This window comes from Echinops telfairi, unplaced genomic scaffold (genome assembly GCF_000313985.2).
Source record: "Echinops telfairi isolate 266 unplaced genomic scaffold, ASM31398v2 ScPeMD7_7468;HRSCAF=8506_1, whole genome shotgun sequence".
NCBI lineage: Eukaryota > Metazoa > Chordata > Mammalia > Afrosoricida > Tenrecidae > Echinops > Echinops telfairi.
Genome location: NW_022111370.1, coordinates 1 through 54,335, shown reverse-complemented (window position 1 = coordinate 54,335; position 54,335 = coordinate 1). Strand labels below are relative to the sequence as shown.

The following is a 54,335-nucleotide window of genomic DNA, read 5'->3' as shown; positions in this document are numbered from 1 at the left end:
CCCTGGAGAAGGACAACATGCTTGGTAAAGTACAGAGTCATCACAAAACAGGAACCCTCAAAGAGCTTGACAGATTCTGAAACAGTCGGCTCAAATGTAGGAACAGTTGAAAGGATGCTGCAGGCCCGGGCAGTGTTTAATGATGGTAGACATGGGGGTGTTATTAATTGGAATTGACTCGGTAGCACCTCTCAGCCATGTTTGCCGTCTCTGCAACAGTAATTCTCAAACTCAAATTTGCTCCAAGGACGCTAGGTGGGGTTTTGTTTTGTTGTAAGGTAGATTCCTGGATCCCACCAGGGACACCTATGCATTCCATCTGGCAGAAATCCCCCAAATTTGTATTTTAAATCAGCCTCCAGGGATTCCATTTTATGAGGTATGGCTGCTCTAAGGAAAAAGGGAGTGTTTCAATCAGGTAGCTCCTGGAGAGAAGGGTGTTTCCCAGGTGCATTGGCAACGGAAGGCTGTTGGAACAAAACGCCACCATGTGACTTACAAGAACAGCGTATTAGTGCTGGAAGTTCAAGATCAAAGGACTGATGTGTGGGTTCCTTCTGAGCGTTTGGTGAGACTCTGCCTTCTCTCTCAGCTTTTAGAAGTCCCAAGCATTCTTTGGTTTGTACCTGGGCACCACATGACATCCTTCTTTGTCTCTGTCTCTGTGCTCCTTTAGGAATCAACTCAGGTTGGATTAGGATCCGCCCTACTCCAGTATGATGTCATGTCAACTGATAACTTCTTCAAAGACTCTACTTCCAAATAAGGTAACAGTCACACACAGTAGGACTGAGGAGTTGTTTGTATAGGTCTCTTGAGGTACACAATTTAATCCACAGTAGTAGTTTTTGTTCACTCTTTGCAGGGGCACTGAGGTACTGAATGTGGCTCTTCCAGCCCAAGTCTGAACTCCACGAAATGGCCTTTCCCTGCAAAAGTCCGTTAAGAAGGTGGGGGCAGATACCGATGGGATTCATCTGTCAGTAGTTGTGAGCAGGATTCTTTAGAATGCCATCCTGCTGTGTATAAAATGAATCATCTGAGAAGCAACAAGGGGGAGCTCATTACCAGCAAGAGCCTGGAGTGGAGCGAGTCCTCTGGACCCAAGATTCCTGTGAAGTGAATCCCCTGGATCCAGATGACTTCTATGCCATCGGAGGAGCAGCAGCAGAACCAGTAGAGTGAATGGAACAGAGTGATAGACCTCTCAATGCACTGAGCAAGTTCAGATGAGCAATGGGTGCTTTGTGGAGAAAGCTGGCTTGTGGAGTGAGGTGTCCTTGGTCCCTTGACTGGGGAAGTTGGACTTGTGGACCAATGAAAGTGGAACGGGCTGCCTTGAGCTGAGGCTTTTGGGAGTGGGATGTCTCAAGGAACTTAATTCAGGGAGCTGGGTTAGATGACCAAGGAATTGAATGCCTCTGGATTGGGGTTTACAGGGAGTGGTATGCCGCTTGGACATTTTGTTGTTGTTGTTGTTGTTGTTCTTAGGTGCCATTGGGTGGGCTCCAACCCAAAGTGATCCTATACGTAACAGAACAAAATACGGCATGATCCTGAGCATCCTCTCCATTGTCCCTGTGCCCGAACCCATCCCTGCAGCCACTGCGTCCATCCATCTCGTCGAGGACCTTCCTCTTTTCGCCGCCCCTCCACTTTACCAACATGATGTTCTCCTCCGGGGACTGGCCTCTCCCGACAATATGACCAAAGTCTGTAAGACAAAGTCTTGCCATTCTTGCCTGTAAGGAGCCCTCTGGCCTTACTTCTTCCAATACAGATTGGTTTGTCCTTTTGGCAGTCCATGGTACTTTCAGTATTTTTCTCCGGCGTCACAATTCAAATGCATCTGTTCTTCGACAGTCTTCCTTATTCAGTGTCCAACTTTCACATGCATACGAGGCGATGGAGAATACCTATAGCTTGTGTTAGGTGCGCTTTAGTCCTCAAAGTAACATTCTTGCCCTTTAGTACTCTAAAGAGATCTTGTGCAGCTGCAGATTGACCCAATGCAATACATATTTTGATCCTTTGATAACCGCTTCCATGAGCACTGGATTCAAGTAAGACAAAATCCTTCACAACATCACCCTTCTCTCCATTGATCATGATGTTACCTATTGGTCCAGCTGTGAGGATTTTGGTCTTCCTTACATTGAGTTGTAATACATATTCAAGGCAACAATCTTTGATTTTCATCAGCAAATGATTCAATTCCTCATGACTTTCAGTAAGCAAGGTTGTGTCATCTGTTAATAAGCCTTCTTCCAATCTTGATGCCGCACTCTTCTTCATATAATCCAGATATAATCCAGTTTCTCTGATGATCTGCTCAGCATACAGATTGAACAAGTACGGAGAGAGGATACAACCCAACACACACCTTTCCTGATCTCAAACCATGCACTATTCCCTTCTGTTCACTCAACTTCTTCTTGATGCATGTACAGTGAAGTGTTTCTGGAATTCCCATTCTTCTCAAAGTTATCCACAGTTTATTATGGTCCACATAATGGAATGTCTTTGCATAGGCAATTGAAACACAAATAGACATCTTTCTGATATTCTCTGCTTTGAGCCAAGAATCCATCAGGCATCAGCAATAATGTCCCTTGTTCCACATCCTCTTCAGAAGCTGGTCTGAACTTCTGGCAGGTCCCTGTTAATGTACTGTTGTGGGGGCATTTATAAGCAGACCTGAGAAATGCTCCTGGTTGAGTTGCTTATCAGGACATGTGATAAAGTCCCTTTGGGGCATTTATTAGCAGAACTGAAAGAACTCTGTAGCACGTCAAGATAAACAACTCAACCCTGAGAATTTCTTACTGGAATTACAAGTTAACTTCATTAATAAGACCTTTAATCATTAATGCCGTCTGTGAGTTCTATGTAGCCATTGGAATGCATACCAGAACCCAGAGAGATCAAGTAGAGAAGTAAAACATTTTTAAAAACTCACTGCCATCAAGTTGACGCTGACTCAAAGGGACCATGTAGGACAGGGTAGAACTCTCCTGTGACTTCCCAAGGCTGTAACTCTGAAAGTAGACAGACCCTTAGGTCTTACCATTATATGAAGAAGATTTATCCAATGAAAATATGTTCAGGGTTGAGTCGTTTATGAGGACATGTTACAAAGTTTCAAGTTTACCAATAAGTGCCTAAAGGGGGGTATATCACTCTGCTGAAAGCCTCAATCCCAAAGTATTCAGTTTAACCTCAATGACCAGAAAATCTAGCTCCCTGAATGAAATGCCTAGAGGTACCCACTTCAGTAAGCCTCAGCCCAAGGGCACTCAGCTACACTTCCATGGGTCAGCAAACCCAACTTCTTCAATGAAGTGCCCAGAGGCATCCACTCCACAAGCCGGCTTCCTGCACAAAAGCACTTATTTTAAGTTCCTGGTTCGGCTGTTGCTCCTCTTATGTTTTAAGCTGTCGTCTAGATCCAGAAAACTCAATGCACAGAGAGCTCAGGTCCAGAGGATAACACGAACTCCATGCTGACTCTTACTGATAATGATATCCCCCCTCCTGCTTCTCAAGGGGCTCGTTTTACACACAGCAGGATGGCTATCAGGGAATTCTGGTCACAGTTACTCACAGGTGAATCCTTCTATCAGTATGTTCCCCCACCTTCTAACCAGACCCATGCAGAGAAAGGTCATTTCATGAGACTTACATCTATATAAGACAGTCTTACCATCCTTGCCTCTGAGGAGCGCTCTAGCTGTACTTCTTCCAAGACAGATTTGTTTGCCTTTTGGGCAGTCTGTGGTACATTCAATATTCTTCACCAACACCATACTTCAAAGGCATTGATTCTTCTTTTGTCTTCCTTAAGCAACATTCAACTTCACATGCGTATTAGGCAATTGAAAATACCTTGGCTTGGGTCAGGCGCCCCTTGGGCTTCAAAGTAACATCCTTGCTTTTCAATACTCTAAAGAGTTCTTGTGCAGCACATTTACCTAATGCAAAGTGTCTTTTGACCTCTTGACTTCTACTTCCATGAGCACTGATTTATGCATTGATGAATATCATGCATGAAGAAAGCAAATGGGATGGGTTAGAGAGATGGAAATACGTCTTCAGAAGTGTAGACTTAGATGGAGGATGTGCCAAGACATGATAGCTTCACATTTTTATATGTTCATTTAATAGAAGTTTCATGATTTTTCAGCAATAGTTTTTAATTTACGCTTGTGAATGGAAATCTTGAGACTCGGCCTAGGCACATTGACTCCCGAGCCCAGAATAAACAAGGCATGATGCCATTGCTTCAGAAGCTCATCTCTGAGTCTGTGAGGCCTAAGTCATTGGTAATGAGAACCTTAACTAATGAAGAGCCATCTTAATTTGGGGCTAACCAGAAGCAGACCAGGTGGTTAAAACTGTTAGGGAAACGAGTAGATAAGAAAGGAGATAATGAAATATAAAGGAAAGGATTGAGAAATGTATCAAAAAGCAAGGGGCATTGTCCTTTGAAGTCCATTTAAATGCCGCCTTACTTCAGAATATATTACAGGATATTTTCTTCCTAACTTCCTTCCTTTCTTAGTAAAATTGGACCATTTTTGATTCAGGATTAACTACCTCTATATATCAGACCCAAAGATTTTGATTTAATACTTGGTTTAAACTCCTGTCTTGTAATATCTACCACCTGTCTGTCAGTTCGTCATACTACGGTGGCTCGCATGTCGCTAGGCTGCTAGAACTGCCACTGGTAGTTCCACTGCCAGCAGGATCCTCCCTGGCAGACAGATTTCACTGGAGCTTTCGGACTGAGACAAACTACGAAGGGAGGCCTGAAGATGTACTTTAAAAATAAACCAATGAATCACCGTGCAATACTGTCCCATAGAGTGCTGGAAGACCAGTTGCCTAGTGGTACAGCAATGGACTCCAACATGCCGATGATCTTGAAGATGGTGCTGGACCAGACAACACTGTTCTGTTGTAACCAGCGTTGCTCTGACTCAGAGCCAATTAACAACTCTTTTGTAGTACGCATGTTTTCCCACTGGCTTGTAACCTCCTTTGATAGCCTACAAGGTACACTGCCTTACATGCAGCCCTTGCTCAATGAACAATTTTTTCTCCTTTTTTCATTTTGACTGTGATTGGTGTGAAGACTTTTCAGAGCAGGTCATTAGTTTTAGATTTAAACATATTTGTTTCATCCCATTCATTGGAATCCCAGCAATATACCTTTACTTATCGACTTGCTCCCTGTGTTTATTTCTATTCCTTCTCTCCTAACCCTTCCAAACTTTGTCCTTGAGTAAATGCTGTCCTTTTGATCGCAAATGGTCGGTTGTTCTCAGGTGCACCTATTCCACTAGTGTTATTGTTTCCCTTATAGATCTACTGTTTGGCTGAAAGTGGGGGATGAGCTCAGTTCCAGACATGAAGGGAGAATAAAGGTCAGAGTCTTGGGGGCGCCACCAGGTTCTCTGCAACCAGTAAGTTTGATCATTGAGTTCTGTTATGATTCTGAGCTTTGCTCCACTGTTTTCTTTCACTTCATCCAAGGCCTTCTACGGGATCCCTTTCAGAAGAGATGGTAGTGGTGTCTGGCACCATCTAGGTCTTCTGATCTCAAGGTCATGGAGACTGATGTGCTCATGGTCCAGTAGTTTACTGGAATCACTGTTTCCACGTGTCTTTGATTTTCATCGCTCGTCTTTTCTCCAGGTGCTCAGAGACCAATAGCTGCCTCTTAGATGTCCAGTTGTAAGATTTTATGAACCCAGCACTGTTCCCCAAAGCATCAGGTAGAACATTCTTTGTGGACTGATTGTGATATCCCTGAGAGTATATTTCTGAGTCCCTAGACCCAGTGACTGGTAACGAATATTTTTGGATGAGAATTATTATTGAACTAAATTATCTGGAGAAGAAAGCGTTTAAGAGCAAAAGGATTGTATTCAAAATGAATATGCTGTTTATATTTAATGTTCAGAAATTCACTCTTTATGCTAGTAGCTACTTTATGCTATAAATTTTAATGTCTCTTTATTATGAACTTTATGAGGTGTGACTCAACATATTTATGTAAGATTCTGGAGAGGAAACAAATTTATGTGCACTACCAACATGAAATATAATGTAGTAACAAGGGTTGACATGAGTTTTCCTTGTACTGAGAAATTTCAAGAAATGTGGAGGATGTACAAATTTAGACATGATTCTTTTAGGAGTTGTTTTTCTATTTTTCATTAATAAGGAAAAAGAATCCCAACTTAAAGCTAATTGTCTTGTAAATCAGTTCTAGTTGATTAAGACTTAGTGCTGGTGTTTGAATGGCCAAGCTTTAGACAAGAAGGCTATAATGAAAGCAAATTAACTCAATCTCAGTTGATTACTATAGTACTCAGTGACAGGTTTGATGGTGTAGTGGGTTTCACTTTGGGCTGCTAACTGCAAGGTCAGTAGTTCAATACCACCAACTACTTTGAAGGAGAATATGTTAGATAGGGTTCTCTAGGGAAACAAAACCAGAATGCTAATAATTTTATATATATTTATACAGATAGATATATAACATAAGAAATAAACAGTTAAATAAATTATAAAGCAGTACAAATGGCTCAGTGCAACACACTCCCATGAGACAGTTATGAGACACTGGCAGTCCTTCAAGTCTTGAGGGCTTCTGGGTAGTCCTCTGTAGAGCAATTCAGGCTATCTGGGCACAGGCAGCAAACAGCAACACAGGTCACCAACAGTCAGCCAGATGACAGGATCCAACAGTTCCCAGCTCAAGAGATGTAAATTCTAATGGTGTGGCGAAGCAGGTCTTGAAGGAATCTCAAATTACAGTGACACCGTTCCCAGGTTAGCTGTCCCACAGGTAGTGTAGCTTGCAAATTGAGGCACAGAACAAGGAAGGCAGCCGCACACTGGTCTGATGATCAAAGAGCAAGAGACAAGAAAGGCGAGGCTCACTGAACCATTATCTCTCCGCCCTTCAATTAATCCCACATGTGTTTATCAGCCAGGTTGGCACAATAAACTAACTAGCTCAGTGAAAGATGAGGATTTCTACTCCCATAAAGATGTATGGCCTCTAAAACACATGGGGGCAATTCTACTCTCTCCTATGAGTTGTTGTAAGCAGGAAATCAACTTGACGCCATTGCATTGGTTTGGGTGAGTTTAAAGTTGCCTTTCACTTTCAAGTTCATATTTATACCCTAATCATGGAGGCACTGAATACGTCGAAGGTGAGAAATGATTTCAAAGTGATCCTATGAAAATCAATGTGATGCCATATAGAACTGACTTTTGCTTTGTTTGGTTTCATGAAACGTTGCCCATTTGCATCAACATTTGAATTTATCATTGTTTATAATCCAGAACTCAAACCAAAGCCACTGCCAGAGTCAGTTCTGACCCATGTTGTGGTTGTGGTGAGGTGCCATTGAGCTGGTTCCGACTTACAGTGATCCTAGGTACAGTAGAACTACACACTGTCCGGTCCAGTGCCATCCTCACAATTGCTCATATGTTTGAGTTCACGGATGCGGCCGTGGTGTCAATCCATCATGTTGACGGTCTTCTTCCTTTTCACTCCCCACTCCTTCTCCGGGGACAGGTATCTTCTGATTACGTACCCAAATAAGGTGAGACAAAGTCTCACATCCTTGCCTCTAAGGACTTCTGGGTATTCTTCGTCCAGGACAGATTTGTTTGATCTTTTGGCAGTCCATGATAGTCTCAAGATTCTCCACAGGTAACACAATTAAAATGCATCAATTCTTCTTTGGTCTTATTCATTGTCCAACTTTCACATGCATATGAAGCCAGGCATTGAAAATACCATGGCTTGGGTCAGGCACACCTTTGTCCTCAAAGTAAGATCTTTTCTTTTCAATATTTTAAAGTTCCAATTCAAAACTATCCTCCAAAGTTGTAAATCTTTATGGGAAAAGATCACCTCATCTTTATCCTGGGGAGCAGTCTCAGGATTTGAACCTCTGGCCTTACAGTTAGCAGTACAACACTTAACAAATGGTGCCACCAAGTGTCCTTGTTGAAATTTCCATTTGAGGAAATTATAGTACAGTCATGCATATGCCTTTCTTCCCTATTAAAATATGAACTTTCTAAAATAAAAACCGCATTGTATTATTCTTTGTATCCCAAGTAGGATCAGATACATGCCTGTAGTATATTAGCTAACTTTATTAATATTAGTTAAATTGAATTTAGGATATTCAATAGTATCACAATCCTATCCTGTGATTACATATAAACTAAAAGTTGACAAGAATAATCCAAATTGAGAAAAAGTATGACTCATATAATTGTGTATTCACAATTTGAATAGGAGTCAAGGCAAACTATCTCAGCTGTTATGAATTCTCCAGAAAGCATTGGCGAACAAACCTACTGGGTTCCTCGATGTAAAAACTGCCAGTGTCCTTTCATGGGCACCTCAACATTACTGGACCGATTCATAGTTTTCCTCAGTAGAATTTCTCCTTTAATTTGGCTTATCCTATTATCTTTTGACCGATGATGGTTTAAACTTAGTAATGACACCATCACCTCCAGTAATAAGGCTGTTAGAATGCAATTTGAAGAATTATTTTTGTTTTTGTTGGCTGGTTGGTGCATATGTAAACAATAATGCTTATAAAATCCTTCAGCCTAGCCAAGTTGACACAGCCTAATTATCACAGACATCATGCTTGGTAAAATAGATGGTAAAATAAAAGAAAGAGGAAGCCTCTCAATGAGATGGGCTGACACAGAGGCTGCAACAATGGGCTCAAACATAACGCTGATTGTGAAGATTGCTGGGCCTGGGCAATGCTTCCTTCCCTCTGTCATACAGAGAGAGGTGCTGTGAGTCCGAAGCCACTGATGGCATTTAATCACAGTGACGTGTGTGGAGTCTCTTTGAAGAATTCTAAAACCTAATTGAAGAACCGTGATGCATGTTTTAACCAGCAGATGTTTTTTCTTTGCTTGTTTGGTCTTTTTTTAGATTGAAGTGTTTAATTCAGAGTCATCAAATTAACATGGCAAGATAGCTTCAGAATAGTGCCTTCTCTTTCTGGTCCGGTGACAATGAAAGCAGAAAGGAAATATCTCTTTGATACTTTGACAAATGTTTTACATCTTTCAGCAAATCAACCAATGCTAACGCTAATTCTTAGTTTTTAGTTTTACATATCTACTACTACTACTTACTTAATATTCCATTAAGATATTTCTTTGAAGCAAAATCACTACTTTTATAAATTCTCTGTGCATCAGTAGAACCAACACCTTGTTTTTCTTCTTTTTGTTTTAATAAATCATTTAATTGAAGGCTCGTACAGTTCTTATAACAATCCATACATCCACTGTGTCAAGCACATTTGTATATATGTTGCCATCATCCTTTCCAAAACATTTTTTCTCCTTTGCCCTTGGTATCAGCTCCTCTTGACTGCTCTAATTGGCCTAATCAAGGACAGATCACTCAAAACAACCTTATCACCCCCTGACATAAAATGTACAAACTAATCATTCGCATAAGATACACTGTTCCCATAACTTTGCCATATTTTCCCACCTTTCCCTCAACGAAGGTCTCATTATTGTCGTTATCCCTTGAATAAGTCTTCCACTAAGTCATCTGTGGGATAATGACAGTGTTTGAGTCGTTCTCTGACAGGTTTTGGTTTTGCCTTGTTTCTTGTCATCTCCATCACGGAGAAGGCTCACACATTCTTCTCTGTACAGTGTGTGCGGCCCGACCGACCGATGCCACAGCAGTAGCACGAGCTCTGCCACGAGAAGACCACCCAGCCGGGCTTCAAACAACCTCCATGTCGTGTCATTCCGTTTGCAGGGACAGATGTCTGGACTCATTCTCGCCGGATTGAAAGAAGGTATCTTCAGGGCTGCATTCTCTGAAGACTATAGAAAATAACCCATCCCTTTTCTTGTCTTAACAAACATTTTATTGTAAATTAGGCGGGGTCTACATTTCAGGTCATCAACTTTGTATTCAATAGTTTAAACTAATACTTAACACCTCCATCCCCAATAGTTTATGCTTCACCCACTCCTTGGCTCCTCTTCCCCCTCTGGTGGATGACCATCTTCCATTTCACCCTGTCATCCTTTTGCTTTCCCAAGTTCTAGAACCTTCCTGGATTCCTTGACTTGAACTACATCACACCCATATCTGCTTTGCTCGTCACATATGCTTTGATCTCATCATTTCAAGATCCTTCATGTAAACACAGGTACAAAGTCTCTTTTGCCCGTAACTAGTCATTGATTCCAGATATCTTTGGGGAGTCATTATTCTACCAAGCTCTACGTGTTCTGGGAGTGGAAGCAAATTGGAAATGAGTCCCCCCAGAAATATACACTGTAAATCCTAACCCTTATGGCTGTGATTATAATCCCATTTAGGAAGGGGTTTTCATGGTTATGTCTGGAGACCCGCAGTGTGATTGCTGCTGTTGTTAGGTGTCATTGGGCCAGTTCCGGCTCATAGTGACCCGAAGTACAATAGGACCAACACTGCCTGTCTGTTCCCTGCTCACAATTGTTATGTAAAAGTCTATGAGCAGACAGTGAATTTGTGCAGTCATGGTTGGAGCAACTGGGTCAACCCACCCTCCGTTTCCCTAGTCCTCTGCCACGCAGACATCACTGTGGATTTGTTTATACCCATCACCCTTGAAATGCAAAAAGAGCTTTTTGTGTGCGTGTGTGTTTGTTTTTTGCCACAGAGAAGCAAGCAGAGAAGGTGGGAGCTAGAAGTCATGCCACCTGAGAGCTCCAGGGGAGAAGGAAACAGATTCTGAAAAGATTCGACGTTCTCGTGCAGAAGCAACGGAGAATGAAGTCTTCCCTTAGAGCCAGCACCCTGACAAGTCTGCTATCTTGCCTGCTGCCAGTGAGAAAATGAAGTTCTGTTTGGGCTTGCCACCCCATGTGTATTGCTGTGAAGGCAGCATTAGAAAGCTAGACAGTCCAAACCACAAAGCCTCAATTTCACAGAACACTCTGCTCCTCCCAGCTGAAGAGCAGTCCGTTCTCCAACTCATCCCTCCAGGATGGCCACCGCTACTCACAAAAGGCTCTCTGACCCCCTCCTCTCTCGGTGGTCTGTTGAGCAGATCTGGGCTTGTAGATTCGCTCCTTCCACACTTCTCTTACAACATTTGCGTGAGGATTTCACTGCATTTGGTATCCTGTTATTCAGCTGAAACTGGGCTGGAAAGCCTTCATTCTAACATCCTGTGCATAACCTTTCCCCGAAAGTAAAATGTGAAATTATAAATGCGCCGTCAGGAATTACTACATTCTTAAAGTGCTTGATAGAATAAATGTGCTTGATGAGGGGTTAGCAAGCAATGTCACAAAACAAACTGGGTATAAATTGGTGAATGGGAAGCTAATTTGCTCGGCAAAGTTTTACCCAAACCCTAATAAAATGTTCGGCTTTTTTTAAAAGCTTGTTTCAATATTTAACTGGGAGTATTAAAGGAATGTCTATATAGAATGGGAAAAAAAAAAACCCTAGGAGCATAGTTTTGCTTTTGAATAGCTTTTCAATCAGTTATACTGTTCTTTTTCAAATGAAGACCCATCACTCAACCAATCAACTGTTTGTAGGAAAAAAAAATATTTGGGCTGGAGAGCAGAGAGCAAAGTTCACCAGCAAAAAAATATGGTCTATGTTGTTCTGTTCTATGTGGTCTAAAAAACCATATGTTGTGTTTTTACACCTACCCCTAATTAAAATAAAGTTAAAATAGATCATTTATGAACCCCCAAAAATGATGCAATAAATTATACCCACACTATTCAACACTGTCACTCAAGTGGAAGACTGAATTCCATTGTTCAACCAAAAAGATGGCTTGAAAGGTTCTAAGATGATCTCAGTAATTTCAAGAACTAGGCTTCTTGTCTCTGCCCTTCCTGCTTCTCTGAGCCGTGCTCTGGCTGCAGGGTTACATGGGAGACTAGATGCCTGCCCAATGATTCTAAAAGTTACCATTCAAACCAATAGAAGAGACATCTTCTCAGTTCAAATTCTCAGAAAAGGGATTGCTTGCCCTGGCTTGGGCCATGTATTCATTTCTGATGTAACTAATCATGGCCACGTGATCAGACTGAGCAGGAATGGTGACTCCTGCAGCATCCACACAGATGAAGGGGAGGGCAGAAGGATATATGAAAGGCAGCTACAGCAAGTCACTCCAGCAAAAGGGTGTGGGTGAAGGATGGTTTGATTGCAAGTGTACCATCTAATGCTGAATATCTACGAGAGACCAACTAGGCACATTCGTCCTCAGTAGAGCCTAAGTTAAAAGGTTTTTTTTTTCCTACTGTCATATTATATTGGATGATTTCTGGCACTGGCACAGAAGGAGTACCTAGCAAAGTCACCTTTGAAGTGATTACTTCTGGTTGGAACAACCATACTAGACTGCAGGCAGCTGAGTCATTGAGTGATGCAGTTAATGCGCCTACGTGCTCAATAACTGAAGGTTTGGAGTTCGAATTCATTCTTTGGGGCCTCAAAAATTCCAGCCATTGAAACCCCTATGAAGCATAGTTCTACTCTGACACACATGGGGCCATGAGTCTGAATGGACTTGACAGTTTATTGAACATTCTTACATGTGTTGGTGGGCATGGGGCACTCATTTATTTCTCTTAGAACATAGAATCATAGATATGAAGATATCAAATACTGGCATAAAGTTATTCAGAGACTGTCCAAATCACACCCCACTAACAAAGTTCGAGAGCCCTCTGTACTCCTCGCCAGTATTATCTGTCTGGTTAGAGATAGAGAGCTGATTTGAATTTGTATTTCTCTGATGGCCAATACTTTAGAGTACCTTGTCATATGCATATTGCCAATTTTGCTAGTCTGTTAAATGCTTGTTCAAGAGTTTTAATAAATGAGTTGTCTTTTTTCTCATATAAGATCTTTATCAGATATGCTAGCATGTATAAGGCAATTCCTTTTATTGTGTGGCTTTTATTCTTTGTCATCTTGTCATTCATTGAACAGAAATTATTCATTTTAATGAAGCTCTGTTTATCAATCTTGTTTTATGATCAATGCAACCCCTGGAGTATAAAATGGCAGGGATATAAGGATAGAGGGCAACATGGAGCACGCACAGGACAGCCTTCTAAGGGCCACCTTCTGAGCACAGGTGGGATGGACTCACCACGACTCTATTCCTATCCTCTCAGTGGTCAACAGCATTCACTTTGACAACACTGTCATATGTGTGCAACTCAATCAGACTGGATGGACCACCATGGGGCCATTACCCCTACTGGCTGAGATCCTCATCCAGGTAGTCTTGTGGCAATTTAGGACTTTGAGGCCATCTCCAGGTGCAGTGCAGTTGGGAGGCTCACATCAACTCTTGGAGATTAGGAGGGTATAATAGTTAGGTCGCTATGTCAACTTGGATGGGCCAAGATTTTCCTAGGATATGATCTCACATAGGGGAATCAACTCCATGATGGAATTCTCTGTGAAGCAGCCAACCAGTTGCGGGGAGAATAGATGTCCTCAATCTGGATACAGACTCGATATGATTGAGGGAGGTTGCATTCGGTGTGTGACTGACTCAGTATGAACTGACAGAGTGTGGAAGCTAGCTGACTTCTGCTGCTGGGTTTGGATGCTATAGCTGGTTTGTCAGCCTCCTGATATCTCCTTCCTACCCCAGGAGCCCTCTGCTGATCTTGGGTTCACACTGCCCATCTCAGGTTGAATCATCCTCTCGCCTGAGCTCTTCCTGCTTCGTATTTTTGCTGTCTATTCATCACCCCCTGCACCTGCAGGTGTCAGAAGTCTTCAGCTTTTATCTGACCCATAGACTTGAACCAGACTGAACTTAGCCACTTCTACAGCTGTGGGAGCCATTTCTTGATATAATTCTCTTTCTATGTCCATACATACAAGTGTCCCTGATTTTCCTTCTCTAGAGGACCCAGTCTATCAAGGGCGGGGGTGGTGGAGAGTGCAGTGGGAGGACGAGGCGCGGTGGGCAGTGGCTTGTAATAGCAGTATAGGAACAAGGCGGGAGGTCTGGATGCCTAGAAGGGCAGGTACAGCCAACATCACCACTACGCGGAGACTCCCAGAGGGCTATATCAACTGGAAGAAATCCACCCACACCGTGGGTTAAATGACAGGGAGCATTTCAGTCCTGGCTTGGGCTCTGGAATGTGTCCTCTGGAATTGTTCATGAGCTGAGGGTTCCATTTTTACTGACTGTGTGCCAGGTGCCATGGAGCTGACTTTCCTCCGTGCTGGCTCATGATCATCAGCGAGACTTAAACCCTGGCTGGCTTTCTCTTAAAAAAAAAAAAAAAAATCTGTCTACTGTGGTCTACTGTTGGAGTTTCCTTAACCGTTTGCTAAAAGGGCTTACTAAATAAACATCGACAATATCGATAGCATGGTTAACCAGTTCCTAATCATGATGATTCTTTTCAAAAAACTCTTTCTTAGGACCCATGTTTTTTATCTAGAAACAGTACCAGAAAGCCACAAAAACTAAGAAAATTAAAGCAAAACACTTGGAACACAGCCACAAAAGGTTTAAACAAAGCATACTAACGCCAACTAATGCCGAGTGACCGAACCACGAACTGCTTGTTGACAAAAACCACATGCATCGGGTGGGATTCCCATGTTTTGTTTGAGCTCCGAGGCAAGATTTTCTCGACATTTCGAGTCAAAACCCGATTATGTCGAGTACTGATATGGTTGAGTACCAGGGTGAACCTGTACTGTTGGACCGGACATAAAAGAGGCACAAACACTGACAGTGGAGGGGGCAGCAGGGAAAGCCCTAGAGAGCTGTAAGGAAAGTCACATTCACACCAGAGAAACTTTGATGGGGTAAGCCTCTGAGCTGTCGGTTTCTGTTTTTACCAGCAGGTAGTTTCCCTCTACTCACCAAAATGACTTTTAAAAGATACTTGCAGGGGCAGTGAATTTACTCGGCTCTTCTCGCCTAAGTCTCCCACCAAATGAGCTTTTTCTTCATGGGTCTGGGTAAGAAGGTAGGGGTGGAGGTGGCGCGCTGATAGGACTCACCTGTAATTGTTGACAGGATTCCTTGTGATTGCCTTCCTGCTGAGTGTAAAATAAACCCTCTGAGATTGGGCTATCATCCGCAAGGACCCAATCCAGCAGCTACTCCTGGGGAGGAAGACTGGGCTTTCTCCTCCTGTAAACAGTCTTGGAAATTCACAAGGGGGTCCTTATGAATCAGCATTAGCTTAAGTTTGGGTTTTTCTTTTTTTTCCTTTGAGGAGAGGGGAACTCGCTACCAGCAGGAGCTGGGAGTAGAAAGCATTCATGGATCCTGCATCTAGTTTGCCTTTTCTGAAGCTCTGCTTCTTGGAACTTGGGGTATGCTTTCACACCTGCCCAGCCCTGGCCAGTTTCCAGGGCCTCAGGAAGCAGGAGGGTCCACCTGATGGACATGAGAAATTTGATCTGGGGCTGACCAGCACCCACCAAGGGTGAAGCCACTTTTTTTTTTTTACAGTGTTCTGGGTGGCCGTTTCAGCTCACGGCAGAACCCTGGGCCGTACAGGAGTACAGAGAGGAGGTGCTGGTTGGTGTCAGAAGGGATGGAAGTGGTGCAGCAGGGTGGAAAGGGGAGTCATTTGGGGTGCTATTTAACCTCCACCTTCTTGAGACCAGTTTTCTGTTCTGAGGGAGCAGCCCCCCTAAAAAAAAAAACGAGCTCCAGAAGAGTACATATTTTTCCCGCTAGGGGAGCGTCGAGTAATTCTGAGTTAGTGCACCCAGTGGAGTTGCCTGGGAACGTTCACTCCGGTCCCAGTGAATTTTTTGGTAAAAAGTTTCACTGGAACCTCGTTTTTGGTCATGGCCAATTTAAGAGAACAGCGTGTAGCTCTGAAATTTTGTTTCCTGCTTGGAAAAAAGCCACCGAAACTGTTGTGATGTTGAACACAGCTTATTTAAGGGCAGTGCTGTGGGAAAAACTCAGTGTGTGAGCAGTTTTCTCGTTTCAAAGAAGGTGAAATGTCAGTTGCAAACAAACCCCGGTTTGGATGTCTGTCAACTTCTTGAAGAGACAAACATGTCGGCTCTTGGTGATTTGGGAGTTCATTCCACAAGCGCAGACTGTTAATCAAGCTATCTGGAGGTTCCGAAAAGATAGCACAACAGTATGTGACCAAAAAAGGTATACATTTTGGCAGACGGGGGACTGGTTTTGCCACCACGACAATGCACCTGCTCATGCTGCCATCTCAGTGCACCAGTTTTGGGCAAAAAAAAAAAAGCCAGCATGCCTCTCTTGCCTCATGCACCTGATTCACCTGTCCTTGCCCCATGCAACTTTTTTTGTTTCTGCAAATGAAGAGACATGAAAGGACAGCAATTTAATGACAAAGAAGAGGTAAAGGAAAAAAACAAAGATGCCTTCAACCATCCAAACAGATGAGTTTGAAAAATGTTTCCAAGAATGGAATCACAGATTTGACAAATGTCGTAAGTGAAATGGAGGGTACTTTGAAGGTGATAAGGTTGGTTTGTAAAAAAAAAAAATTACATACATAGCTTTGAAAAAAAAGTTCCAATTTTGGGGGGTACTACCATGCATGTTTCATGAAAGAAAGTTACTTGCATACTTTTCAGACGGAGCAGAAATAGTCGATTATGGTCAACAATTATTCTAGAGCAAAGATGTCAAAGTGGCAGGGAAACTAGAACAATGGGCACAGGACACCAGAGCAATGCTGACACTGAAAAATGTAAGTACCCCACGGAACCAACTGTATAGAGCTCGTCCATTGGGACCAGCATTGACATTTTTTCTCCATTATATAAATAGATGGACTTCGATGAAACGTGCACACCGTTTGGTATTGGGGAGCATGACTTTCGTATGGAATGTCTTTCTGGACACAGTCTTCAATCGGCAAGGAGACACAGCTCTGCAAGGGATCCTATCTTACATTTGGGTACAAGTTCATTTGAATGATCAAGACTTCCCTGTCGGAGCAAACCTGAGTATTCATCGCCTGGCATCAGAAAACAAATGGGCCAAGTCCTGCGTGTGGCATAGCCGCCTGGGAATGGCCACCATTCACTAACTCTTTGGGCTCCGTTTCCTGTTTTTCTCAAAGAGGATCTCTTAGCACACGGAAGTCTCCTCACACATTAGGATTCCATGAAATAAAGAATTCAACCAGCAAGTAACCATACATCTTAAACAACACAGATGAGAAAGGTGTTCACGTCCCACACACTAGCATCCAAGTTTCATTCAATTGAAAGCTAAGCAGATACTACATTATACCATCACTTTCTATGAGTTCTGAAATCTCTGATGTTTACGTGGGATCTTCATGTTTTCCAAGCATTTTGCTTCCTTTGTGGCCAATTAAAAAAAATTGTTTTACCCCCTCTTCTTGTTACTTATGGAAAGTTGTGCTTAAATTACTAAATGCTTATTGAGTGGCCAGGAAGGAGAGGTGGGGGGAAAGAAAAGGAACTAAGGTCTCTCTCCATATACAGCATGGACCAGTGGGTCAGAGAAATGGGTCAAACCTTGGATAGGTGTGCCCAATTAACAAAGATACAAATGGAAATAAATACCTACTCATTCTGTTTCCTATAAGCGTATGCATGTTATTTCTAAACTTAGCAGGAGACCCAAGGCTAGGGCAGCACTAGACAACCCAAAGTCAATTTTGAATCCAGGTGGTACCAGAATAAAAATTATCTGTAAGGTTGTAAAGGCTGCGACCTTCAGAAACAGACCGCCAGTCTTTCTTCTGCGGTGCCTCTGGTTAAGTTTGAACTGTCAGCATTTCTAGCTCTCAACCATGCGTGTCATCGATGGGCCCCCATTATGTAAATGCACACAGCAAGGGTCTATTTTTTTTTAGCTTTGTTATCCCCAACAAAGAGAATTATCTCTAAAACTAAAACTATCACCTAGAAAGATGCTACAATAGCACTATTCATTTTATTATTCCGAAGGAAATAATCTCCAAGTATCCCATGAGACAGAACGTTCACACCATTGTGGATGATCCGTGAATTGCTTTTGAAGTAAACTGTCAGTCTCTCGTTTTTGACGATTGTTCAAGATAAGCTCCTTCATTCTCTTAGCATTTCGCAACTATGTATTTTTGAATCAAGCTCTCATGTGGCATCCCCTTGGGCTGCTATGGAAAACAGAACGAAGCTTGGCCAGCGCTCCAGGTGTGGTTAGAGGAGTTAGGGCCAAACCAAGCTTAGCTGCCAATAGCTCTAGCATGAGTCCCAGAGAGCTTCTGGACTGGAGCTAGATAAAAGTCGGGGTCAAAGGGGCATCAGGAACCTCAACAACCAGTCACACCTTTCGGATCGGGGTCCTTGCTGCCATACAGAATGGAAGTGCAAGTATCAGAACGTAGCATGGGCCTCAGTGGCAATGTGTCTGTTGTCAGAACAAGGCAGCAGCCACTGTGAAAGAGGCCAGCATGAATGGATGGAAACCTCACATGGCAGTCACACCACAGGATAATGCAGGTGCCAGCGTGACCACAACACCAAGAACATTAAACCGGAATAGAAGCCCAAGGGTTAACCGCATCACTGTTAAACGGATGCAGCAAAACGCAGGCGGATAGCCTTGCGTGGATAGTGGATGACTGCACAGGTAGTTAGGTGAACATTTAACATCGTTATCAGTTGATCTCCCTTGTGATTCATTTTACATTTGTTCTAGTTTTTAACATTGCCTGCTTCCTTTGTGACTGAGGTTTTCCTGTTTTACTTTGTTCTTGTTGTCGGGTTTTGTTTGGTTGGTTTTCTGGATAGGACACCCAAGAGGGTACATCTAGAGAGGCAGGCACAGGGTTAATGGTTTCTTGGGCACAACAAGGGAGGGTGGAGGAAAACCGAGAGCTAATAACAATGAGGACAAGAAAGAAGCGAATGCTCTAAAATCGGTTGTAGCGATGACTGTATAGCTAGGTCTTTTTAATGACTGAACGACTGAATTGTATGATGTAGGAATTATATTTCAATAAAACTTTTTTTAAAAGCATTGTCATGTAGGGAAAGCTTCTCAGGCATGGCTACTTACAAACTAGGTCTTTGGGAGTTTCTACAAAACTGGTATTTGAAAACTATTTATGAGACACACCAAGCCAATATACCTGTGTGTTAAATGACATGTCCCCCTGTAGAACACCTGGTAACGACCTTACATGTAAGCACACACACCTCACCAAGATCAAGCTAAATCCTTATTTTCCAAAATATGAAACTGCTGAAATGGACACAACAATCGACACCTATTTATTGTTGGAACCTCAGGCCTGAAACATTAACGGGTGTACAGATTCCGAGAAGTGACTTTTTGGATTGCCAAGGGGCCCTGGCTGAGGTTTTGACAGCTAAAGTCATGCTTTAAAGGGTTGTTGTTTGAGGGTTTTTTTTTTTGCTTTTCTTAAAAAAAAAAAAATCATTAAACAAAAGCAACCTTGGGGGTGGGGGGTGGGGGGGTGGGGCTGTGAGAGTATAAAAATCAGTAAAATCCAAAACGTAGCAGTTGCTTCTCCTGCATCCAGGGGTCTGTGTGCAGGCGTTTTGCTGAGAGGGGCGTGTGCCTGGCCCAGCGCCTGGGAGTTCCCACCAAGGTCGCCGCCCGCCCGCCCGCCGGGCTACACGGTGGTTTCGTGCTTCCACAGCCCAGTCCTCACGTTGCCCGTGCTGTCCGCGCTGGGCAGGGGCCCGTCCTGCCCTGGGCCTTTAACGGGTCCATTCTGAACGGCCAAGTTGAGGCCGTAGGACTTCTGCTGACCGCCCAGTTCGGCGACCCCGGGCTTCCGGAACGCGTCCCGCTTGGCGCCCGCCGGCGCGGGCTTCTCGCCGCCGCCGGTGCGGCCGCTCTTGGGCAGCGAGCTGCCCGCGTCGCTGCTGTCGTGCTGGGGCGGGTTGTGCTGCCTCTCCCTGTAGGCCAGGTAGGCCCTCCGGCTCCGCGAGTGCCCGTCGCTACCCGGGCGGCTCTTGGCCAGGCCGTTCTGCACGCTGCCCTCCACGCTCGTCGGGACGTCGTAGGCGTACTCGCGCAGCACCGTCAGCCGGCTGGCCCGGTGGCCTTTGCTCCTGTTCTTGTGGTGGCGACTCGGGTGCACGTTGGTCCGAAACTGGACCTCCAGGGGCGCCACGTGCATCTTGATGTCGTTGTCCACCGAGTGCTCGGTCAGGCTGTTGTCCGGCTGCGGCGCGGAGTTCAGAGGGAGGGGGTTGGCGTGGCACTGGGCTGCGGCCGCCTGCAGGTTGGTCAGCTTGCAGCCCTGGGAGGAGTTCTTGAAGCTCGACGTGCTCTTGTTGGTGCAGGACGACTCCGCGCTGCTGTTGGTGCACTTGGCCGCCTCCCCGTTGGTCCCGCTGGAGCTCGGAGGCTGCGCGTTGACTTGGACGGAGTACGCGCTCCTGCCCGGGCAGCAGGTCATGATCCAGGCAAGCCGAACGTCCTCCCGGTTCAGGCAGTGGTGCACCAGGAGGAAGGCACTGAAGCTTAGGCACGTGGCCCCGAAAAAGAAGCTGAACACCAAGTCCAAGGGGTAATACAGGGACACGGCCAGGGCGCCGAACATCCACAGGGTGACGTAGAGGAGCAGCGTGAGGCTGGCCCCCGAAAGCTGGGCCTGGAACGTGTGCTCATTCTCCAGGGCGGACGTGGAAATCAGTGACAGGGACATGGAGTCCTGCTGAGCCACGTCTCCATGTTCGTTGGCCGCCAGCCTCTGCTGCTCCTCCGTGGGCTCCTTCAGCTCGTATCTGCGCTCGGGGTGTCGTTTCAGCTGAATAAATATGCTCAGAAAGTACACGCAGTTCACGAATGTGATGAAGCTGGCCGGGCCGTAGAAGGCTCCCAGGGAGGGTTCCCACGCCATCCAGCAACTAGGAGAGAGAATGCAGAGGCAGCTCAGAGGTTACCAACGCCAACGGACCGGGTGAGCAGTGGCAATAAAGCTCACTGCCCTGCCCCTGCATTCTGTCGTATGGACTGACTCCTAGCAAATGCAGGTGACAGAGGGGCATGGCCCCGCTGGGAGTCTGAGGTGGTAATCTTTATGGGTGCAGATAGACAGGTCTTTTCTACCATGCAGCTATGGGCCGGGTTTGAACCACCAACTTTCCAGTTAGCAGCCACTCACTGTGTATGCAGGGCTCCTGGAGCAAACCTTAAACCCACTGCGATGAGGCTGATCTCGTTTACAGTGACCATACAGGGCAGAGTGGAACTGACCCACACAGGGTTTCCAAAGCTGTGATCTTTATAGAAGCAGACGGCTTTCTCCTACACAGTGAGTTCGGACACCCATCTTTTTCTATCCATTAACAGCCAAGCAGGAACCACTGCTGGAGTCATGGTGTGGCCAATGGTTACGCATTGGGCTGCAATCTCCAAGGTCAGCAGCTCAAAACTACCAGCTGCTCCATGGGAGGAAGACGGGGCTTTCTACTCCTGTAAATAGGTATAGTCTCGTACACTCAAAGGGTACAGTTCTTACTGTCTAATAGGGTCGCTATGAGTTGGCATTGACTCGATTTGGGTTATTAACCATGGCACGCCAGGCTGTTCTTTGCAAAAAAACCCAAAACCATCCCACTGCTCTCAAGCCAATGCCAGCTCATAGGAACCCTACAGGGCAGAGTAGACTGCCCCCAGGATTTCCAAGGCTGTGCATCTTGACAGACGAAGACACCACCCCGCCCACCCCCAGCATCTTGATCCCACACAGTGGGTGGCTGCTGAGGTCGCTCTGCTGACCTTATGGTTAGCAGCTGAGTATTTTAATCACGGCACCCCCATACCCCAAAAACCGCCGCTGACTGCCCTCAGGTAAATTCTAACTCACAGTGACCTTACACAGGTTTTCCAAGGCTACAAATCTTTACAGGAGCAAACATCCTCTTCTTCCTCCCGCAGAATGGTTAGTGGATTTGAACCACTAACCTTGTGGTTAACAGTCCAATGCTTACCCAGCACCACCACCAAGGCTCCTTCCTGCACCCCCAAAGCCAAACTCACTGCCATCAAGTTGCTGCCAACTCACAGCGACCCTGAGGACAGGGCAGAATAGCCCCGGTGGGTTTCCCAGAGTGTAACTCTCTTTGGGAAGAGAAAGCCCTGGCTTTCTCCCACCCATCCGGGTGGTTTCCAACCGCAATGCCGCCGTGTCTGTAACATTCCAAAGGAGAATCCTCGGGGTCAGGCCGAGAGTGAGGGTGTAGAGAGTACTCACTAGGGCGCATTTGGCCGGCTGCCATAATTCTTGATGTTTGCTGCTGCCGTGATCCCGCAGACTATGATGGGGATGCCGCCGCCAATCAGGTAAAACCTGGGAGGGGTGAGAAGGAGCAGGGCTCATGGGTCATCAGGACAATTGCTTAGTGTGAGAAGCACAAGACGCCAGTGCTTTAAGAGCTGTCCCTTGAAGATTATTATTATTATCAGTATTATTCCAATCAGAGGTTACTGGAGTTAACTTCTTGAGGCTCCCTTTAAAATGATAACATCTTTTTGACTTGGGCTCCTATAATATTTCATTTTCCCTAAGCACAAGGTCTGTTTCTGGCTAGGAGCTGAACAAAGCTAATCGGCTTCTGCCACCTAGTGGACAGGCCGAGTAACATGCTCCACTGTGGCTTTAGCTATTTGGCTAATAAAGTAGAAAGTTAGGACGTGGAGTAGGTTGAATTGCATGTGCACACACAAATAAGAGAGGGAAATCTTAAGCCTTGGTACTTGTGACCTGAGCTTACTTGGTGACAGGGTCTTTGCAAGGGCACAGACGGACCTCGGAGATAACTGCATAGTTTCTGGCTACTGACATAGAGCACGGATTTCTCAGTGCACTTAAAGATAATGTTCACACGAGAGTGCCGGGTATGGAACGTGCAAGAGCAGTACGGGAAAGACAGAAACACAGCGAGAACCCACAAAATGGGCATGAGAAGGCAGAGAGTGAGTGTGTGCTCCTGGCTAAAGGTGCCGGCTGACCTGCTTCAACTTGGAAAGACTGAATGACCACCCAGACGAGGTATGCCTGTAAATCCATGTAAGATGAGCTCAGCCTGGACCAACCAAGCTCACGGCCATCCAGTCCATTCTGACTCACGGCAACCGTACAGGACAGGGTAGATCAGCCCCTGTGGACTTCCGAGACCGTCGCTCTTTGCAGACACAGAGCCTCACGGCTCGGGCGAGAAGTGCTGGGGGCTTCAAACTGCTGACGTTGTGGTTAGCAGCCAACACGTGGCTTTATGACTTCATGCGTTTCAGAACAGACATTCAATAAGCTTGGGGTTCAATCATATCCACTCATCCACCACTAGACTCTGTGTATCTTTTGTTTTACCATTGTAAGTAGGAGTGGCATCGCTCAAAACCTGTTTTGTCTTTTGTTGAGAGTAATTAAGTTGATACATTAAAATCTACTGCAGGCAGGCAGGAAGGGGTGGGAGGGAGCAGAGCAGGAAGGGAGAGGGGAAGGATGGGCGGGGAAAAAGAGCAGAAGATGGAAAGAAGGAGAGCTAGCATTCCTCCAGTGTCCCTTCTACGGTTACCTTTCAATCCAGTCATCCTTCAAGACAACTTGACGGGGCGCAGCATCATCACCACATCCCGGGGGAGAGGAGGCGGGCACACAATGTACAAGGACCTGACTGTGAGCTCACACCTCCCAGGGGGCAGAGCCAGATTCAAAACCAGGCCCACTTAGGCTGGACGTCCACTCTTCTTTTCAAGCATTCACTCAGCTTCCCTGCTACAACCCGTGGCCATGTTTTAACTAAAGCACACCAGTTATTTACTCCACAGCCAGCGAAGGCAGGAAACAGAGAACCGAGTACCTGAGCATTGGTCTTGGAGGAGGGGGCGGCTCATCGGGGTCTTGGCATCGTTTCGCCTTCTTCGTGACTTGTTTATAGATATTCCGAGCGGTCACTCCCACCCAGAGCACTGTGGCAAGAGTGGAATAATGAAGAATGATTCCGACCTAGAGAGAAGATTGAGGAATATATAAACGGAAAGACAGGAAGGGGAAGGAGGGGCAGGGCAGGGCAGAGAATTCCCCTTTGCACCAATAGAGGAGCAATGCTTAAACCACTGTGCCACCAGAGCTTATTAAGTGCATGGCTCCCACTAAACCAAATCAAACAGTGGTTACCTTTAAGATATCTAGAAGAAAATAGTGTTAAGGTATCTATCTTAATGATGAACTACATTTCCTTCTTGCTCCTGAAACAAAGCCCTCCAACAAACATGTGATAGAGGACCATACACTTCAATACACGAACCAGTATCCGGAAACCAGAGGTCCTGTTTCCTGTAATTTACCGCTGGACTGGCTCCCAGACAACAGAAAGCCCAGCACATGGTCCTCATTGATGCAGTGTCACAAACTAGAGTTGACAGAACCCACCTATTTTATTTTGAGAAGGAGGAAGTAGCTTTATTGTAAAGCTCTGAGCAAGGAGCCAGGAGAATAGTTCCTCACATCTGACTCCCCACCGCTCTGGATGTTCAGACTTATAGAGAAAATGGACAGGTCTGTGTAGTCACAGAAAAGGAAGACGTTAAGACTGGGAATTTGGTTGGGCTCGTGGACATGTGACTTGAAGGGCTAGGAAATTTTAAATTCATTGCACAGGCAGGCAGTACACAAAGTCACAGCACACCAGTGAAATGTCCTGAGCTCTTATTCAGGGTTCCTATCGTTCAGAGCAAAACAAGCAAGGTGACTCTGGAGTGAAATTCAGCCAGGTGTTGAATCTGGGATCCATGTGTTGCCTGCCATGTGTCAAGCCAATTGCCTAACATTTCAAGAATGGTTTTCCTCATTTGAAAATAATCTAAAGATACTCTGAAATGGAATGAAGCTGCCTAAATGCATGCACTCTGAAGACTGAGGTACCAATCTCAGAAGGAAGGCTTATTAATAACCTGTGATGTGCAGATGACACTTGCTGAAAGTGAGGAGGATTGAAGCCCTCGCTGAGGAAGATCAGGGATGGCAGCCTTCAGGATGGATTACAATTCAGATAAAGACAAAATTCTCACAACTGGCCCAACAGGTAGCATCACGGTAAGTGGAGAAAAGGCAAGTTCCCAAGGAACTTGTTTCTGTGTCCAAGTTAGACACAGAAACAATACTCTTGGAAGCAGCAGTCAAGAGATCCAATGACACACTGCACTGAGAAAATCCACCACGCGAGCTGTCTTGAACGAGTTGAAAAGCAGGGATGCTACTTTGAAAACTAAGATACACCCGACCCAAATGATGATATTCTTGATTGCCTCCTCTGCGTGGGAGAGTTAGCAATTGGATAAGGAAGACCGACGAATGTATGCATTTCCACTGGGGGTCTGGAGAAGAAAATTCAGAGTACCGTGGGCCGCCAACAGAACAAGCAAATCAGTCTTGAAAGAAGTACACCGAGAATGCTCCTTCGAGGGGAGGACTTTTGGACATGTCAGGATAGACCAGTTCCTGGAGAAGGGCACCCTGCTTGGTAGACTAGAGGCACAATGGAAAGGAGCCAGGCACTCAGCAGGACAGACGGACACAGTGGCTCAAACAGAATGAGTGTGAGGATGGCACAGGGGTTCCTTCCATTGTGCATGGGGCTCATCAGGAGTTGGAACTCACGGGATAGAACTGAACCATCAGAAGCACTATTTGATACTCTGCACGGAACATGGTCAGCTCAGCTACCCTTATACTGAGGAGCCTGCTAGCACAGTGGTTCCACATTCCGGCTGTTAACCACAAGGTTGGCAGTTCGAATCCACAGCCACCACGATGGAGGCACTGTCTTGGAAATCCACCAGGGCAGCTCAACCCTGCGGTGTAGACTCGATGACAGTGAGTTTGAATTTTGGTTTATCCTTAGCCTCAGGATGACATCTCTGCCATGATTCCTTATTTGGAGTCTGGTTTTGAAGACATCAGGTCACCTCTCTGAAATCAAGTTTCTCCATGAGAAAAGCAGGAAACTCCTTTCAACTGCTGCCATGAGGGCTTTTGCAGGGGTTCTCGTGGCATACGTGACTGGAAGATAGCAGCAGGTGCTCAAAATCGCCTACGCTGTCACTACAGTGGCGCATTTACCACCTGACTTGCATCGGAAACCAGTCTAGGGACGATGACGTTCCAGGTGAAGACTTGAGTGGGCTAAGAGAACGGTAAAACCAATCTTCAGAAGAATGCCTGCATGTGGTCCGGGAGCACGCAGGACGATAACCCAGCCTTCGTCACTCTGTCAGTCTTTGTTCTATTTTTGATCGTTTCTTCTTCGGTAACCAATACAAGTAAAATTCTACGAAGGAAAAGCTCTGGGAAGAATTTCTCCTCCTAAAGGACTGGCTTGCTAATCCTGTCAAGAAACCCTAACTGGTGGATATGATCAAACACCGCAGTAACACAAGCATTCCAAATGCCTCACGTCCCCTTTTCGAAGAACTCATCTGTAGCAAAACCACGTCAACATCAAAGCCTAAGTCCCGATTTTGCAGGGGAACCACAACAAACTCCACTGTCCCCGTCCACAGTAAATCTTGCCAGGGCCCTGAACGCGCGGAGAAGCTGGGTCCAGTTTGGACACCCCAAAAAAACAATAATACACAGTTAATCTTCTCCAGGAAGCAGCTGGCTCCTTGGTTCCTGCTAGTTTTGCTGACTGTACTGTAAAAGCAGAATGTATGGACAGAAAGTAAAACAAAAAGCATAAAACACCCTTTGAGCTACCTAAAGTCTCACCAAACACTATAAATAAAAGCAGTATAAATGATTTTGGTGCACAGAAACCAGTAATATTCAGGGGACATCCCCTGATATTGACTCCAAATGGCAGGCTATGTTATTGTTGGGAGGTTTCCTTGAGGCAGAGATTAAAAGAAGGAGAGATTAAAACAGGTAAGTTAAAAATATCTTCAAACCCTAGAAGGAGGGCAAGGTGGAGAACCTTCCCGGCTTTGATCTAAAGGAGAAACTTGATCTTCCGGGTCGGACGTGTTTTCTATGGCACTTCTGATGTCCCATGATGGGCTCCCCTTTGGCAGATACTGATGCTGATTTCCACGGATGGACTCATGGGAGTCTGGTATCTTCTGGTAATAAAGCTACTGAACCCTAATGACCACACACACCAGGAAACCCAGGAAAAATGGAGGGCTTCTGCCCCAGCCCAGATGGCGCTCCTCCGTCTTAGGCTCACAGTCCACATCCATCAACCCACCCAGGCTCACGGTGGGATGTGTTTGCAAACAAGTTGAAGATACATTTGGAAATTCTGTAAACAGTCTGGAAATAAGTCATCTTGTGCCTAGAGTCTACAAATGGTCAAGTAACTGCAGGTTCTCGTTTAAGAAAGGTCAACTCGCCTCAGGGACACCGGTTCTCACAACTGTAATGTGGGTCTAAAATAATTACCTGGAAATGGGCCGCTTTATGTAAATAAACACACCATACACACACATGCACACAATAACCACTGCCGTCAAGTTGACTGTAACTCATAGCCACCCTATGAAATAACGAGGAAGTGCTCACACATCCACAACTACCGAACTAAATACGCTCACAGAGTTGAGACCAGGCATTGAAACAGTTCTCTCATAACCACTAATCAACCTGAGACGGCCGGCATGCAAAAGCCACCTTTAGGATGAGTGGAATACAAGACTGATGTATATGATCAACAGATGATAAATACTGATGACTATGCGGAAATGAAAAAAACATCAAGTCTCCATTACCGAATGCATACTATTACAGACGAGAATTATCTGGTGCCAAAAACTGGCACTGGGCAGGTTTTTTTGTGATTCCATTTTCCCCGTCTTGTGTCGCTATTCAGTCAGTACTGTTCATCTTGAGCTACTGACAAGGAGACTGGGCCTAAGTGAGGTTGGCCCATCCGCTGGATGTTTACACAGGCGGTGGTAGGGCTATGATTCGAAATCACATCCAACTGTTTCCAATGCCCTCACCCTTTCTCCAGCACACTGTGGAGAGGGAAGGAGGGGGGTGGGGGGCGAATCCCACCCAGTAGCCCTGGTGATGATTTGGGCAAATGCTTTCAGTTCTCCCAAGCTCTGTTTCAGTTACTGGTAAAGCACATGCCTAAGAAGTGCTTCGTGGGGTGAACGTGACAATTAAGACAACACGTTTGCAGAAAGTTGCGAGTGAGAAACGCTTACCAGGCATGGATCAGAGTCTTTGCCGATGTCTCCCACGTGCGACAGCAGCAATCCTCTCAGTAACAGCTCTAAAAGGACACCTGAGGAGTGAGCAGCACTCCACACCGTTGAACAGATGGACGCATGGAGCGTCAGAGCTACAGGTAACCTAAATTAGAGCCGGCCGAGCACCTCCACCAAATAGCCAAATCGAGGGCCATCCAACAATTAACTGGCGGCACATTGTGGGGCAGGACCAGAATCTCTTCCAACCTTGAGTCAGTGGCCTTTCGCCCTTATCACTCTGCTTCTCCGTTCTCCTTCAGGGCCTGGGGGAGTTAGGTGCCACAACACAGGGAAGGTTCCGCTGGAAGGCACTGAGGAACCAGAGGGGCAGGTGCCTGGGAGCCCATCATGAGGAGGGCGGGAGGGGGAACGACATGAGACCTGGGTCACACTCTTCTCATAACAGGAGACCTCTCACCGTGAAGGTGAAGGAAAGATGGGCAGAACTACACGGATGCTGCTGTTGCTTGCTGCCATCAACATTTGACTCCAAGACCGGTGTGCTGGAGAACGTCCCCATGGGGTTTCCTACACTAGAACTCTTAGCAGAGAGATCGCTAGGGTGAATCTTGTGCAGAGCTGCTGAGTGGGTTCAAACTGCCAACCTTCTGATGGGCAGTAGAGAGCTTTGCATCATCAGGGCGCCTTGCTCTACTGGTGTGGTCATTAGGGGCTCTCAGGTGGGTTCCAACTCATAGCAGCCGAGTATGCCAGAGTGAAACGCTGCCCGGGCCCGGGCCATCCTCTCCACTATCAGTTTGAGCCCACTGTTGCATCCACTGTGACCACCCGTGTCCTGGACAGCCTCTTCCTCGTTACCAATCATGCTGTCTTTCCCAGGGACTGGCCTCTGCTGATGACATGTCCACAGGACAGGCAGGAAACCATGCCTCACCATCGTCAGTCCTAAGGAGCACTGTGGTTGGGCCTCTCCCAGCACACTGCTTATGATCCCGGCAGCCCAGGTGACACTTCCTCTTCTTCAGCACATCGTATTTCAAAGGCGTGGGTTTTGCTTCAGGCTTCCTTACTTGTTGTCCAACTCTCATGCACATGAGGAAACTGAAAATATGCTAGGTTGTATATTTCCTTTTTAAAAAAATCATTTTATGAGGGGCTCTTACAGCTCTTATCACAATCCACACGTGCATCCACTGTGTCGAGCACATTTGTACATATGTCAGTGTCATTATGTGCAAAATATTTTCTTTCTACTTGAGCCCTTGGTATCAGCTCAATAACCCCCCTCCTTCATGAACCCTTAAGAATTTATAAATTATTATTTTCATATCTCACACTGACTGGTCTCCCTTCACCCACTTTTCTCTTGCTCGTCCCCTGGGGTGCGGTGGGGAGGGTTATAAATTGATCATTGTCATCAGTCCCCTGCCCCCATTCCCTCCCTCTCCCCCTTTCACCTACCCTTTTGGTCCTGAGGGGTTTATCTGTCCTGGATTCCCTGTGTTGCGAGCTCTTATCTGTACCCGTGTACTTGCTCTGGTCTATCCGGATTTGTAAGGTAGAATTGGGGTCATGATAATGGGAAGGAGGAAGCATTAAAAAACTAGAGGAAAGTTGTATGTTTCATCAGTGCTATACTGCTCCCTGACTGGCTCATCTCTTCCTTGTGACCCTCCTGTAAGGGGATGTCCAATTGTCTACAGATGGGCTTTGGGTCTCCACTCCGCCCTGCCCCTCGTTCGCATCAACATGATTGTTTAGGGTACCTGATCCCATCCACACCTCATGATCACACAGACTGGTGTGTTTCTTCCATGTGGGCGTTGTTCCTTCTCAGCTAGATGGCCACTTACTTAGCTTCAAGCCTTTAAGATCCCAGATGCTATATCTTTTGATAGCCAGGCACCAACAGCTTCCTTCACCACAGTTGCTTATGCACCCATTTGTCTTCAACAATCATGTCGGGAAGATGAGCATCACAGAATTCCAGGTTACTAGAACAAAGTGTTCTTGTGTTGAAGGAGTACTTGAGTAGAGGCCCAATGTCCGTCTGATACCTTAATACTTAATATAAATATGTGTATATAGATATATTTCCCTATCATTATATAAAAATATATTTACATGTGTGCCTGTATGTATATACCTATATAAATGCCCTTTGCCTCCTAGTTCTTTCCTCTATTTCCTTTTACTTTCTTTTTGTCCCACTATCATGTTTGCCTTCATTCGGCTTTCATTAATTCCTCTTGGCTAATTGCACTTGATCAAGCCCCACCAGACATCCTAAGCCCACACCCTCCTGGCCATCGATTTAGATCACTTGTTGTTCCCTTGTCCCTGGGTTTATTGGCCCCTTCCTTTCCCCTGCCCCGCCCCCTCTTCTGTGTCTCCATAGAACCACCAGTCTATTGTTCTCTCTTCAGGATTGTTTATCCTGCCTATCTTATGTAAATCGACATGCAGAAACAATAACAAAAACAAAACGACAAAAAAGAAAAGCCTATAAATAAAGAGTTCCAGGTCTGTCTGTTGACCTGATGAGAGTTTTGCAGTTGAGACTGATGATGTACCACACCCTATCCCTGAAGTCCATTTTTGGGATTTCTCAGGGACTTCACCGTTTTGCTCCCCTTGCTGCTCTGTTGCACACCCTTCGTGTTTCACCCAGGTGTGGCGGGGTCAGATCGGGCACAATTCCCGCACTGTCTCCAGTGTTGTCCCCTGTATATGCTGGATATTTCAAGGAGCCTTGGTGATGCAGCAGTTCCATGTTGGGCTGCGATCAGCATGGTGGGCAGTTTGAAACCAGCAGCAGCTCTGAGGGAGGAAGACTGGGCTTTCTACTCCTGTAAACAGTTACAGTCTCAGAAACCCACAGAGGTCACTATGAATCAACTCTGGATCGATGGCATTGAGTTCTGAGAGAGTGTATTTTTGATATATATGCAGACGCGTCGAAAAATTAGCACGAAAAATCCCTGCTATCTTTCAAGTCCATATTTCCCAGATATTTCTGAACCCCCCTCATAGATTCTGATCAGTGTGTATTTTCAGTATGTGTCAGTGTGCTATTTTGATCCATGTGCACTTGCAAGTCTGCATATAAAAACGGGTGAGCATGTTGGTTCCACAGTTTGCTATAGATGAAGCACTGAGGTGGCATGACGCATCAGACAGGGTGTTCTCAGCGACACAGCATCGCAACCCGCCACCTCACCCATTAGCGCCATTAGTGTCTGTCGGGAACCCGGCATGCTACCACCCTCTCCTCTCAGCTCCTGCAGTAAGAATGACAGCAGCCACGAAAAACCAGTCCTGCCAGACCCAGAACTACAAGAGTGATGTTAGGGAAACAGCTACAGACTTGTTTTCAATCCCCTTTCGTGTATTTTTTGCTAAAGGCCAGTCTCTCTTTCTAGAGGCCCTCTTTTGAGGCCCTCTTTTTAGACATATGGAGATTGTTTTGAGTCCATTGCTGCAGCCTCTGTGTCCATCCACCTCGTCCAGGACCTTCCTCTTCTTTGCTGCTCCTCTACTTTGCCAAGCACGGTGCCCTTCCCCAGAGATGGTCTCTCCTGACACCATGTCCAAAGTGCATGATTCGCAGTCTCACCTTCCTGCTTAAAAAGGGCATTCCGGTGGGACCTCTTCTAAGAAAGCTTTGTTTGTTCCTTTGACAGTCCATGACACTCTCTCTTCAGCAGGATCACAATGAAATGCATTGATTATTCGTCAGTCTTCCTTATCCAATGACTACCTTTCAGGAGGCAACTGATTATACCAGGTCTTGGGTCAGGCACACCTTAGCCCTCAAAGTAACATCCTTGCTTTTCAATACTTTAAAGAGGGTTTAGACAGCAGACTGACCGAATGTGATACCACGGACGATCTCTTGATTGTTGCTTCCAGGAGCCCCGATTGTGGATCCCAGCAAGACAAAACCCTGACAACTTCCACCTTTCTCCATGTAGCAGGGGGTCACCTCGTGGGTCCAGCTGTGCGGATTTTGGTCTGGTTTCCATCAAGTTGTAAGGATCCTGATGTTATCCTTGATCTTCATCAGCAAGTGCATCAAGCCCTCCTCCATTGCAGCAAGCACGGTACAGCAAGTGCCTATCACAGGTTGTAACATGCTCTCTACCTTCTAACCCTGATGCGGCCTTCATCATATAACCCAGCGTCCTGTCTTCATGGCTTCTTTAACACATCATTTCACCTGTAAGTCAATTATTTTTCACAGGCACCTTCGATTTTTTTTCTAACAGTTGCTGAGTTAGTTAATTGTGCCAGCCTGGCCAATAATCACATGTGGTGCTGGTTGAAAGGCGGAGGGATAAATGGGTGGTGAAGCCTCGCCTTTCTAGTTCTCGGGTCTCTTGTTTTGTGATGGTTGCATCGGGTGCAGCTGCCTTAGCAGTTCCCTGCTTCAGCTTGCAAGATTGACTTCCTACAAGACATCCCCAAGGAGAAGCCGCATGGATCTATCCCGATGCAGCCCTGGGTGCTGGAGCAGCTGTGTGGAGACCCGTGCCAGTGCTGAGATGCTTACACGTTCACTGACTCAGCTTTCCTCCTGCAGTCGGCATCATTGCCTCTGTTTTGTGAGGTGAAGGACTTTGTGGACTGGTGTTGGGTTAATGGGTTAATGTTGGACTTGTGGGCTTGGACAGCAATGGGTTGGGGTGTTTTCGTGATGCATATTTTCTTTGCATAAAACTCTCTCTTATCTATGAGTTGCTGTGCATTTGTTTCTCCAAAGTACCTAGACTATTACAATTGCATTTCTGAACACCAGCAGAAAACGCACTTCTGCAGGTTAAAACTCATGGCTCCACTTTACTATAATTTTGAATAACATCTTTAATCGCTTATTTGAGCTTTTTTTCCCCCCTTTTTTGGAGCGGGTGAAGTATGAGCAATCACATGATCTAACAACCAAGTCTGTTATCTCCAGCACACAGCTGAGAGACATGGAGACTCACTCCATGAGTCAATTCCAAGTCGTTACAAAACCCTTGCTGCCATCTATCTGGTCAGCACCAACTCCCAGCAGCCCTGCAGCACCGCGGCCCACGGGAGCGAGAAGAACAGCCCCCGGGCTCCCGAGACTGACCCTTCCCTAGAGTAGGTGGCTTCCTCTTTCTCCCTCACAATAGATGGTGGTTTCCAACTGCTGACCTTGCGGCTACCCATGGGCACCTACACGCTGAACCCACTGCGATTCTGGCGATTCCGACGCATTGCGACCCGATGGGCCAGAGTAGGTTTTGGAAACTGGAGCTCTTTATGGGCGTAGAAAGTCAAGTCTTCCCCGAATTGAATGGCTGGTGGGTCTGGTCTGCTGACCAGTGTGTAACCAGTCGGCCACCGGGGGTCTTATAACGGAGACCCAGGAAGGGTAAATCAATTGACCGAAAAGCCAGTCAGAGGTTTTAGTGGCCAGGCTATCCGTTTCACTTTCATGAGTAAAAGAGAAACACAAAACCTTAGCACAGCAGTTCTTAACCTGTGGGTCCTGACCCCTGTGGGGGTCGAATGACCTTTCACAGGGGTTGCCCAATTTGTAACAGTCGCAAAATTACAGTTTATGAAGTACCAACGAAAATAATTTTATGTTTGGGGGTCACCACAACATGAGGAACTGTATTAAAGGGTCGTGGCATTAGGAAGGTGGAGACCCACTGCCTTAGAGAAGAGTCTTCCTTTGAGAGGTCATGGGACACAGGAAATTACACTCCTCATAAAGGCCTATTTTCCTGTCTCTATGGCTCACTGACTTACCGCTTGGCAGACGCTGGCGTTTCTGGTTTGAGTGATGCCTCCCACAAAGACCACGCAGGTCAGGAAAAGATGAAAACACAAGTTCACAAGCATGTGCCAGCTCTTCAGACTGATTCTAATCAAGCTGGGGCGAGGGGGGAGAAAAATACATTCAGCACGTGCAGCACGGTACTGGCGATGTTCATCTCCAAGTCAGTCATTTCAGCCTCATGAAAGGCCACATTGAAATCATTCCTACTTTGTCTTTATCATGTAGAGCATCCAAAACCCAAACCAAGGGCTCCTTATGTATATGCCTACATGGATTACCATATATATATATATCTTGCACTCACACAGGACCTGAGAAATCACTTGATTCGATACAGATTTTACAATATTTAACTTTACATAATAAGAGGAAAATTATTGCTAGGATGACACACAAAAAAAATCATTGTCATTAAGTCAATGCTGACTCAACGCAGCCCTACAGGGCAGAAGAAGTGCCCCTGTGAGTTTCCAGGCTTCCTGGCGTAGAGAGCCCCATCCTTCTCCTGCAGAGCTGCGGGTAGTTTTGAACTGCCGATCTTGCCGAAGGCAGCCCAACTCATAACCACTAGGCTACCAGGACTCTGGCACGCACTAAAACTAAACAAATCCTCAGTCATGCAACACATGGGTTTTGGTTAGCAGCCAGGTCTTGTGATGGCTGAATGGTACTCGGCTTCCTAGGGAATTCTGCTCAGGAGGATGGCCAAACCCCAAACAAGACACACTGCTGCGAGTCGATTCCAAATCATAGCAACCCTATAGAGGGTTTCTGAGACTGCATTTTTATGGATGCAGACAGACTCTCTTCCGTGGAACAGCTGGTGGGTTTGAACCAATAAGCTGGGAGTCAGCAGCCCAGCACCTAACCCTCATTGCCACCAGGGCTCCCTTGACACACTCTGGCAAAGCAGTGTAAGTGCGCAATACATTTCCTTCCGGCCTTTCATAATGAAATGTTCCCTTTTCTCCTCTTCTTTCTTTTAAAGAAAAACCTCTTTTTGTTTCTTAACTAAATGTCAAGAAATGTTCTGTCCAGCCGAAAGCCATTCCAGAAAAGCCATCTGTAACGTGCAAACCTGCTTAGCCAATTCTTTACTTTCCCCATTTCCTCACACACGGCACAAGTTTCGGCAACTTTAACTCCAGTTCACAAAGATCGCATCCCTCCCTGAATTACCACAAGCATTCTAAGAAATGCCACCTATAAAATAAAAACTACGACAGCAGGCAAGAAGCCCTAAGAATAACTGTATAGTCCGAGACTGAAACATAAGGGAGCCCGGGGGCGGGGGGCGTTGTGGATTACAAATTGAAGTGCCAACAACAGGGTCCGCAGTTCAAACCCACCAACTGCTCCTTGTGGAAAGATGAGGCTGTCTGCTCGCAGAACTAATCACACCCTCGGATGCCCTGCAGCCGGGAACAAAGGCGGCACCTGTGCACTCTAAGCCACAATCCTCCTTCTGGGGCAGAGCACAGTACCATGGGATGGCGTTTTCTGCCTCTCGCGGGAGGTGCCTTACCTGCGATGATAGATGTAACTGACGATGATGACCAGGAGGCACAGCAGAAGGAAGACGGCGGCCGTATAGACAACGGGGTGCAGGAGGCCGGCTGCCGGTGTGTAGAGCTCAGATCCCGACAAGTCCTGAGAGGGACAGAGAGAGCGTCATTCCCACCGCACTGCCCTGCACCCCCACAACTCGCATGGTCTTGAGGGACTGAAACACCCAGACCGCCTACACTGTGCCATTCTGCCCGAGGGGAGCGGCCTCCTGCCATTCTATGCAGACGGTACGTCTTCCTCGTGTCCACTGCGTGGTCCACACGTGACTATTGGTTTCACAGACCTCGCCTCATGAGGATTGGGGGGGAGGGGGCAGGCTTTAGAAGGTGCAGCGCAGACCCCAACCATGTGCGCATCCTTTCATGTCCCCTTCCTCTCCGCACGGTCACTGGCTCGAGGCAGACCAGACCGCAGGACCCCGCGGGAGCTGGAGTGGAGGCGTGGCTCCCACCAGCCCTCGCTCATGCGTCACACAGCGGTGGCTTGTGTGCTTCTCTCTCTGCCAGCCACTGCGATTCCAAAGTGCCAGCAGGCTCATGCCTGGGGGGGCAGGTTTCCCGTGGGGCTATCAGAGAGTAGGAAGAAAGGCCTGGTGATCTGCTTCTGAAGACCATCCCTCACACAGCACTCTTCCTCTGCTGGGTTTGAGAATCCACTGCAGTGGGCACTCGGCTCACTGGTTGCATAGGGCGCAGCTGTTACTGGGGGGCTCCGGGGTCCTCACATTGGGCTGAGCCCAAACAAATAGAAGAGGAAGATCCAAACGGCAATCAGCACACCTCATCTTTCCAGGGCCAGACAGGAAAGGTTTAGACTTTGAAAACCAAATGGCACAATGAGGCTGTTCCGTTGGCACTTAAGGGTCCTGGTGGCACCAGGCATGAAGTGGTTTCATGTGTGAAAAGCCCCCATCGGGGTGACAGCCAAGAAAACCTCACGGGGCACGGTGTGCTTCCCTGTGACTCAGAGGACCTGCGCGTGGAAAACCTCACCACCCAACCGCTGGGACGTCTTTAGGAAGGAGCCGTGTCAGGAACAGCAAGAACAAAGAGGAGCGAAGAACCACTCCGCCGGGTTTCCTTTCCAACAGCTGGTTTTCTGGAAGGAGATTGCCAGGGCTTGCTTCTGAGGCACCTCTGGAGGCCTGGGCCCTCTGGACGGTTCTTCCTCGAGTGACCAGGAGAGTGAGCTGTCGGTGCCACTCAGGGGTGCCATTGAAAACAAAGCAGTGGCAGATCATACACTGGGCAACGGACTTGAAAAGACATCGTACCAAATGGGCCACCAAATACTTGGCGTCATTAGCCATCCGAGAGATGCGCGTCAAAGCCCTGAAGGATGGCGTAGGATGAACGTGACGACGATGACAAAATAAAACAGAACATAACGGAGACGGGCGCTGCTGTGGGACTCGGGGGTCCTGATCCACCATGGGTGGAAATGCAGCACAGCACCAAACCACACCAAACTCACCGCCATCGAGGCAACACTGACTGACGGAGACCCCGTGTGGGTTTCCAAGACTGGTGATGGGAGCAGAAAGTCACAAGCCTTGTGGAAAACAGGGTGACAGTGTCTCAAAGCACTGGAAATACATCAACCCCAGGACCAAGCAGTTCCCCAGCACAGAATGTACCCCGAGACTTGGAAGCAGAAAATGAGACAGGCAGGCATGTACCAACATTGCCTGCAGCAGGATCCACAAGATCCCAGCCGCCCTCACGGACTGGATGGAGAAAGGAAGTGTGGCTTGTACCTCTGTACGGTGCCGCTCAGCCGCGAGAGGAAAGAAGTGTGGACGCGTGCTCCAGTGCGGATGGACCTGGAAGACATGATGCTGGGCCAAGTCAATCCCTGCGTTCGCCAGTGCGGATGGACGTGGAAGACATGATGCTGGGCCAAGTCAATCCCTGCGTTCGCCAAAGGACAGAGGCTGTATGGCCTCACTTAAGTCTCACGCAGGGAAGAAAAGGCAAATGTATGGAGGGCAGTCTTAACTGGCGATTCTGGGGAGGGCAGGGAAGGGAGGGGGGTTAAGGAAGGGGGCGTTAAAGTGATGGAACACTGGCATGGATGGTGGGATTCCACAGCTGATTATTGTAAGTGTTGCCATAAGTTAGACACCTATAAAAATCTGATTTGGCAAAAACACAGAGACCAGCTGCTGAGGCAAACGTCTCCTGTGATTTGGGGTCCCTGGTTTGGAGGATTAGGGTCACAGTGTTATGGGACAGCTTTCTTCTATTCTACTTCCTAGGTCACTGTTTAGATCCTGGGCCATACATGCTTGCGAGCAGCCATCCAAGGTCTAACAACTGATCTCCAGTGGCCTGGGACAACGGGGAAGGAGGATCGGCCACAGGAGAAGGACCTACACTGTGGCCGTCTCCATGAACAAGGGTCTCCTCTGTCATGGAACCAAAACAACTGGGTGGTGCCCAGCTGGACAATAACCATGATTACTGACCTGTTGGGCCAAAGACTGCATAGAAGACTCCCGATCAAGAGGGAAGGAAATAAAGAACAGAATTTCAAATCCTCACATACTCCAAATGTCCTGGGGCCAAGAGGATTGGATGGATCCCTAAAAGCAGTTGCTGCAGGGGAGAACCATGAGGCCATCGGCTCCCAGGAAGATCGGATGTCTCAGAAACCCTAAGAGATTGTTCTCATCCTTCCTGCGGGGTCACTAGGAGTGAATTAGTTCACCCTTCAAATTAATTTTTTAAATGCAAATGGAGAAGACTGGCACTTTGAAACACCCATTGCACTTAAAGCGTCCATCCTGCAGATAGTCTAGAAAATGTACAAGATCCTACGGTCTAAGCTCAGGACGGAAAGCAGCAAAACAGAAGCATGGAACACAAGGAAGGAGGACATATGATGTTCAGATGTGAAGAAGGAAGCAGCGCTGATCCACTGCTGTGGGACGATGTCGGGCAGGGAATCCAGCAGCGAGGGGAAGACCCGGGTTCTGAAGCCAGACTAAACGCAAACCCCGATCCCAACACTTGCTGGTTTGGCAGCGTGGGTGGGGCGCTTGTCGACGGAGGCCCTTGGCTGCAGTATGTGTACTTTCTGAAGGGGTTCGGAGCCAAGGGCTTGTGAGAAGCGCCTGACACTGTGTGTGTGCTGGACGGACGTAGGATGGAGTCTCTCTGGCAGATGGGAAAAAAGGAGAAGAAACATTCTTTTTGTTTCTGTAAACATTCAAAGAATAAAAACCTGTGTCTTTAAAAAGCTGCAAGACACGGATCCTGGAAGTTTCCCCACTGCCGTTGAGTGGACGCTGACTCATGGTGGGTGACCCTGCTGAGGGTCCCAGGAGAGCTGTGCTCTGGAGGTCTTTCAGTGGCTGACCCTTCGAGAGTGGACTGCCAGGTCTTTCTCTCAAGATGCTCTGGGCAGACTCGAACCTCCAGCTTTTGGGATAGCAGCTGACCTTGGTCATCATTTGCACTGCGTAGGGAGGCCGAGGAACGCACAAGAGTGGGTCCTGGCTTCGTGGAGAAGGGCCGGGATGGACAGGAGGGGAACGTCCCGGCGTCACTGTATGAAAGATGCATGTGTGAAGAGTAATTTGCTTTCACTAAGTGTACTGGGTCATGCTATAAACCGCGAGCTCAGCCATTCGAGGCTCCCACCTGGACCTCAGGAGAGAAGGCTTCTGCTCCCCTAAAGGTTTGGAGCCTCAGAATCCATAGGGCAGTTCCACCCTGCCCGGCAGGGTCAGCGTGAGTCAGAATGGGCTCGACGGCCAGGAGCAGGACACTGGCGCCTCTAAACACCCTGCCCTCGGGGCTTGCTTCTCCTCCCACTCCGAGGAAACGTCTTCCGGGTAACTTTGTTCTCTCGTTCTCTCTCAGACATCTGGACGCAGCTGGAAACAGCAGGATTTACAGTGATCCAACGTACGAAATGTATTCCAGAGTGACAGACAAAAATCCCTTCTCTCCGTTCTCATACACATGGGGACTGTCTGCCGAATCAAGACCTGAGTCGCGCGGCACAAAACCATAGGCTACGGCGTGTTCGTGAAAAACGGGGCCTTCCTGATGACCCAGAAGAGTCTGGGGCAAGAAAAAGACACAGACTTCTGTCTTTCAAGGTATTTCTTCTCTCTTAGACATACCTTTAATGGCGTAAGAGTAGGTGTGATTGTATGAACTCTGACCTTACCCTGAGAATAAACGCCAAACCCACTGTCATCTAATGGATTCTGACTCGTGGAGAGCGGGCTTTCGAAGGCTGTCTATCTGTACCGGAGCCAACAGCCTCGTCGTTCGCCCAAGGCAAATCAAACTCAATACCATTGGTAGCGTTTCCAGAGATACTTTCACTTCCAAACCAAACTCACTAGCTGATAGCGACCCTACAGGACGGGGGAGAACTGGCCACTGGTACTTTCACGGAGTAAACTCTATCCATCCAGTACTTGCGTTAACTTGATTACCACTTGACTGGAACTGTCCACCAGCCCAGGTACATTACACTTTGTCGCCTCTAGGTGGCGCAATTATATTTAAGAAAAGCAAAGAGGATGTACTTTGAAGACAGAAAAAAAAATCTGAGCACTGTATCTTAGCTTTAAAGCATTGAGAATTGCATTCAAAATAAGAGTGAGATTAAAAGTACGAGAGATAAAAGAATAGCTTATTCCTTCCAAAAAGGGATGCCACGAATTTAAATCATTTAGAAGAACAGCTAGGAATTTAAAAACGAGATGCTTCCGACGGGCATGCATTAAACAAAGAGCAGACGTTTTGCGGCATGGAGGTGGGGAAGGGCCGAGCCATGTCCCAGCGGAGCAGCTTCCAAAACGCTCTTCTGCGCATTCTGCGTTTCGGCGAGTTTACCGGGCTTTCTCTAAGTCATCGGCTGGTAGCACTCTGGGCATGTTGCAAGGATGCTCTTGCTCCTCCCTTCCTGGTGGTGGATGATTTTGCATTACAAGCTAGAGGAGAAATCCGTTTCAGCCTCCGGGAAAGACAGTGCACACGGCCTCGCCAGTGGATTGGGGCTGTCGGGGCGGAGCTGTGCCCTGGGTGGGTTTTGGAAGCAGGTGGCCAGGCCTTTCCTCAGAGGCACTCTGGGCAGACAAACATCCCGAGCAAGCATGTGAATGGGGTACCTGCCCCAGCGGCTTCCCAGGCAGCACACCTGCACCTCAAAGGGGGAGGGGACGAAGAACCATCCAGTATGTATGTGACGGAAGCAGACAGACCACTCCTGTTTGTGAAAAATGGTCCCTTGCTCCCTGCCGGGGACTCAATACTGACTCAGCGCTAGCCCACAAGACAGGGCGGGACTGCCCCTGAGGGCTCCTGAGACTAGCTCTTTACAGGAGTGAAACCCTCCTCTCTCCCGCTTGGAGCGGCTGCTGGCTTCCAACTGCTGATCCTGCAGTTAGCCACCAATCGAGGAGCCCAAGACACACCAGGGCTCCTTCCAGAAGCATCTAAATGTACGACCTGCAGAGGGAAAAGGCACTAGAGATGGCAAAATAACCACATCTTTATGATCCACTACCTCTCTACTGGCAAATCAGTCAGTCGTCCGGGCTCGAGAGAGCTGGACTTCGTGGACCCCCAGATCACTCCAAGTTTAAAACACCACAGCCCTCTGGGGCCTGACTCACAAAGCACCCATCTTACTCCATCCTATGCATGCACTCATTCCACTTGGTAGCAAACGCCGTTTGCCTTTTAAGTCAGAACGCTGGCAAAGAGTGCCCCATAACTTAAAAGGGGCAATTTACGCTCCTCTTCTTTAAAGTCTTCATTTGAGCTTCGTCACTCATGGGAAGATCATGCAATCAAGGGGTCAGGGGTGGGCTCACGCAGAGTTTATGCATCCGGCGCAGCGCGGCCGTACCATTAAAACCGCATAGTTGCCCAGGGAGGAGCACTGGATGGCGGTGACGTTCTCGTCCGCGTGGAGGATGCGGCACCCATCGGACTTCCAGCCGCCCTGCCCATTGAGCAACTCGAAGTCCCACTGGGCCGCGACGGCGTCTGCTCCGTGTGCGAGGCGGCGCAGGGTGACGTTCACGGGGACCTGCTGGGCGTCGGCACTGGCACCATCTGGAGGGAGGAGAGAAAGAATTATATCAGAAGCAAGCGAACCTCAAGCCAGACACTCCCGGGTCCTCTGGACAGACAGACAGAACGACAGCGGCCAGCCTCTGTTTGGACAAGCGCCACAGACGCACCTAGTTTGGCGAGGACCACGGGGGTGCCCACGGTCCGGCGCTTGCCGTCGTCGGCCAGGTGCGTGGAGTTGCCCGTGGCCGGGAAGAGCTTGCCGTTGCGGAAGGCGAGGAGCTGGAGCTTGTACAGGGAGTCCTCGGCCGCCCGGGCTTCTCTCTTTGGCTTCGGTGAGAAAAGCGAGGGGGGCAGCTGGATGGAAGCCTCCACAACCGTGTTCTGGGAAAGACCGTGGAACGAGAAGAGGGTGAGGCTCGGACGGAGGGGCGGAGAGGGTGCCACAGGCATAGCCTCTAATGAATCATCCGAGCATCTAGAAGCATGCGAATTTCACTCTCTGTCAAAAGGCAGAATTAAACCATGACAACCGTTCATCCATTTTGTGGACGCTGCCGAGCAAGCATACAAAGCCTCAAGGCTGTCCAGTGGATGCCAACCCTTCAGGACAGGGTAGAACTGCCTCTGTGGGTATCCGGGACCCCCACTCTTTAGGGGAGTAGAGAGCCTTGTCTTTCTCGGGCAGAGCAACAGGTGGTCTCAACTCGCTGGCCTGGAGGGCAGCTGCCCAAGAACACCCACCCTGCCGAGGACACCTTGTCACTGGAAAGAAGTATGAAACAAAGGTAAATGCCAACTACACTTCGGAGGGTTAGGGAAAGGTTTCAGATGGTAAAGTTCATTTCCCACCCTCTCACCCCACGACCCCCTAGCATGCACTGCTGAAGCAGGTGGCCTTCAACAGATTGGGGATCTTAGCGAACGTTCTACAAGTCATGTTTGCAGCGACAGACAGTATATGGTAGGTGGGCACAAGTGCGGCCCATCGCCAACACAGCATCGTTAAAATATGCCTACGGAACGCCGGGGAGATGGATGGCAATCCCAAACACAAGAGCAACGAAAGGAAGGAAAGGTAAGAACGTGGCAGACGTCTAGTGTCAACGCAGTCTCATTTTAACAAAGGTTTCCTAAGGTGAAGAAACACACAAAGCAGGGGCGATGTCAATGTTTCCTATGGAAATCGAACTGAAAATGCTGGGCAGCAAGTCATGGCTGGGCAACAGATGTTGTTTCCGATTTATCAGGAACTTTTGTTATGAATTAGCCAACAACACACACACACACACACACACACACAGAGTCAAATCAGGAACTATCTAGAACCTTAGTTCTCAACCTTCCTGATGCCACGACCCTTTAATTCATTTCATGTTGTGGTGACCCCAACCATAAAATTATATTCATTGCTCCATCACTCTAATTTTGCTTCTGTTATGAATCGTTATGTAAATATATGATATGCAGGATGTTTTCATTTGTTACAAATTGAACATAATTAGAGCATAGTGATGAATCACAAAAACAATAAGTAATTGTATACTGCGAAATATTTATTCCTAATTACAAATACATGAAATTTTGTCTTGCAGCATGGTGTAGCATGGGCAATAGTCTTCACAAGGGGACTCTTTGGTGGGCGTGTCTGCATGGGGGCAGACCCGCCTGGAAGTGGACAGAGGAACGGCGTCTCGGTTCCTAAGATATATCGGAAATATGTGTTTTCTGACGGTCTTAGGCGACCCCTATGAAAGGGTCGTTCAACCCCCAAAGGGGTCTGGACCCCCAGGTTGAGAATTGCTGATCTAGAAAATCCTCTTTCTATCTGTCCATCCCTTTAATCCTCCAGCCTCTCCTCTCCAACCAGTCCAAAGGAATTTCGTGTAGGGGAAATTTTTTTAATCATATTATTCCAGTTGACATAACAGCTTAGACCTCGAATATAGAGAGAATACAAAGCCAAACTTCCTACCACTCAATGGATTCTGACCACAGGGTCCCAAGAGGACAGAGTAGAACTGACCCTTTGGGTTTCTGAGACTGGAAATCTTTCTGAGAGTAGAAATCACCAGTTTCTTTCTGATGAGCGGCTGAAGGATTTGAACCGTTAACCCTTAAAAGCACCAGCCTGCATTTTGCATCAGTGCATGTAGCTGTGTGAGCCTGAAGAAAGACTTGGGGACTACTGCCGGGCTTAGGGACTCATGGGCTTGAGTGAAACTGGGCTGGGATGTTTTCACGATGTGCAATTCCTTCTTGATATAAAGCTCTTTCTTAAGTATATGTGAGGGTCACTCATTTGTTTCTCTAGTCAACCCAGCCTCACACACAGGGCTTCCTAACGCCCAGAATCCCTCCCTCGGCGGTGAGTCGGCCGAGCACGGCAGTGCGTTTGGTCTGTGGTTTTATCGGCCACACCCCAGGAGAGAGATGTGGCAGGCTGCTTCCATAAAGATCTGCAGCCTTGGAAACCTCTGGAGGCAGCTCCCTGTCCTTTACGTTGGTGTGCTCAGAGGTGCATAGTGTTCACAGTGAGTCTGCTTTAGTTTGGGGGTTCGGGCCACTGCTTTTAGTGTTTGTTAGTGGCTCCCTCTTGTGGACAACTCCAGGCATAGCATACATCACTCCACACCTACAGCCTCTCCGACTCAAGGGGAGCTCTTTTTAGAAGGCAGACGACCTCTTCCATCTCATTCATGTTTTAGTTTTAGACTCTTTGTGTTATGAGTTCCTAGTACTTTCAATGGCTGGAAAGAGCTCAATGTTTATGAAATTAATTGAAGTTAGTACGGGACCCTTATTAAAATCAAACATGGCATTCCATCCCACCATTTAAGCACATGTTTGTTTAACTTCAGAATGTTTTTTTTATTGCCAGATCTTAGAACAACGCAGGGCACAGTAACTACCCCCAAATATCTGTTGATTGAGTGAAAGTATTTTGGAAGACAGAGCATGTGCAGTCTGATTATTACTTCATAGGGGAAGGCACCAACAGGTCAGCAGAAACATTTTCTCCTCTGAAAACACACGTCGATTTCTATTCTCCCTGACAAAGGCAGGCATGTGCTTATCCAGCAAATGCCTTTAAATTGCATGGATGTCTCTTCAGTTTCTAATAAGACGGCCAAGAAGGAAAATCTGGAGGAGACAAGTTAAAAGTTCCACAGCTTGATAAAGTCTGGCGAAATAGACCTTTTAAAACATCCCCTTACAGGAGGGCCATGGGGAGAAGACGGGGCCAGTAAGGATGTAGTGTAGCACAGATGAAACATACAGCTTTCCTCTGGTTCTTTAATGCTTCCCCACCCCCCCACCCCCCGAGCCTGTCTCCCCCCTCCCCATCATGACCCTAATTCTACCTTATAAATCTGGCTAGACCAGAGTATGTACACTGGTACAGATAAGAGCTGGAAACACAGATAAACCCCTCAGAACCAATATTGAGAGTAGCCATACCAGAAGGGAAAGGGGAAAGTGAGGGGAGAAAGGGGGAACCCATCACAAATGACCTACCTACAACCCCCTCCCAGGGGGATGGACAACAGACAATGGGGTGGGGGGAGACATCAGACAGTGCAAGACATGAAAAAATAATAATACTTTGTAAACTATCAAGGGTTCATGAGGGAGGAAGAGGGAGGGAGGGGGGGAAATGAGGAGCTGATACCAAGGGGCTCAAGTAGAAAGAAAATGCTTTGAAAACGATGATGGCAACATATGTACAAATGTGCTTGAGACAATGGATGGATGGATGGATGGATTGTGATCAGAGTTGTACAAGCCCCCAATACAATGATTTTTTTTTAAAGTTTTGTTTAGTAAAGAGCTATACAATCCACAAGATAATTCTGTCGTGGGCACCAAGCTCTCTGGAGAAGGAGACAGCACAGTTGTCAGGGACCGAGGCGGGGCCGGGAGCTCATGGCAGAGGAGCCAGCAGTCTTTGGCAAAGGCGTCTGTGGGCGGGCCTCAGTGCATCACTCCGGGACATGGAAGAGGGCATTGCTAATGACAGAGTAAGAACGGCTTTTGAAATGTCAGCCTAATATTTTTTAAAAGACAGCAAAAAAAATTTAAATATGTAATACAAATGCTAGCAGGGCAGGCACGCAATGATTGCACACCACGAAACACAGCCAGTGCAGGAGCATGGCTGTATTGTGAGGGCTGAATGCTACACACCAGAGGTGCCATCACTTACTGAGGCTTCCGAAATAGGCTTTAAAATTATTTCCCAACAAAGGACAGCCTAAAACCACAACCCAAAGTCTGCCGTCGAGGCAAGGCTGGCACACAGCAACCCTGTAAGACCGAGTGGCACTGCCCCTGGAAATGGCTGCGCTTGTGCTGGTAGTCCAGCACACTATGCCACCGGGCTCCACAATCAAGAACAGTGCTAACCAAAGATGATGGCTGGGGGGGGGTCGGCCCAAGGACACCAGGGAAGGCCATCTTCAGTAATATCTGTGACATAGATATTTTTAAAGCTGTACAAGACACAGGAGGCTCCAAAAAGTTTGCAGGAAAATTCCATTATACTTTGATTTCCATGATTGCCACCCACTTTTGGGAGTCCCTTCATGAAATGAATGAAAAGAAAGGGTGACGATTCTGTGTAGAGAAATTGGGACATCAAATTTAATTTTTGAAAAATCATTTTATTGGGGGCTCGCACAATTCTTATCACCATCCATCCATCCATCCATCGTGTCAAGCACATTTGTACATTTGTTGCCATCATCATTCTCAAAACATTTGCCTTCTACTTGAGCCCTTAATATCAGCTACTCATTTTCCCCCTCCCTCCCAAATTTAATTTTTTAATCACCAAGGAACAAATTATTTGTTACATTTGTGTCATGAGGGTATACCTTTGGCCCCTGGGCTTGAAGGTAATGAACATAACGTTTATGGTTTTCTCTGTGTACTTATTTTTAAAAATACATAGTACAGCAATTAAAATAGATGTAAGAGATTTATGAAAAACATCTCTTAAAATCTTTTGAGAAACATATCATTCTGGTTTCTTTTTTCTTTCTTTTTTTTAACTAATAGAAGGCCATAGCCTACGAGTTGAAGCACATGGAGTCTGAAAGAAGAATCCCAGGCCTGACTCAGCTTCACCAGCCTGTGGGGCTGTTCACACTGCATGGCACCGTTTCCCCTCTCTGGCCTGCAGAAGTAGCACACAGCTATTGCTTTCCCTAAGGACCCTGCTCAGCTGCAGAGGGAAAGCTTAGAAGTTCAGACCCAGCCAGCAGCCCCAAGGTTCAAACTCTCTGAGGCAGTTCCACTCCTGCCACAAGGGGGCGCTAGGAACCAAACACCAAGTCCATGGCACCCACCAACCAAGTCTTTCTCGTCAATGGCGGAGAGGCTCAAGGAGAATCACAACCGTGAGAAGTCCAGGACGATAAGTGGGGTTTTGATGATGATGATGATGATGATGCTGCTGCTGCTGATGATGATGATGACTATTATTACCATCCCGGCGTGGAAAACCATTATTGCTGGGAGAGGCGATAAGCTGACTTCCTAACGATCGGGTACAATGCCATCATGCTTTGGTCTAGACAACTCCAAGTGAGCGCTGATTTTAATACGCTCAATGTATACCAAGTATGAACACACAGGAAGCGAATGTTACCATGGGCTCTTCTTACTTCATCCGCCAATTCCTACCTCAAAAAGAAAACCTCGTCTTTCAATGCACAAAATCCAAGATAGAGAAACCCCTCAGAAACAGTAAAGGGAGTCATCATGCCCTGAGGGTTTGGGAAAGTTGGGGGTGGGGGGGTAGATGGGAAGGGGGAACTGATAGCAAAGATGACTTTATAACATCACTCCAGGGGAAGGAACATCAGTTTTAGGTGAATGGATACATTGGGAGGTCTAAGTTATGGCAAAAACACTGTAATTATGATACTATATTGAGGGGCTGGTATGGTGGAGGTAGGCGGGGATAAAGGGGAGCTGATATCAAGGACTTTAAGAAGAGAATGTACTGAAAATGGTGATGGCAGCAATTGTACAACTGTGCTTGATCTAATGGATCTGTGGATTGTAATTATGTATGTCAGAGCTCCTAATAAAATATTTTATAAAAAACTAATAAAAATATGACTAGAAGTGGAAAAAAAACCCTCACTGCCATGGCGTCGATACTGACTCACAGTGACGCCACAGGACAGGGTAGAACTGCCCCTGCGCGATTCTGAGCCTGCACCTGTCTCAGTCATAAGGATTAAATCAGAAAGACAATGGTGAGCAGCCTAGAGGACACTAATGCAGAGACATGCACCATGGAAGGCTAACCTGTGGTGCACTCAGTCTCCCTCCACTGTGTAATTAAATAAAGTAAGATTTTCAAAAAATGTAATGGTGCAATATAGCCTATACATTCTAACATGAAAATCTGAATGTTTCAGGGGCTCCCCAGATTTAAAACAAGAAGAAACTGAAGCACCCATATTTTCTTCTGTACCTCTGCAATTCAATTTTAAGATGGAGATGTTATGATGATAGAGCCCAATTATTTTTCGGAATGTAATTAGTTATTAACTGCATACCCTTTCCCCACCCCCACCCCCATTTTCTCACTGCTGGAAATTAACAAATTATGTGTGCCTGGAGAATTCATTGTTGAACTGACTTTCTCTGCTAATGAAGGTTGGCTGTTAATTTTATTCAATGATATTGATGGGTTGTTTACTCAGCGGAGGGTGCTGGGTGCAGCCTGAAGATACACGATGCATAAAGCCATGGTCCTGGCCCCCCAAAAGCCCCACACTCATGAAGGACACACAAACCACCTCTCCAAAGGGCAGTAAAAGTAGGTACTAACGCGGGATGCTCGCACCGTGCCAGGCACTGCCCTAACTCTCTATACAACTCCGACTCTACAGCCACTCAATCACCCTTTGGTGACTCCTGCCTCACAGACAGAGGACCTTCAGAGAGGGGAAGGGAGGGGTTGGGGGTTGCACCGCTGAGGAGTGGAGGTGCAGAGCAAAAACCTGCCTGGATGCAGGAACCACACTGGCGAACTAAGCCCTATGGGAGGCACAACTCACCCACACAGTCACCCAGTCCATTGTGACTCACAGCGACTCTATAAAACAGGCTAGACCTGGCCCTGGGGGTTCTAAATCTTTAGGGAAGCAGACAGCCTCACCTTTCTCCCTTAGCGAGACTGGTGGGTTCGAACTGCTGACCTTGCAGTTGGCAGCCCACTAAGCCACCAGGTCCCCTGGGAGTGGGGGGTGGGCTGTAATTAGTTTTGACTCAGGAAATGAAAAGTGCCTTCAAAGGGGAGCCTCACACAGAGATTAACAGGATTTCAGCAGGCAGGGATGAGACTGGGGTGGGGGGGTGGGGGAGTGGAGAGCAGATGAGAAAGAAGGCGGCTTGAGGAGGCCTAACAACAGGCAGAGAATTGAAAAGACTTGCCAGCTGGCCTCGGCCCAAGATGTCTGGCATGCGGAGACCGTGGGACATGTGCAGAAGAGTTGATTTTGAAAGCCCGTGTCTACTACATTTTAAGAAACCAGTTCTTTCTGGCTCTCTGACAGCTACACTCAAAACACTCTCTACTTTCCACAAAGCCCTTTGGTTCTTCATGGGAAACAAATACCACTTTGTTATGCAAATGCCTAGGAGTGAAAGGAAAGTACCCTGTTCAGTAGGTTATGCTAGGGCTGTGTTCAGTCAGAAGCCAGGGAAGTGCAGCTCCTTCCACAGGCCTGCAGACTGGGGCTCAGCGCCCAGCGTTGAATCCATCCGGGACTCCACACTCTCACCGCCTTCATGGAATGTGCAGTCCAGAACAGGAGCGCATGCAACCACCACGGCTGGCTTTCGCTTTCGCTTTCTCTCTCTCTCTCTCTCTCTCTCTCTCTCTCTCCAGGCGAGACAAGAGGGCATGGTGGCAGGTGAGGAGACCTGGAGGAGTGGGTTTCCAGGAGAGCATTAGCTAGTGTCTGGCCAGGTAGTTGGAGAGGAACCAAGTCAACTGTTACAGGCCCTGCTGGGTGTGGGAAGAAGACAGGAGAAGCAGCCAGGTGATGAGGCTACCGGGGTGTCAGCTTTGTGTGAACAGGTAAATGACAAGGCCAATCTCCATTCTGGATAGATCTCAGGGTAAGAGAATATTGAACCACCTGAAATGGCACCAAACCCATCCCTAGGGAGGAGACAGCTTCATCTTTCGTTCAAGGAGTGGGTGGGTGGACTTGAACTGCTGACCCTGTAGTTAGGGTTAGTAACCCAATGCCAAACGCATAGTACCATCTAGGCCCCTTTGAAATGGCATGGGTGCTGGGGCTACCCATCAAAGCAGCCTCTGCAAAGGGGAAGGCTCCCAGCAGCCCTAAGGTGCTGCCAAGTATCAATCCTTGACTGGAGAGAGGTAGGAAGATGTGGCCCTATCCCAGCATAAAGGCAAGGAGGGCCAGGGATGAAGGGGTGAAGGGCTTGGGCAACAGAGACATTTGCTAACTAGGAAGGAGGTATTTCAACATCTGTGGCAGCATAACATGTCAAGTGATGGACAGCCCTAGATAGGCAATTGAAACACTGCCCAGAGAGCACTAGCCCCAGCTGCAAAGGACTGTGATCCACAAGGTGTTCACTGGCGGGTGTTTAGAAATTGACTGCCAGGCCTTTTCTCCTTTGTTCATTGTGGGGACGCTGCTAAAACCCGTTCGGCATCCTAGCAACAGGCACACCTGGACTGATAGAGGAGACGGGGCTGCACAGGAGCTGCTGCCCTGGCTGGGAATCGAGCCTACTCTCCCACTGCACCCCCTCTGCCGCATTCCGCAGTATCTGAGGTCTGTGACTTAAGGAATCGCCTAGCGACACGGAGAGCTGGGAGGTGACAAATGGTTCAGCAAGAGATGCTGAGAGTCCAAACTGGGATGTGGAGACAGTGGGAAGAGTCGGAGAGTGAAGACCAAGAAGCAAATGGAACAGGCCCCCTTCCTGCTAACCCACATCTGCCCTTTTTACAGGTCTCACTTCATATGCCGCCATAGCTTCGGGTATCATTAACCAGCAGGCATTTAGGTTGTCTAACTATTGTTTTCAAGGGAGTTTTTTAAAAAGCACAGCAGGAAGAGTAAACATTGTCCCCAGAATCAAAACTGGAATGCAGCAGCCCCCTGAGAGACGGCTATCACCCATGGTGTTTTGCTCTGCCGACGAAGGGAGGGATTGTTGTCACTCTCTTTGGGCCCGTCTCACAAGTGTGAGCAATCGGGTCTGATATACTGGCTCTCCGGCTACAGGGTGCTGTGTTTCACAGCGATGGACCGATAGGAACCTGACAGATCTGAGAGAATCCATTTAAAGTTTGCTACTTTCTACAGGTAAGAAACTTTCCTTGCCTGGAGGGGGTAGATGGTGAAGTTGATGAAAGGTGGGGGTGTCATCATTTTTAATCCCTATCTGCCCGAACCGATCATCTAGGACAGAGAGGTTCATCCATCTGAAGCAGCCCTCAGACACACACCTGTCTCTCTCAAAGGCGCGTGCGCACGCAAGCACTTCTATGCCTTCTACGGTGAAATTATTTTTACAGAAGACACAATAAGAAGAGCTGAGTTGGTCTACAACCCTGAGAGCAGGGCCATCAAAGTCTTCCATCACAGCCACAAGAAACAGAATCATCTTGCCCACTGCCGGCTGATGATATGGTATTAAAACCGGCCCGTGTGACATTTTCACCCAGAGCAGCCCACCTGGGACAGTGGGCGACTGGACTATTTCAACAGTTTACATATCGGCTCTCTGCATGGCAATCACAGTGTAAAAGAGGGGAAATGCATCCGTTCCTTCGGTCTTCTGTTCTTTTAGTCTGGATTCAGCACCCTCAGAATACGCAGGCCACCTCGCGCGGGTGGGATCCACGATAACACATTAAAAGTAACAGTAATAATAATAAATCACCACCACTGAGTCAATTCCTAGCAGTCCTGCATAACGCAGTAGCACTGCCACTCTTGGTTCCCAAGACGCTAAACCTTTACAGGAACAGCCAGCCAGCCTCCTTTTGCTCTGCCGAGCAGCTGGTGGGTTTGAACTGCTGACTTCATGGTTAGCAGCATGTAACCCACCATGCGAGCAGAGCTCTCCATGGTAAAGCACAGAGCTATTATTAAAATGATGCAAACTACTGATTTACTTAAGGGGCAAGGCCAGAAACACAGAAGGGACTGGGTGATTGAAAACCACAAGGAACACACATACACTGCCCACCCTGTGCTACATGGGGAAATGGCAGTTGCTTTAGGACAGGGTGGCAAACGTCCGGCCCTCGTACCAAATAAGGTTAGCAAAATCATCATGATCAGCTCATGTCACATGCCCCAGCAGAGAGGGGCCGTCCCAGCCATTGCACTAGGAGTGAGTTAACTAAATGACTGGCCAGTGTGGCCCTACGACGATGTTATAAATTACCGAATGGTCTTAGGCAGTAAAAAGGACCCTCACCCGTGTTGCTCCAATATCATTAAATAAGCACTTCCAAACCCCTAACTTGGGGTGGAAAAAAAGTTTATTTTCTTTTAGTAATTGTAATAAAGCATCTTTTAATAAGATGTGTGCATTTGTATATCTTTACCATCGTGTCTATGGAGTCCTGGTGGGGTGGTGGTTAAGTATATGGCTGCTAACTGTAAGGTCAGTGCTTCAAAACTACCAACTGCACCTTGGGACAACGATAGGGCTTTCTACTCCCGTAAAGAGTTAGTTCTCGTGAAACCCACAGGGACAGTTCGACTGGGTCTCTGTGAGTGGGCAGGGAGGAGGGAGAGCAGGAAGTCTTGGTGCACACACAGCGTGTCCGATTACAAAGCCTGATTCTGAGCACGAGCCCAGCCAGGCACCGTGCCCAGAGGCCCTCGGGATGGCGGAGCCGTCAGTCACGTTGTCCCTCCTCCCCAGATCAGAAGCAAAGAAAACCACCTCACAGGTCAGAGAACACAGGGAGCTGCGCAACGTTCGGGGAACAATTCCATGGCCTTTTCATTTCCATTTTTCTATGAAATTCTTAAAGAATAACCAAACCGCCCCCCATCCCCATCTCTTCCAGCAAGCAACAACACAATCATTTTGCTGCTCTCACAAAAGGGGATCGTTACAGTTGCTTTTGTTGATTAAAACACACCTTCCTTGGTATTGCACTAATTCTGACTTGCTGAGACCCTGTACCTGCCCTTGTGCCAGGGTTCCTAAGGCTGTTACTCTTTAAGGATGCACAGAGCCTCATCTTTCTTCCCCAGAGTAGCTGGTGGGTCCGAACTGCTGACCTTGTGGTCACCTATGCCATCTATGATGCCACTAGGGCGTCTTTTTCTTTCTTTCTTAATAAACGTATTAAAAGTAGGTGCTCCCTGGCCCAAATAATTTTTTTTTAATAAAGCAAACACAATAAACCCAATCTTTCCAGGAGGCTGCTTTGTGGGCGGGGCCGACCACCCTATGTGCTCCATCCTAACTGCAAAGGCTCAAAGGTGAGGGGGAAAGACGGCAAACCTTCAGCGCCAGGCTGGAGAAGGTGTTCGAGACGTTGCACTTGAAGCTCAGCTGCTTATCCAGGCTCCCGTCCGGATCCCGGCGGCCGTAGTCCGAGAGGCCCGTGCGGTCAGGGGTCCCCACCTTCTGGAAGACGGAGCAGGTCATCCCGGTGAAGCCCGCGGCCTTGATGGCGTACGCCTCCAGTGCGATACTGGGTGAAGACTTCAAAAGTCAATCAGACAGAAGTTACGAGAGATGGACAGCGGGAGGAAAGCGTTCTCCACCGGCTCTGCCCTCACAGAGCCCCGCAGTGGCACATGGAAGACAGCCCCCAGTTTCGGGCTGAATGGAAATGCTCGGTGGGTCAGTAAGGGCAAATACAGCCTAAACTGAGCAGGATGCTCACTCACAGAGGGAGGAGCGCAGATATGGAGAGAGTGTGGAAGGAAACACCACAAGGTACCCCCAAACCAGCTGACAGGAAGTCACAAGTTAACAGTGGGGCGTTTAATTTTAAAAAAAAAAAAGGGCAGAGAAATCAGTGGGCTGATATTATCTTACTGAAGGTGGAAACGAAAGGTTAGTATGCATTTAAAAAACAAAAACAATAAAGACTGGATTCTGATTCATGACAATCTAATAGGGCCAAGTAGAACCATCTGTGGGTTTCCCAAGGCTGTGAATCTTTGTGGGAGCAGACGGCCCATCTTTCTCCCATGCAGTGGTAGGTGGGAAGCACCCCCACACTCTGCTGGCAGTAGAGTGCTGAACGACTTTAACACCGGGGCTCTTTACAGTGCAAACCTTAACCATAGCCTGCTTCCAGGGAGTGAATTCACACTCACTGGGATCCTACAAGGCCCATAAATCTCGATGGGAGTAGACAGCCTCATCTTTTCCCCCCAGAGCATCTGATAGGCTCAAACTGCTGACCTTGAGGTTAGCAGCCACACTGTCAACCCAGGACGCCTATATGGCTCCTTGAAGTTAGGGTTATGGGAAAATCCACTTTACAGTCACTTCATGCTAAATGCATGTTCTCCTCCAGCAGGGAGATTAGGTTAAGGATCTGTAGTAAGTTTTGTTGCAAAAAAAAAAAAAACCAACGTGACACAGACT

At 47.2% G+C, this 54,335-nt stretch overlaps 1 protein-coding gene across 1 annotated transcript; it reads right to left on the bottom strand.

Annotated features, from left to right (window-relative positions):
• Nucleotides 1-19,536: 19,536 nt before the first annotated feature.
• Nucleotides 19,537-53,438, bottom strand: LOC115873471 (adhesion G protein-coupled receptor A3-like; the record flags this gene model as incomplete). The annotated part of the gene is made up of 8 exons (XM_030888629.2): nt 19,537-20,953; nt 22,303-22,398; nt 23,912-24,057; nt 34,053-34,176; nt 35,609-35,733; nt 41,527-41,735; nt 41,864-42,077; nt 53,235-53,438. Coding segments are annotated over 8 exons (2,364 nt in total), but the record flags the coding sequence as incomplete, so codon positions are not given.
• Nucleotides 53,439-54,335: the final 897 nt, after the last annotated feature.